At 35.2% G+C, this 72,089-nt stretch overlaps 3 protein-coding genes and 1 long non-coding RNA gene across 9 annotated transcripts; 2 read left to right on the top strand and 2 right to left on the bottom strand.

The window, feature by feature from the left end:
• Positions 1-25,098: 25,098 nt before the first annotated feature.
• Positions 25,099-27,248, bottom strand: LOC107858100 (putative receptor-like protein kinase At3g47110). Its single transcript, XM_047407798.1, has 3 exons — positions 26,859-27,248; positions 26,394-26,706; positions 25,099-25,337 (listed from the first exon to the last, which is right to left on the bottom strand). Exons 1-3 carry the CDS (start codon positions 27,246-27,248, stop codon positions 25,099-25,101), a joined length of 942 nt encoding a protein of 313 aa, XP_047263754.1.
• A 1,005-nt stretch (positions 27,249-28,253) lies between these two features.
• On the bottom strand, positions 28,254-33,348 carry LOC107858099 (receptor kinase-like protein Xa21). 2 transcript variants are annotated; one of them, XM_047406839.1, is made up of 6 exons: positions 32,569-33,348; positions 31,903-32,077; positions 31,441-31,656; positions 29,357-31,351; positions 28,880-29,253; positions 28,254-28,784 (listed from the first exon to the last, which is right to left on the bottom strand). In XM_047406839.1, the coding sequence occupies exons 2-5, from the start codon at positions 32,054-32,056 to the stop codon at positions 28,907-28,909; spliced, it is 2,712 nt and encodes a 903-aa protein (XP_047262795.1). In that variant the 5' UTR covers positions 32,057-32,077; positions 32,569-33,348; the 3' UTR covers positions 28,254-28,784; positions 28,880-28,906. The 2 variants fall into 2 exon arrangements, with proteins under 2 accessions (XP_047262795.1, XP_016558313.2); XM_016702827.2 differs by having other exon boundaries at positions 31,903-33,348.
• Positions 33,349-35,266: 1,918 nt separating this feature from the next.
• On the top strand, positions 35,267-36,116 carry LOC107859250. Its single transcript, XR_001671339.2, has 3 exons — positions 35,267-35,522; positions 35,617-35,701; positions 35,774-36,116. It is a non-coding gene; the product is annotated as an uncharacterized LOC107859250 (long non-coding RNA).
• Positions 36,117-60,588: 24,472 nt separating this feature from the next.
• LOC107859249 (receptor kinase-like protein Xa21) lies at positions 60,589-71,744 on the top strand. 5 transcript variants are annotated; one of them, XM_047406842.1, is made up of 7 exons: positions 60,589-63,867; positions 66,070-66,198; positions 66,593-66,739; positions 67,118-67,261; positions 67,376-69,277; positions 70,230-70,546; positions 70,600-71,411. In XM_047406842.1, exons 2-7 carry the CDS (start codon positions 66,153-66,155, stop codon positions 70,636-70,638), a joined length of 2,595 nt encoding a protein of 864 aa, XP_047262798.1. In that variant the 5' UTR covers positions 60,589-63,867; positions 66,070-66,152; the 3' UTR covers positions 70,639-71,411. The 5 variants fall into 5 exon arrangements, with proteins under 5 accessions (XP_047262798.1, XP_047262797.1, XP_016559669.2 ...); XM_047406841.1 differs by having other exon boundaries at positions 60,589-62,351; positions 63,632-66,198; XM_016704183.2 differs by lacking the exon at positions 70,600-71,411 and adding an exon at positions 71,523-71,744 and having other exon boundaries at positions 60,589-66,198; positions 70,230-70,594.
• Positions 71,745-72,089: the final 345 nt, after the last annotated feature.

Here is a 72,089-nt window from a genome sequence, read left to right on the forward strand (position 1 = left end):
TCTCTCCCTGGAGTGCTCCGATACTCTTCTTGTGCAAGAAAGATGGCTCTCTCCATATGTGTATAGATTACCTCCATCTGAATAAAGTCATAGTCAAGAATAAATACCCTTTTCCCAGAATTAACGATCTTTTTGACCAACTTCAGGGTGCTAAATATTTCTATAAGATAGACCTTCGTTTGGGGTATCATCAGTTGAAGGTTAGGGAGGCTGATATTCCTAAAACGGCTTTTCGAACTGATATGGTCGTTATGAATTCTTAGTTATGTCCTTCAGACTGATTAATGACCCCGTAACTTTTATAGACCTAATGAATAGGGTGTTTCATCAGTTTCTAGATTTGTTCGTTATAGTCTTTATTGACGACATATTGGTTTACTCTAAGAATGTGGAGGATCATGCAAATTACCTTCGAACTATCCTTTAGACCCTCAATTACCATGATTTGTATGCAAAGTTTTCCAAGTGTGAATTCTATCTTAGTGTTATTGCTTTCTTGTGGCATATTGTTTCTAGTGAAGGAATTAGAGTTGACCCCCAAAAGGTTGAGGCAGGTTAAAAATGGCACAAACCCATGACTCCAATCAATATTCGGAGCTTCATAGATTTGGTAGGGTATTATAGAGGATTTGTAGAGAGTTTCTCCTCCATAGCTACTCCACTTACTAGGTTGACTCAGAAAAAGGTAAAATTTTTATGGTCTGACTCTTGTGAGGATAGTTTTGATAAACTGAAAGAGAAGTTGACTACTACACCAGTTTTGACCCTTCTTAAGGGTACAGAGGGATTTGTTGTGTACTGTGATGAATCTCGAGTGGTACTTGGGTGTGTGATTATGCAGCATGGTAAGGTGGTGTCCTATGCATCTAGACAGTTGAAGGTGCATGAAAAGAACAATACCACCTACGACTTGGAATTAGCGGCAGTGGTATTCGCACTAAATATTTGGCATCATTATCTTTATGGGGTGCATATTGATATATTTACTGACCACAAAAATTTGTAGTATGTTTTCACATAGAAAGAACTAAATCTCAGGCAAAGGCAGTGGCTGGAATTGTTAAAGGATTATCAAATGAGTTTGCATTATCATTCAGCGAGGATAATGTAGCGACTGATACCCTTAGTAGGTTTTCCATGGGTGGCCTTTCTCATGTGGAGGAAGGAAAGAGGAATATGGTAAAAGATATTCATCAGCTTGCAACTTTGGGAGTTCTACTCTTAGATTCTGAAGATGGAGAGATATTCATTCACGAGGTAGTAAAATTCTCCCTTTATGCAGAATCTAAGGAGAAATAGGCTGAGGACCCCATCTTGATGCTGATTAAGAAAGATGTTGGTGGAAAAAAGGTAATGGCTTTTGAAATTGGCGGTGATGAGATTTTGAGGTATCAAGAAAGGCTATGTGTGCCAAATATAGATAGGTTATGAGAAAGAATTCTTGATGAAGCTCACATTTCTAGGTATGTGGTTCACCCCGATTCTACTAAAATGTATCATGACCTTAAGGCTATTTTCTGGTGGAATAATATGAAAAGAGATATTGCTAACTTTGTGGTTAAGTGTTTGAATTTTCAACAAGTTAAGATTAAACATTTGAAGCCAGGTGGCACTTTCTAAGAGATAACTCTGCCTATGTGAAAGTGGGAGATGATCAACATGGGCTTCATTGCAGGACTTCCGAAATCATGAAACCCATATGACTCCATTTGGGTGATTGTAGATAGGATGACCAAGTCCGCCCATTTTCTTCCAGTACGGACCAACTATTCGAGGGATGACTATGCTAAGTTGTACATTCGCGAGATAGTCCGTTTGCATGGGTCTCCAATGTCTATTATTTTCGATCAAGGAACACAGTTTTCTTCTCAGTTTTGGCAGTCTTTTTAGAGGGGTTTAGCTACCCAAGTAAACCTTAGTACTGCCATTCACCCTCAAATAGATGCGCAAGCAGAACGCACTATTCAGACCTTAGATGATATGCTGAGAGCTTGCGTAATTGACTTCAAGGGTAGTTAGGTGGATCACGTGTCATTGATAGAATTCTCCTATAATAATAGCTATCATTCCAGTATCCAGATGACTCCTTTTGAAGCTTTTTATGGGTGGAGATGTAGATCCCCAATTGGGTGGTATGCAATGGGTAAAACCAATTTGTTTGGGCCTGGCCTTGTTCATCAAGTGATAGAGAAAGTGAAGGTCATTAGAGAGCGACTTCAGATAGCTTAGAGTCTCCAAAAGTTCTACGCCAATGTTAGACAAAGGGAGTTGGAATTTAAGGTTGATGATTGGGTATTTCTAAACGTCTCCCCTATGTAGGGAGTCATGTGATTTGGAAATAAAGGGAAGCTTAGTCCTCATTATATAGGCCCATATCAAATTACAAGGAGGATTGGTGGAGTTACTTATAAATTAGATTTGCCTGCGAGTCTAGCTTCTGTACATTTTGTATTCCATCTATCTATGCTGAAGAAATATATTGGAGATCATTCTCTTATGTTGCATGTGGAAGAAATTAATGTAAAATACTCTTTGTCATACGAAGAAGAATCCATTGCCATTTTAGATCATCAAGTTCGAAAGTTGAGGAGTAAGGAGAAAATTTCGGTGAAGATGTTATGGAAGAATTAAAAAGCTGAAGAAGCTACTTGGGAGTCGGAGGATGACATGCATATGAGGTATCCGACTCTCTTTGAAACCGTGGATGATGTTATGGAAGGTACAAATCTTATAGTACTCTTTTCTTTCATTGTATTGCTTGAAATCGTTCTTGTTGTGTCCCGAGTCATCATTATTCAGGGATGAATGATCCCAAGGGGGCATAATGTAACACCCCGTACTATTCTTAACTAGTTTCAACTTTTAGTTGCATGCATGAAAAGTTAAGGACATGAAAAATTTTCTAAGTGTTGATATCTTAGGCATATTTTCAGCCTCCTAACTTCAAAGATTTTAAATTTGGTCTTCCCAACCCCGAGACATAGATTTTTGAGTCAATTCACGTTTAAGGGTGTAAATGGCATGTCTCGGAGAAGTTTTAGATTTTTCAAATGAGGATTGGGTCATGTTTGGATCACAAAAATAGTACTTCCTTGTGATTGTACTGCGTCACGGTGCCTATGGCGATAAGCCCCCTAGCGCATCGCGGTGGACCTCCAAACCGGGATTCAGTTACGAGTTTAAATGCCTGAGGGGTAATTATGTCCTTTTATATCAATTCTATTCATCTAATCCCGATTAATAACATAATTAAGACACAAAATTTCTTATTCTCTTCAATTCACTCTTAAAAAAAACCCTTCCCTCTTCTCCAAGATACAAGAATTCAAGCTTTTCAATTCAAGATTCTCAAGAAAAGTTTCAAGATTAGGGTTCTATTTTTCAAACAAAGGAACTTAAGGTATGTGGGGCTATCATAAACTTCATGGTCATAGTGCATATATTTTTAGTAAGTTTTAAAGTTATGAAATCATGCATTTATGAAGGGTTCTAAAAATACTTTAAAGATTATGCATTGTGAACCTTTTTGATGATATAGAGTTTTGGTCTTGAGGCCCTTTCATAGAATTAAATCATGTTTGTATACATAGAAGTATTTTTAATTTTGCAAAAGTGGAATTGAGAGCATATACAATAAATTTTCCCCCCTCTTGTTATGATACCATTTGATCTCACATATTGTGGGTTATTAAATTGCATGATTAGAAGCATGAGACGAATGTTTTAATATTGCTTACAAACTTGATATTGGTTATGAATTGAAGAGAGGGTGTTTTCTTGTTTGCAAATGTTCTATTGGATAATTAAAAGAGTTGCATGTATTGTTAGAAAGAAAATGACCACCATGTGTTAAAGTATTGAAAAGAGAGAGCATTTGCATAAGTTTCACATGTTTTGAATTAAGAACTCTCTTGCATTGTTTAAATATTTTTTTATGGTTGAATGAATGGGTTGATTGAAAACCAAAAGCAAAATATGATATGGCTTAGATATATGACTTGCAAGTCTTGGTATGATGATACCAAAATAGAAAATACCATGATACACACAGAACAAAACAAAATGCAAATTTTCATTCAGGTTTTGAGTTTAGAAAGATGCATGTTTAGAAAGGGTTAAAAATGGGATTAAAGAGAGTTAGGTGGTTACCTGAAGAAGGCATGAGTCTGAAAAACTCATTGCCTGAAATCATGTTTTGTCGATACGGGTTTTATTATATCCTAAATAGGAGATTATATGTTGGCCTTGTGCCCCTTTATAAGAATCAGAAACTCCACCCCTTGTGGAAAACTTGAGTTGGGGGCTTGAACATCAAGTCAAGGGCGGATTCCATATAGCCCATGGGATTGTAGAATTGTAAGGTGTACCTCACCTAGCTCAGAAGTAAGACAAAGAGTTGAGATTTACAGAAATGTTTTAAAGTCTATTGAAACTGCCCATGTACTTTAAAAAAAAATTATGCTGACATGATTTTATGAAATACTCTGACCTTTGTTGTATAAAAATATATTTTGTTTTTGGATTGTTCTACGTACCAATATATTTTGTATTGACACCCTATAGTTTAGGATCTGAGGCTCAGTCCCGGGTCCCGCTAAGCAGTAGATCGATTTCAGACGTTTGAAGTTGGTGAGCCTCCCTTGTTTTGGAAGGCTTGATTTCACTGAAATGTATTCATTTGGTTTTAGCACACGGTCCAATCGGGGGCCTTGTCCCAATTTCAGACAGATGTTCTTTTTAGTTTTGTAGAGATCTCACAGACTTGTGTTAGATGGTTTTGGGTCTTATTGAACTTATGTCCGTATTGTTTAAATGATAGATTAAGATGACCATGATTCCGTTTTGTTTTGTTTTCCGCATTTTTATAGTTTATGAATTATGCTTATGATTTTCGGTTAGAAAAGGGCTCTCGAGCCTTCATAGTTCGGGATGTTCGTCGCGGTCAGGGCCTCGATTCGGATCGTGACATTCAAGATAATGCCAAAGTCAGACAATCAAGTCACACTTCATAGAACATTCAATAAAGACGGAATCTAACGCCTTTTTTTTCGAAACAAACTTTAATTTCATAGGACTTTAAAAAACTCAAGTGGTCCTAATCTGGAAAATTTACAATCCCCTTACATACGGCGTTGCTTGGCCTTCTTTCCTTGATAATAAGGTAATCATTGCTTAGCAAACTTTTATCCCTATTTATATCTGCACATTTATTTTTCCTTATTTTATATACAGTAGCAATGATGGAGAAAGACTACTCTTTCATTCTTTAAGTAGTAGTCTTGCAGCTCTACTTCTTAGAGACTGCATACTCAAAATATCAATGCAGATCAATCAGCTCTACTTTCCATAAAAGCCAGCTTTAATCTAAATTCTTCTCATCCCTTAACCCAGAATTGGTCTTCTCAAGCTTCAGTTTGTGATTGGATTGGAGTCACTTGTGGCTCTTGCCACCATAGGGGGACTACACTAAATATATCCAACATGAATAGTCTTGGAACCATTTCACCACATTTGGAGAACCTCTCTTTTCTCGTACCTCTCAATCTAAGCAAAAACAGTTTCTAGATACCTCCCACAGGATTTGTCTCATTTAATTGATTGAAGGTGATCGATCTCAGGTACAATAATTTCACGGGTGAGATTCCCAAGGAGATTGGGAACCTTCAGAACCTACAGGAGTTGGTTTTAGTCAACAACCAACTTACTGGCTCTATTCCATTCTCCATTTTCAACATTTCCTCTTTGGAAATTTAGCTCTCACATATAATCATTTATCAGGAGTCTTCCTGTAGATATATGTCATCATCTTCACAGAATCAAGATCATTTCAATCATTTCCAACCACTTGTGTGGTCACATTCTAACAGGTTTGTCAAACTGCACAGAACTGTATGAATTTTCATTATCTTCAGCGGGAGTATTCCACCAGAATTGTAAACTTGGAGTTGCTTGAGTTCTTAAGCCTCGGGGGGAAACAACTTGCAAGGTACATTTTTGAGACTTTCTAAATGTGAATAAACATCCTACTTTGCATCTGTATGTAGAGAATAGCAAAAGAAAGGTGTCGTTGGAAAGAACTTCTGCTAGCCTAAGATCCTTAACTAAGATCGGAAGATTCAACTAAAGAAGAGGAAGCTATGAAAGAAGGCTTTGTTATGGAAAAAGAATTCTTGAATTGGATTGTTTTTTAGTTGATACAAACGTACAAAGGCTCTCCCAATTTATACTTATCCATGGATTGTTCTAGATACTATTCTAGATACTTCTACAAGAATAATCTAGGCAACTTTTATCTTCTAGCTATCTAAGAATAATCTAGATATTTTTCTAAGATAATTATCCTAAATACTATGGTAGAGTATTCTAGAGACTTTACTAGAAAACTATGATATTATTCACTAGGCTATTCTAGAAATTTAACTAGAAAACTATGATATTCATTCTTCCAAAAAATCCACTTGAGATATTTTTCACACTCCCCTTAAAGTGATTTTTTGGAAGCTATCCCAAAATTGTTGCAGACGAACTCAAACAAAGCTTTGAACCATGCCTTGAAACTCTTAGCAAGTTTTTTTTTCAACTCCCCATTCTTTTTTCAATGAAGAAGACTTCCATCATCAATTTGTCCTACAAAGAAGCATGAATATTTATGACAAAATTATCATCTCTGTAGCAAGATAGCTTGACAATAGTCCTCTTTGCCCTTTGAGAACCATATGAATCATCACCATGATGAGTTTTATGATGTTGAGTTCTCAAGGTCCCCCTTTCTCTGAACTCCTCCACAACTTTATTATCTGGAGACACTCATGTGATGAAAAAGTTTGAAACTCTAGGATTCAAACTTTTAGAACTTACTAACACAAGGAGAATTCATCTGTACCATCACCAATTTTCTGTGAAGTCTCAATACCATAATAGGATCCACCACTAGATTCCCTATCTAGTTCTTCAATCATACAACGTCTCTCTACATCTGAAATTAAGACTCTCTTTTAACTTCATCAGTCATTTGATCTTTAGCTTATTCATGAACTTTCAATATTTGCTCTGAGCCAATAATTAACCTTGATACAATAGATGATTGATCAGAGACTACAACTTCTACTACATCTTTCTTAGTGCTTTCTCCATTTAAGTCATCACTGGCATATAAACTTTTGGATACTGTTTGCTCAGAATTTACTTCAATATCCTCCATGTCCAAATTTTTATTGTCATTTTTAGGATTTTTTTTCTTTGATTTCCTTAAGAGCAGCTACCGTGTCGCCTGTCTAAACGTCTTCAAAATTTTCTTGCTTCTTGTCAGTACCTTTCTTCTCCACATGATGGATTGTATTATATTAGATCTAATCTCTTTTCAAATTTATAAAAGCCAAGGCATCTACCACTCGACTCTCAGCTTCTAAGCATCTTCCCCAGCCTTCTACTTCTTCAACAACTTTTTCAGTTAGAGTCATGTTGCTCTCTGTGGCTCAACAATATCTTCTTATGTGTACTACTTTTTCATATCAATAACATCTGAGAGGCTTCTTACTATAATCATGAAAAGACTTTTCATTCTTACTAGGAGTGCTTGAACCACTTGATAATCGAGAGTGAGGCATATCTCTTGTTGTTTCTTTAACATCCCTCTTGTCAGCTACAAGAGCATTTCCTTCAGTTTCTTTGACCAATTCACTAGCCAGTTGTTTGGCTAGTAACTCCTGTGATGACAACAAATTCTCAAATTCCTCCAAGGATGCTTGTTGATCCCATCATTGAATCAATGTCACAAAGGGAATATTTTCTAGGTTAAAACAACAAATGATAATTTCTCTCATTCATGCTTCAGAGATAGCCTCATCCAAATTTAATAAAGAGATCTCAGAACATAAATTCTTAATCGTTAAGAAATACTCGACAATAGAAATATTTCCTTGGGTGGTGTTAGCCAATTCATTCTCCAAGATCTGTAGTCGAGCTTTATTTTTCTTGTTGAATAACTAATCGAGGGTCCTCCATATTTCATGAGCTAATTTACACCTTATAATATGGTCAAAAAAATTTGAAGAGATGGTCCTCTTCAATATGAACTCTACCTTCACATTAATCTACTTCCACTTCTTATATTCATCACTATTTTCTGGTTTGTCAGCAGGAGGACTTGTGTTACTCCCATTAACAATAGCCCACAAATTCTCGCCCATAAGGTATGATTCCATACATGTCTTACATACCTTATAATTAGACTGATCTCCATTCCTAGTCCATTAACGTGTGATACATGTATGATCATGTAGATAGACTTATGAGGACGTATGTTGGACCTAATACTTGGTGTGTGTAAATGAAGTGCAAAGAAGAACCTAAATAGACACCAAAACCGCCCATACATAGCACTCCAAGGGCGCCTACTTGAAGTCATTCATTAAAGGACCTTTTTGGTCATTTCACCTTACTTTTGTAATATGCTATAAATAGAACCTTTTATGGTTTTTAGTAGTTAGTTTTTGATGAATATGAAAGTGTAAAACTTAGAGACATTTCTCTTGAGATAAAGGCCCTCCTTGGCCGAAATTGTAACTAGGTTTAATTTCAACTTGACTGTGGAATCACTCGTGTTAGATTCAAGCTTGGAAACGTTGGATGCTTGGGAGATAGAGGTCCGTCTTGTGCCAACGTAAGAGATAGGTAAATTGTTGTGTGTAGTGTTAAGGGTCCAAGAGTGGAATAAGCTCTTGATTTCTTAATATTATGCCTTCATGTAGTATATCTATCTATACTTTTGTTCATTGTAATCTTGTAACCATTGTGTGTCTTATTTGTGGAACCCGTGAGTTGTTGTTATAGTATTGTTATTGTTCTTCGTGCTCTTCATCTTGTGTTGATAATATTAGTTTGTGGTGGCTGTTTTGGGATTGAAACACACCCTTATATCTCGTTCTTATTGTCATTGTAGTGAATCTGAGAGTGGTCTCCAAAAGGTCCTCGGATCCTTAAGATCAGTGGACTGTTTTGGAGTGTGTTTCATTTTCTCCTTGTTTGTATCGTATCAACATGACCGCTTCAATCATTTGCACAAACTAGTTGAATTGACCACTAACCCGATCTCGAAATAAACACAAGTCAGTGACTTTAGTTCTGATACTATGTGGAGAATAGCAAAAGAGAGGTGTCGTCAGAGAGACCTTCTACTAGCCCAAGATTGTTAACTAAGATTGGAAGATTCAACTAAAGAAGAGTAAGCTATGAAAGAAGAGGTTTTGTTATGGAAGAAGACTTCTTGAATTGGATTATATTTTAGTTGGTTACTGTTCACAACAAATTGTTGTAAGTCCATCTCACCTTGAGGCCCAAACTTATGCCACATGTCAAGTGACGTGGCATCCCAGTCAAATTAAAGACCAATGAGGAAAGGCAACACACTTAAATAATGTGGCAATCCAAGTCAAGGGAATTTTGTAGTGTAATTCTCAAACTTTTGGATGATTTGAGCCTCCTAGAAATGCGTTTAGATCTCCAGAAATGTCAAATAGCACTTTGCCTTGTCGAATTGATATCCGGGAAAAACTCCGTAAGTTAATTCTTTGAAGAGCTGTGTAGTCAATGCAGAGCTTTCTCCAATGCTTGCAGAGTGACCAAAAAAATTATGTAATCCTCTTATTTATAGTTGTAAGGGGTAGGCATTCCAAGTGTAAATAACCTCTTCTGCCTCATTCTGATTGGTCCATTCAGTTTTCAAGCTTATCATGTGATAAGTTGCTTGTGATTGGCCAAAAAATATGTCATTTGGGACACTTGGCGATGTTTTATTGGCTCTTGAACTTGACTTGGACTGCATATCATTTGAGTGTATGGCCTTGCCTTATTGGTCTTTAATCTGACTGGGATGCCATATCACTTGGCACATGGCATAAGTTTGAGCCTCAAGGTGAGATGGACCTTGAAGTCCTTGATGAGGAATAAAATGGGTTTATTATTTTTGTTAGGATTTGGATAGAATAAGCAAACCACAAGTAAAAGAAAACAAGAACAACACTAAGATTTATGTGAAACCCCTTGCGGGAAAAAACCACAGGCAGAGGCAGAGAAGGTTTCACTATAATGGAAAGAGAGTACAATATGGAGAAGGCTGAATTTTAAGAATAATAAAATAACCCACTAAATCACACTTATATATTACGTGCATACAAATAGGTCCTAGGCACAAAATCATAAAGGTCCATCAACAAAAATTCGGGTCACAACTCTAACAATCTCCACCTTGACACGAATTCTAATTCAGAACTCAAATCCATTTCAAGACAAACTCTCCACCTCTTTCACAAAATCCCCTAAGGGCACATCTTAACAGCTAACACTAACCAAGTCCAATCAATGCTCAAACTTGGAACTTGGTAGTGTTCATCATATCATCGGGATTATCATAAGTACTAATCTTGTTCACCACAATATCACCACGAGCAATAATTTCACGTACAAAATGATACCGAACATCGATGTGCTTTGTACTCTCATGAAACATCTAATCATCTATATGGAAGATAGAACTCTAACTGCCACAAAAGACTGTAGTAATCTATAAGTATTTGATAAGTTTACTAAATAGACCCTTCAACCAAATAGCTTCCTTGAAAGCCTCTATAATAGCCATTTACTCTACCTCAGTAGTTGACAAAGAAACCGTAGTCTGTAAGGTAGCTTTCTAACTAATAGCACAACCACTAATGGTGAAAACATAGCCTGTAAGGGACCTCCTTTTATCACGATCTCCTACAAAATCAGAATTAACATACCCTATTACTCCATCTCTGTTTTGCCCAAACTGCAAACCAACATCAACAGATCTATGCAAGAATTTGAAAATCCACTAAACTGCTTTCCAATGTTCTTTGCCAGGATTTTCCATATATCTGCTAATTGCATAGAAGGAATAAGATAAATCTAGTCAGGAACACACCATCGCATACATTAGAGACCCAACGGCACTAGAGTATGGAAGTCGAGACATATAGTCACGCTCATCATCTATTTTTGGAGAAAAAGTGGCCGAGAATTTGAAGTGAGCTGCCAATGGAGTACTTACACGTTTGGCATTTTTCATATTGAACCAATGAAGAAATTTCTCAATATACCTTTTCGGACTCAAATATAACTTACACTTTTCTCCATCCTGCATAATTTCCATGCCAAGGATCTTCTTTGCTGCTCCTAGATCCTTTATGTCAAACTCCTTACTGAGATGGGCTTTGACTTTTATTATCTCTCACATATCCTTTGCTGCAATCAACATATCATCAACATACAAGAGAAGATACATGAATGAATCATCACTTACCTTCTTAAAGTAGACACAACTATCGTAGCTACTTCTCTGAAACATATGAGAGGTCATAAAAGAGTCAAACCTCTTATACCACTTCTTAGGAGACTACTTTAAGCCATAAAGAGACCTTTTCAACAAGCATACTGATACAAGACAAACAGGGAGAATACGAAACACACTCCAAATCAGTCCACTAATCTTAAGGATCCAAGGACCTTTTGGAGACCACTCTCGAATTTGCTACCAACAAGAAGAATACAAGATTTAATGATGTATATAACACCCAAAACAGCATCAACACGTGAAGAACAAGAGGATTACAATAATAATAACAACGGTTTTAACAACACAAGAAGCAACACCAAAAGATTACACTAAACAAAGGGATAAAAAGATAGACTACATGAAAGCATAATCTTAAGAATCCAAGAGCATATTCCACTCTTGGACCCTTAACACTACACACTACAATTCACCTATCTCTTCTGTGGCACAAGAGGGACCTCGATCTCCCAAGCATCTAACGTTTACAAGCTTGAATCTAACACGAGTGATTCCACACTCAAGTTGAAATCCCTAGTTACAATGTTTGGCCATAGGGGTCTTTCTCACAAGAGAGAAATGTCTAAGAGTCTACAACTTTTAATATTCATCAAAACTAAGACTAAAAACCCTATGAGGTTCTATATATAGTGTATTACAAAATAGAATACAAAATGACCACAATACCCCTCAAGGGTGAGATGCCCATCAAGTGTAACTTAGGGGCTGTTTTTAGTGCATTTAGGCCCTTTTTTACACTTCACTCGTGCACTTCCTTGGAGGGATTCAATATGCACTCGTTCTCGTCCATCCTCGTGGTCGTACTCATATCACATACATAGTCCTCATTTCCTAAGACTACAAAACCCTTTGGTTGCTGCATATAGATGTCCTCCTCAAGTTCTTCATGTAAGAATACAGTTTTGACATCCAACTGCTCAAGCTCAAGATTGTGTATGGCCATAATACCAACAAATGCTCGAATCAAACTATGCTTTACAACTGGAGAAAACACATCTATGAAGTCAATACCTGAAACCTGACTGTAACCTTTAGCAACTAGTCTTACTTTGTACCTAGCATCTTTAACTCCTAATGTTCCTTCTTTATTTTTGAATACCCACTTGCACGAACAACTTTCTTATCTTTAGGCAATCTCACCAAATCCTATGTTCCATTCTTATGAAGTGATTTCATCTCCTTCTGTATAGCAATCATCCATCGGCCAAAATTATCACAACTAACTGCCTCTGAGTAAGAAGAAAAATCTTCACCGAAATTAATACCTTCTACTACACTCAATGCATAAGCAACCAAATCAGCTTCAGCATACTTCTGAGGAGGTCTAATATCTCTTCTAGCCCTATCTTTAGCAATAGAATATTGTAGAGTCACTGGTGGTGAAGAAAAAATAGTATCACTCTGTATCTCTAGGCTAGACTGAGAGGTAGGCACTGGTGTAAACTCTGCTCCAATCTACAATTAAGCATGGGTGCTTGACTTTTGCTGATCCATGTCACTAAGCTTATCTGGGGGCGAAGCACTAGATTCGGAGGAAGCTTGAAGCATGGCAGTTTCATCAAACATAATATCCTTGCTAATTATAACCTTTCTACTTTCTAGACACCAAAGCTTATAACCTTTAACACCAGGCTTATAACCCATAAATAAATATTTGACAGATCTAGGTTCCAACTTTCCATTATCAATATGAGCATACATAGGATATCCAAATATCCTCAAATCAGAATAACTAGCTGGAGCACCATACCATACCTCTTGTGAAGTCTTTTTATCAATCGCAACTGAGGGAGAGCGGTTAAGTAGAAAACAAGATATGGAAGCAGCTTCGTCCCAAAAAGACTTGGGTAAACCAGCATTAGAGAGCATACAACGTACCTTCTCCATTATGGTCCTATTTATTTATTCAGCCACACCATTCTGCTGCAGAGTATGACAAACTGTCAAGTGCCACACAATTCCTTCTAACTTGCACAGAGCATTAAATTCATTAGAACAGAACTCTAAACCATTACCAGTCTGAAGGTGTTTTACCTGTTTCCCTATTTGATTTTCAATCATAGTCTTCCACTCCTAGAAAGTAGGCAACAAATCATTCTTTTGCTTCAGAAAGAACACCTAAACTTTTATAGAATAGTCATTAATAATATTCAATAAGTAATTAAAGCCTCCTCTAGAAGGTACTCTAGCAGGACTCACTAGATCAGAAAGAATGTAATCAAGTGTGCCCTTAGTTGAGTGGATGCCTTTAGTGAATCTAAATCTCTTCTGCTTCCTGAAAATGCAGTGCTCATAGAACTCCAATTTGGTAATACTCTTCCCATCAAAAAGTCCTCTCCTGCTTAGTCAGCTATCCCATTTTTACTCATATGCCCCTCGAGCATATGCCAAAGTTTAGAACATCACTTTCTGATAGAAAAGAGGTAGAAATAGCTGCATCACCTGTAACAGTAGAGCCTTGCAGGACATACAAATTTGCAGACTTTCTCTATCCCTTCATCACAACAAGAGCACCTTTAGTAACCTTTAGGACTCCACCTTCACCAGTGTACCTATAACTGTTCGAATCAAGGGTACTCAAGGAAATAAGATCTCTTCAGGTCTGGGACATACTGCACATCACCAAGTATCCTCACAACCCTATCAAACATCTTGATCCTGATTGTTCCAATACCAGTTATTTTACAAAGTGTGTTATTTCCCATCAATACAGCACCTTTAAAGACTGTTTTATATATTGTAAACCAATCCTGATTATGACACATATGAAACGTGCAAGCTGAATCAAGAATCCAATCCTCACATGGTTTGGAGTTACTATCAGAAACTACTAAGAGTTCTCCATCACTACCACCATCTTCCAAAACACTAGCTTCACCGAACTTCTCTGGATGGTTTTCCTTCGGTTTTGGAGCTTTTCTTTTCTCTCTATTCTATAGCTTCCAACACTCGGATTTGATATGGCCCTTCTTCTTGCAGTAATTACAGATTTTGTTTTTGTTTCTTGATCTCAACCTATTCCTGTCATCACCCCCATAATTCCTCTCACGAGTCCTTCCTCCTCGAACAATGAGATCATCTTTTTGAGTATCTGACCTATCCACAAGATGTTTTATCTTCTCCTTAGAGAACAACGCATCAAAGACTTCATCAATCGCCAGGGTATCACGACTATATAAAATTGTTTCCATAAATGTCATGTATGATACAGGCAACGAACATAATAGAATCAACCCTAAATCTTCCTCATCGTACTTAACCTCCAGAGTCTCTAAACCAGAGATGATTTATTTAAATATAGATAGGTGATCCTCCAAGGATGCACCCTCAGACATGCGATGGGAATAAAGTCATTGTTCGATATGTAACTTACTTGTTTGGCTCTTCGTCATACACAACGATTCCAATTTCAACCACAGCGCAGCGAAAGTGGTCTCCTTTAAAACATCCTGTAGAATCTGATTGGATAAATGAAGGTGGATCTGAGATAGAGCCTTTCGATCCTTATGCCATTTGTCCTCGTCCGTCCACGATGAGGGAATCTTATCAAACTCTAATAGAGCATCGTCTAAATCTATCTGCGTGAGAACAGCCCGCATCTTAACCTACCATAACGAAAATCTGGTGTTGCGATCTAACAACAGAATATCATACTTCATGGTTGCCATCCCTGAGAAAACAATCGAACAAGCTTTGCTACCAGTTTGTTAGGATTCGGATAGAATAAGCAAACCAAAAGTAAAAAAAATAAGAACAACACTCATATTTACGTGAAAACTCTTGCGGGAAAAAACCATAGGCAGAGGCAGAGAAGGTTTCACTATAATGGAAAGAGAGTACAATATGGAGAAGGCTAAATTATCTGATAATAAAATAACCCACTAAATCGCACTTATATATTACGTGTACAACTAGGTCCTAGGCCCAAAAACATAAAGGTCCATCAATCAAAATTCAGGTCATAACTCTAACAATTTTTATAGCCCAAAATGATTTTAGACCCAATAAAATATGGGTCAAATCCAAATTTTATATGAATGTGATCTAATAAATTTTAGGTGTCTACATTTACAAATGTACAAAGGCTATCTCTATTTATACTTATCCATGGATGGTTCTAGATACTATTTTAGATACTTCTACAAGAACAATTTAGACAACTTTTATCATCTAGCTATCTAAGAATAATCTAGATATTTTCTAAGATAATTATCCTAAATACTAAGGTAGAGTATTCTAGAGGCTTTACTAGAAAACTATGATATTATTCACTAGACTATTCTAGAAATTTAACTAAAAATTATGATATTCATTCTACCAAAAAAATTCACTTTAGATATTTTTCACACTGTAAGCCCGCAAGATTTAAATAGCACTTTGGTATAGCATAAAAGTTTTCAAGTTTGGTAGCTGTTTGTTAAAATAATTTGCAGGCACAATTCCAGCAAAGATTGGTAATTTACGAAAGTTGCAGCAACTACAACTGGAGAACAATCACATAGTAGGTTCAATAGCGCTCACCATATCCAACGTATCATCACTATGGTTGCTTAATTTGAACGCCATCAATTTATCAGGTAATTTTCAAGCAATGTGGTCTTGTTTGGTTATCTAGACTAGTACTATCCATGGAATTAATTGTTGATTTATGAACTCTATATATTGATGTAAACTGGAGCAATCAAATAAACTTAATTTAGATATACTCTTTCATGTGGCAGGTGTTATACCCCGAGAGATTGGGAATCTTCACAAATTGGAGAGATTTTATTTGCAATTTAATAAGTTAAGTGGTTCCATACCGGAAGGGCTCTTCAACAGCTCTACGCTAAGAGGGGTGTCAGTTCTCTTCAATAACCTTTCGGGTAGTCTTCCATCTGCCTCAAGCTACTGTCCTACAAAACTACAACTTCTGAATCTTGCTGCAAACAACATTGGTGGAGTTATACCAAGCTCAATCTCCAATTCTTCAAATCTAAAGGGATTATATCTTGGCAAAAATAGATTCACTGGCCAGATTCCTAACTCACTAGGGGATTCGAAACAGCTAGAATATCTGGATTTGTTCAATAATAACTTATCATCTCCGCATCTAAGTATCTTTTCTTCATTGGCGAAATGCAGATCTCTGATAGAATCCTACTGTTCACCTTCCTAATCATCTTACTGATAGAATTTTTACTTTTTTGCATCTTAAAGATGTTGTTTCTTCGTCTGTTGTGGCTAAACCTTTTTAAAATTCTTGGTTATATGCAAGAACACTGTTTTGATAGAATTTTTAAGATGAATTGTTCCTGGATAGGTAGAGCAGAGATCCCAATTATTGATCTTAAAAATTCTATCAAAACAAAGTGTTCTTGCATATAACCAAGAATTTTAAAAAGGTTTAGCTACAATAGAAGAAGAAACAACATCTTTAAGTGGCAAAAAAGTTAAAACTCTATCAGTAAGATGATTAGGAAGGTGAACTGTACGATTCTATCAGAGATCTGCAGCTCGCCAATGAAGTTAAAAGATAAAGCAACATCAGTTATCATTGAAAATGAGTTAAGGGTGAAAAACATATCTAAAGTATCCTCTTTTCCTTAGTTTCATACCTGAATTATCAAGTATTTAAGTTTTCTATCTGAAGTATCACAAAATATTTAGCGAAACACACCTGAACTATCAGTTATTTAAATTTAAAAAGGAGTTGGGTTTCAGGGTTTCTAGAGTTGGTTGGAAGTCAACTCACGGATCGTGGTACAAATTTGTGTCTCATGTCAATTTAGAATCAGGGTCTTGGATCAGGGATCAAGTTGGGTTGGATGAGGACCATGCACTTTATTATTTATTCTTTCATTAGTTCTGTTGTTTGAGTTCATCTGTGTACAGGTCCCTAAGTTAAAGAGCAACCCGCTGCAACTCTTCATTTGGTATCATAGCAGGTCTTCCATAAAAAGGCTAACACCTTGAAAGGATCTTGAAACATTGCTGATCCTCCAAACCTAGAAGAAAGCAAGTCAACCATCAGACCTCCAAGATTCAACGGTCAATATTATGGGTGGTGGAAAACAAGAATGGATGACTTCAGCATGGCTGTGGATTCAGAGCTATGGGATGTCACTGAGGATGGGCCCTTTTGTTCCTACCAAAAATTTTCACAAACAAAAGTAATAAAATTTGTTCTATGAAAAAATCATATCTTGAAACCTATGCTTTATGTGATGTTGTGATGATGAAAAATTTTACAATATTTTATGAAGCCTATGAAAGCTCTTTCAAACAAGACAAGATTTTTGATGTTGTTCTTTAAGCACAAAACCAAAAGAAGAAAAAAGAAATTCCAAATTCAAAAAAGAAAAAAGATCAAGAAAAATCCAGATCAATTCTAAGAGCACAAATTGAGGAGGAGAAAATTTTAAATTGCAGTAACTAAAGCAAAGGAGGAGTGTTAGTTTGTATTTAGTTACTGCAGTAATTTTAGTTTAACAAATTGTATAGTTACAATGAATTTAACTTTTAAATTTTAGATTAGGTTGATTTAGTTGTTAGAGAAATTTTAGATTATTTTGAAATTTAAATTATGCTAATTTTTTTGTTTTATGTTGGCTATTTAAAGCCCCTCAATGCTCAAAAAATTATTGGAAAGTCATTGAAAGCTTGAAAGTCATTTCAATTCAAAGAGAGTCATTTTAACCCCCTTTTTGCTGCCCCATATTTTTTAAAAAAAAACAACAAAATAATTACAAGGTCAAGAAGATCATTGTATGTGGCATTAGTCCTGATGAGTACAATAGGATCTCTGCCTGTCAAACTGCCAAAGAGATCTGGGATTGTCTCCAGAAATCCCATGAAGGAACTACTCAGGTTAAGTAGTCCAGGGTGGAAATGTTGACAAATCAATATAAGACTTCCACTATGCAGGAAGGAGATCCCATTCAAGAGATGCACACCAGGTTCACTGCTAGAACTGATGAGTTGTACTATCTTGGTGAAGTTATTCCTACTCACAAACAGGTTAGTAAATTATTGAAAATTGTATAAAAGAGGTGGGAAATCAAAGTTAATGCCATCATTGAAGTCAATGATCTGAATAAGATGCCTATGGATGAGCTCATAGGCAATCTCAAAACCTTTGAGACGTTGAAGAAACTTGGGAAGGTAAAGAATAAGCCAAGAAGGAAAAAAATTTAGCCCTGAAGGCCATAACGAATACTCATGAAATGGAACAAGATGAAATATCTTATATTGCTAAAAGGGTGCTCAAAGCCTTAAAAATTTCAGGGGACTTATCCAGAAGAGATGAATCTAGCAAGCATTTCAATGACAAAAATGGCAATGATACCTGTCACAAGTGTGGTAAGCTGGGTTATTACATCAAGAATTGACCAATGCATAAGGTTGAGTACAAGGATTATGTCAAACAAATTTTTTATAAGAACAGAGGCAAGAAGCATGTTCATATGAAGTATAACAGGAAAGCTGAAGCTGACAAGATTTCAAGTCAAGTGCTTGCAGCTTGCTGGGGTGATTCACCAAGTGACTCAGATGAATCTGAGCGAGGAGAAGACATCTCCATGTTGGTAATGGAAGAAGAAGTACAAATGTTTGACTCACTCTTTTCTTTGATGGAAGACACTGATGATAATAAAGATAAACCTGTGACTCTTCTAGATATCAAGGAGAATCTGAAGGATTACTCCTCCACAAGCTGAGATCTGTTGCCTCTATATTGATTGAATCCTTGAATGAGCTTGCTGAAGACAAAGAAAATCTAAAGAAATCCCTTGATAAATGTGAAGAATAAGTCATTAAGTTGTGCATTCAAATGACTGAACTCACTTGTGAAAGGAAAAGCTAAAGAATGATCTATGTAAGTGTAAAGAAGAATTGGTTGAACTAAGTGTGCAGGTGGAGGAGCATCAAGTAACTTGCAAGAATCTCTCATGTGAAAATGATCACCTGAGTAAATAATTAAGTGAAATTACCAAGACAGTTTTCAAAGGAAAAGCTGAGGGAAGTAGTATACAGTTTTAGTTGGAAGAAGAAGTAGCTGAAGTTAAAGTTAACATAGCTGCTTCTCGTGAAAGGAACTCTATTCTTGAAAAGGGACTATTTAGAGTAAGAAATGAGATTGAAAAGTATCTCAAGTGTACTACTTCATCACAAGCTCTCACTACTCTCACTTATCAAGAGACAAATAGCAAGAGAGGCCCAAGGTATTACTGTCAAGGTAAAGATTCTAACTATGTTGTCAGACATGCAAAAAATAAGAATGATCATCTATGCTCAGAGTGTGGCATGAAGGGTCACATAAGAGAAATGAATTCTTTCCATACAATAGATTAGAGAGACATGAGAAAACTTATCACTCCCTGGAGAAAGAAAAGAAGATTACCCAGCTGGACAAAGAAGAAGTTGATCGTCCCTTTATCTTTATTTTAGGAACTTAGATTAAAATGAGCTCCCAAGACTAACAATTGATTTGTGATGCAGGGCAAAGAAAGAGGTAGCAGCCAATGCAGGGGTGATTGAAGATGGTTGCTCAGAGCATATAACTAAAGATTTGAGAGAGTACCTCTTGTGTCAAGCCCTTGAAAGAGAAAAAGACTCCTTAGTATATACTTATGGTTCCTTGAAGAAAGATAATAGGGAATTGGTTGAGTGAAACATGAGGAGACACAGCCTGTGAGATCTAGATGAATGTTGGTTGCTTTCATAATTCTACTTTAATAGCTATAAAATGGCAAGAAGGTATCCTGGCTAGATAGTGATTTACATGTCTAATTCATCTTAATATCTTCTGTAGATATCCACCCTGGGCAAAAAGGAGAACATAAAAAAGGGAAATGAGATATCACAGAATGTTGACTATAAAATCACTTAGGGACCAGGTCCCAAATTAGGTCAGTATAATTTACTATATTATATAGTGACCATATAAACAACAGATATGTGCCACATCACTTTCCTGATCTTTCTAAAAAACTGTCAGTGTCCTTTAAATTCAAGACATGTGCCCATCCAACTAGACATGTCTCTTCAGACATATCTTTTCATAAAATTTGAACCATTCCCTCTTGTTTTATTTACAATCATAAGTCAAATTCTCTCTCTAATCTCCACAATGTTGAATCCCTCTCCATCCTCCCAAAAGAATGAACCCACTACCTTGAAAGTAATAAAAACTCCTTCCATTCCATCTTGGTCTAAAGAAATATTTGCTATCACTAAGTTCTCCCATTTGTTCTTGTGCAAAATTGCTAGGGAATTCAATTCTAAGAAGGTAGGAACTCCTGATGATTCTCTTAAAAGGGGGAAAATATTATTGATGCCAACTTTGAATCTAAAATCACTCTCTCCTTAAACAAAGAAGGAGATGATAAGGCTGATTCCTTTGAAAACCTTGTTCCTAGTGAGGAAGATTCCCAGATTGAATTCCTCAAAGGTATTTTCTTATCCTTATAGTTCAACAAATCTGAGGAACCAATCCCTAATCAACCAGTTCCTTCCAGTTGGGATTTGGACTCCTCCTCCAAAACCCAAACCCTCATCCTTGATAAATCTGAATCCTCTAGCAAGTCAGGAAGTGTCTCCTTGGATGAAATCTTATTTAAAGATTTACCCAGGAGAGCCTCCCTCCAACATTCAAGCTATAAGTGAGGAAATAGAGATGTAGGGTCTTACTGCTTTGAGTGTAAAACCCCCAAGATGGGAAACTCCTCTTGCAACTCTTTTTACAAGTAGGGAAAATGTTTCATCTTCAAGTGTTGATGAAGAGCATGTAGTACTCCCCCAGTGCGTGATATCTCGATGGGAATAAGGATGCACAGAGTGACTTGGATAGTGATGATAATCAGCCCTTATCTTGGAAATTATCCAGGAAAGGGTCATCTTTCTCAGGGTTAGGTAGGACACTAGGGACTAGGGTGAGTTCTAGAAATGCAATGAAGGAGGCTTTGGCTTAAAATAAGAATGATAGCAAGAAGTCTAGGATGGAGAAAAGAAAAGGAATTGATATTATTGAGCCAGTTGTTGCAGTTGAGTCTGATAAGAAACTGAGATTGACGACAACAAAGATAGTGACTATGATACTCTAGATGAAATGTTTAAAAATTTGTGTGATGATGATAATGATAGGGCCTTCAATAGTGATGTTGATTCTGACGTGGAAAGCAGTATGAGAACCACTAGGGCTATGGCAAAAGGAAAGAATACTATTTTCTCTAAGAAAATAAAAGGAAGTTCAACTAAAGTGTTCTAGGTCAAAAATGACTAGGAGGAGAAAGAGGGCAACCACAGTAGGGAACAAGGGACTAGGTCCCAGCCCTAAGAATGAAAAAATCTCAGGAGCTTCTGGGTTATTTGGCAAGGGTACTAGTGCCTCAGGAAAGGCCTCCTCCTCTACTGGGAAGGGAAAAGTATTGTCAAGAAAGGCAAGGAAAGAAATTTTGAGGACTCAGGAAGTTTTGAGAGGCAGGGTGTTTGACCCTAAATGGCTAAGTTACCTAAGGGATAAATTCTGTGAGACAGGAAGAAGGATTTGCTAAATTTTTTAAGGTTTGTAGTAATTTGGATGATATGAATGTGAAGAATGTAACCAAAAAGGCCTTGAGTGAGTACCAACTACTCTTTGAGTTGGTAAATAATTGTGTTTTACCTAGATCAAAAAAGAGAACCATTATCACAGGTCCTGATCTATATCTCAAGGAGGTTTTGGACAAATTCAGGAAAATCAGTCTTCTGCTATACACAGAGCCCATACTTGGGAGTTTCATCGATTAAGGGATGAAAGGGCTGGGAAGTCTGAGGCATAAGTTTTTTCACTACATACAAATTTACAAGATCATCAAAGGAAACAAAAAGAGTGAAATGCTATCTAGCCTAGGCTATTACAACCTTCAAAAAGGACTTGGCAAAATGGGAGGGGCTTGGGTAGAATCAGAAGTGGTTAACCTGAGTGACAATTCTAGTGCTATGAGCAGAAGTGTGATGTTTCTCATGCACTTCACCATGGATCTACCTATGAAATTAGATAAAATGGTCAGAACAAGGAGAAAATGAGAGGTATCAAGTATGTAAAAAGCTTTCCTAGTAATGGAATCCATCACTCTAAACAAGAACCCTCAGTTTAAAAAAACAACTATTACCACTACTATCTAATAGAGAGCACAACTGAGAAGAGCAAAAGTCAAAAATATAGGAAGATACTAAATCGAAGAAAAAAAGATGAGTCGTACTTACTCTTGAAAGCTTATATAGAAATTGAGGAATCACTGAAGGGAACACTGTTGATAATCCAAAGGATAAGAAGGAGCAAGGTGATGTTGAAGGCTGACGACAAAATTTTTCAGCTGGTGAAGGGATTAAGAAACTATGAGTTTAGGTTAGGAAATGGGATCCCTTATTTCTATTTATATATAATAAAAATTAATTGGGCTAGGTTTGGGCAGATTTGGGCTGCTGGGTAGTTTCATATTTGTTTTGTATTGTGATTTTTTTTTGGGACACTTATGTGTATTTTTTTTCTTAATCAATAAAACCCAAAAAAATTGTTTGAAAAAAGTAGTCTTCCTGCTATAGTCATTGAACACATGCATACAGTAACATGGGAAACATGACTTGGCATATGGATTCTGGATTAACATGATTTTTTATTACTTCAATATGGTGTGTGAAAAAGGGAAGGTTGGATCAGTTAAGCAAATATTTAACATGACCACTCTGGAGGACAATGAGTGTATTCCATGAGAGGTGATGCGAGGTCCAAGTCCCTTGTGTCTGAGTTGGTGGAAGCATAGAAGAGTGATACGAGTGCAATCATCTAGATGGACTCATGTGGGTGTGTATTGAAGTTGTCCAAGTGTGTGTGCAAGAGAAAAGTAATTAAGGGCCCAAATACACACCAAAACAGTCCGCTACATATACTAGAGAGGAGGCCCATTCTTGAAGGGCCCTTTTGGTCATTTTAACTTCTAATTCTATTGTAATATATAATAAACATTTCTAGGGTTTCATTGGCAGATTTTGTATGTTGTAAGTCTTGTAAGACACAAGGAACATCAAGTCCTCTCTCCTTTGAGGCACCTAAACCCAAAATTGTATCTAGGTACATCAAAAGGGTGAATTTTCTTTTGTTGTTTGCTTTGCTTGGAAACATTGATACTTGGAAGGTGGAATTCGAACTTGTATCATTGTAAGAGATTGGTTTATTGTTGTGTGTAGTGTTAAGGGTCCAAGATTGTCCATTCTTGGTTTCTTAAGATTATACCTTCTTGGGTTCCAATGCACTTTCAGCCCTGTTGTAAAGCCAGCCACTGTTCAAATAGTTTTTGTGATTGCAACACAACAAATATGGTCCATTCGTCAACTTGATATCAATAATGCCTTCCTGCAAGGTCGTCTTGATGAGGAAGACCACCTGGTTAAGAATCTTCTGCCCATCTGACGCATGTTTGCAAGTTGCAAAAAGCTATTTATGGACTCAAACAGGCCCCCAGGGCCTGGTGCACTGAACTAAAAAATTATTTGGTTACTTTGGGGTTTATTAAGTCCCAATCTGATTCTTCATTGTTCATCTTGTAGAATTTTGAGTTTATTATTTATGTCCTAGTATATGTTGATGACATAATTGTTACTGGTAATCAGATTCATGGTGTTCAAAGTATTATTGATAATCTTGCAACCCGATTCTCACTAAAGGATCTTGGTCCACTTCATTATTTCCTTGGTGTTGAAGTGTTGTCTTATCCTGGTGGTCTTTTGTTGTCTCAACAAAAGTACATTATAGACCTTTTACAGGAAGTTAATATGCAAAATTGAAAAGGTGTTCCAACACCAATGGCTTCAACTGTAACTTTCCCCGAGTCCATGGAAGATTCTCAAGTTGATGGCTCTCTTTATAGGCGGATCATCGGTAAACTTCATTACCTTTCTTTTACACGTTCGTACATAGCATTCATTGTCAGCAAACTCTCCCAGTCCATGCGCCAGCCCTTTGTATCTCATTGGACAGCCATGAAACGTCTCCTTCGGTATCTCCACCAAACATCCTCATTTGGTCTCCGGATTGCCAAAGAACATGATCACCGTCTTCTAGCTTACTCAGATCTGACTGGGCTGGAGATCCTCATGATCGAACCTCCACCACAGGTTATGTTGTTTACCTTGGCAGCTCTCCGATATCATGGTCCTCTAAAAAGCAAAGATCTGTCTCCCGTTCCTCCACAGAAGCAGAATATCGGGTTGTTGTTGCTACTGTTTCTGAGACCAATTGACTAACAAGTTTACTTCATGAGCTTCGGTTTCGTATCTCCGACATTCCTCGGATATTTTGTGACAATGCTAGCACCATCTACATTTGTGCCAACCCGGTGTTCCATAGTCAGATGAAGCATATTGTTATTGATTTTCATTTTGTTCGTGAACAAGTTCAAAACAAGGATATAGCAGTTCAACACCTTCACTCGGCTGATCAAGTGGCAGATATACTACCAAACCACTTCCAAGAGTCTCTTTTGTCAAGCATTTTTCCAAGTTGGGTGTAGTTGACACCACCAACTTGCAGGGCGTAATAACGGATAATTACTAGACTCCTATTTGTTGTAGAGTTCTTATAGTTGTTGTAACTTTAAGTTTATCCTTGTTGATATAGGTCTCATATATAGTCTTGTACAGATTCTGTAAATATAATTCATTCAATCAATAACATACGATTTTTTTCCCATCTTCTACTCTCTATCTCTTTAGAAGCTAGGTAATACACCAGTAATATTGTTTTCATCTAGAAATATTCCTTGAACATTAGGTAACCCGTGGCCTATAGTGGAAGGAATATTACCTGAAATATGGTTCTCTGTGAGAGAAATATATACAAGAGTTGAGATATTGAAGATACTAACAGGGATCGACCCATTGAAGTCATTGTGAGACAATGAGAGGCCCTCTAACTCTGAAAGGTTACTGACTTCGTATGGAATTACACCTGCAAGATTCAGTATGATTAAGATCAGTAGAAGTGTCCAAAAAATACAACTCTAAAATGACAGTGGATTATATAATTTTTGACTTTTCATTACCTGTTAAATTATTATTTTGAAGATCAAGTAACCTAAGCGTAGTTAAATTTCCAACCGGTCTTGGTAAAAGTCCTTCAAGCTTGTTGTCAATCATATCTAGAACTTCATGTGATGACATGTTGGATATAGTTGAAGGGATTGAGCCAGTTAATTTTGTTTACTCCCATGACTAAGTCCTTCAGGTTATGAAGTTGACCAATCTCAGCAGGAATTGTACCTGAAAATTGTAAAGCAGTGTAAGAGATGACTCTTGGGCTTAACTCACTCAAAAGGTTAACTCATGAGAAGTGGATTGTCTAAATCAGTATAAAGGAGACCATTAGCTCATTTTCCGACTAATATGAGACTCTAACCCATTCTAACACACATATCCCCACGCCCCCAGACCACCAACTAGAGAATGGGAACCTAAACAGGGACGACCTGGCTTTGATACCATGTCGAATCAGACAATGGAGGAATTATCCTTCTTTTTATCTTTATTCCAAGATTTAAAAGGTATATTAACATATTTTCTTGATATGTTCATAAAACTTAGATGTAGTCTCTGTTCATTCTACAACCAGCAAATATATCAAATAACCCGAAGGAACTGATTTGATGAGGCCATGAGCATAACCAAAGGTCTATTTATGAAGTAACATATTCTCATACCACATGAAAAGCACATATACAGTTGTTCAGATAAGGAAATAGTTGGCACTACGCGTACTAGTTGTCTTCAGAAGAATGTTTATAAGTGTTTTCCCTTTTCAATATTAGAGGCTTGAATTGGAAATAGCCCAAGAATTCCAAAATATAACAAATTAACTGGTATTTAAATGCATATGTTTTCCTGGAGCGCAGAGAAGGGCACATTCACCTTACAATCATATTAGATGTGTTTGAATTATGATCATCAGACATATCTAAAGAATTAATTGAATTCCTAAAATTCTCTGCAATAAAATATTTTTCTGTACCTTTCAGGTTATTATAACCGAGATAAAGCAGGTCAAGCATAGCCAATTTTCCAACCTCTCTTGGTAAAGGTCCTTCAAGCATGTTATTGCTCATATATAAAGTTTGAAGTGACGAAATGTTGAATATGGATAACGGAATTGAGCCTGTTAATTTATTTCGTTCCATGCGCAAATACTCCAAATTATAAAGATGACCGATCTCATCAGGAATTGCGCCTGTCAAATTCATAAACAGAAATAGCACATCAAAAGTTGGATGTTTTAAGTTATTATGTCTAGCACTTGTACTTCCAAGAAGCTTTGGTGAAACCGACTACAAATGTAGTTTTAGTGTCACTCATGTAAGTTAAATCTACACTAAAAGACTGCCGAGAAATGGTAAGCGCATACCTTCCAGATTGTTGAAACTCAGAGTCAAGAATTCAAGATTCGTCATGTTAGAAATAGAAGCAGGAATGAACCCACCGAAACTATTATTTTCAACGGAGAACATTTCAAGGTCCTTAAAACCACCGAATAACGGACTAATTTCTCCATTGAAGTTGTTGAAACGGCTCTCAACTTTCGCAAACGAGAGATCTCTGGTGGAGGTACACCATGGAAATTATTGTAGCTTAGATCAAGTGAAACAAGAAATGAGAGGTTGTCAAGTTGTGGTGGGATGGTACCAGTAAATCCCATACCTGATACATTCAGTACAGTAACTCTTTGATGACGAGAGCCACAAGTTATTCTAATCCAATTACAAACTGAGGTTGAAGATGAAGACCGGTTTGCTGGAAGAATGTGATTAGGATCTGAAGTGATGTGCGCTTTCAAGGCTAGAAGAGAAGATTGATCAGTTCTTATATTCATGGCTATGCATGTTGATATAACATGAAGAGATATTAATAAAAAGGTGAATAGAGAAAAGGAGGAGGAGGATGTTTTCTCCATTAATGATATCCTCGTGTTCCTTGAGTTACCTTAAAAAGAAATGTTTGGTTGATAATTAAGAAGATAATGCCAGCATGCAGAAAACAACTCTAGAAATTGTTGACTTCGTTAATTGTGCAAGTCCCTATGCTGGAATTTGAAAAGATAAAAAAAAGTACTCCCTCGTCCCATTTTACCCGTCCCAAATTGGGATGGCACAGCTACTAAGAAAACAATGATTGGTAATGTAACTTTACCATTTTGCCCCTCTTAATTGTGTTTTATTGTTAGTTTCAATATTGATGGACGGCTAATACCTAAGCACCATTTGTATTCTTAATGGTGTACTCTTAATGGTACTCCTAGACAATATTTTTCAAGAATGCTAATAATAAGGAGTAATCAATTATACTAGGGGTATAATGGGAAAAAAAATTGTCTTGTCTTGATAAGTAAAAAAGAACAAATAAAATGGGACGGAGGGAGTAGGTCAAGATCTAGTACTAAATGCTAACACATGAAAAAGTAACTTCAGTCTTCACTGCCTCCAGCAATCTTAAATCCAATAGATTCTTTGCCAATTGACATGTGCATGCACATGTTTTTATTTAGGAGCTTCATTTATAATTAAATCAGTTCCCATTTAGTATAAACATATATAGGCAAGTGCATTAAAACCTGCTGTTAATTAATCAATAGATCATTTGAAAAGTCTTTTTAACATTAATTTATTATAAATGATTTATACATTTCTTTTTAAGTGCTCTTGCCGGTACATTAGTAGAGCTAGGAAGTTAGTGGGTCATCAAAAAATTAGATCTTTCATTACGATTCGGTGAATTTAACGCACTAAAAGGTCCAATCATTTGGATAATGAAGGGATAAGAGAGGAAACAAGTCATTATAATTCATCCTAAAGTATCGTACAATAGTGAGGCAGAAAAACAATCTCTAAAACTTATAGCTTAATTCATTCTTTTGACTTGTTTTTTTTTAATTAAATTATAAGTTGAAGTGTTCATCTGACACAATGTAGACGAATTAAGGTGTCTAGATGTGCATACTCAAAATTAGAGTATCTTGCCAGCTGATGCCAAGTCTAAGCGCCTGTTTATATATAATGCCTTTTTTATTATGCACATCTGTTACTCAAAAAATGACATTGGGATAAATGCTTCAGGTAACAGCGATCTTAACATTTTTCCTAAATGCTCCTACAGCACCATTTTTATATCAAACTGTGCTTTTATTATATCCTGAACAGAGTGTAGTGCTGATATCTACTGCTATGATGTTGTGCTGATTGAAACACTTTTTCACAGGAGACAAGACTAAAGCAATGGGTAAATGACTCTTTTAGTTGACCATTCACGTAGGCCGGATGAGGAACACTGCATTTTGTTGATCCTTAATAAGCAATACACTGTACAAAAGACTCATCTCAACGCAGGACAATTACAATAGCCACACAATCTCCTGCAAAATAATTTGAAGAACAATTACAGATTGTTAAAATTCTAGTAAACTTTACAACTTGCATATTTACCTCCTGAAAGGGATATAGGAAGTACCCGATCTCATGTCATTAGGTCGTTCGATCAGTAAAGGGAAGAAAGATGCTGCTTGATCTTTTCCAATGCTGCAACAACATCAGTCATATTCATCCTTTCTACTGGAGATTTAGCCGTGCAATTCATGGCTAACTCCATGATTGACGACACATAATGTAACTTTTCATCTAACTTTTCTTCATCTACTGTTAGTAAGTCAGAATCTAGGATTTCATCCAGCTTATCAGGAAGTGAACTATGTACCCAGCTTTTCAAATCTAAATCGCCTGTGAACATTTCATCATTAGGTTTCTTCTTTGTATAAGTTTCCAGCAACATGATACCATAACTATACACATCAATACTCTTGGATATAAGGCCTTCCAATCCATATTCTAGAAAAGAAATATTAAAATACGTCAGCAACTGAACTTATGAGGTGCAACACTGAATAACTGTTAATCGAAAACTTTGTTACAAGTTAAATAAATATTTCACCTGGAGCAATGTAACCAATTGTGGCGAAGGTTGTAGTGTGAGCAACAGATTCCTGTTTTGTTAGAAGTTTTGCAATGCCAAAGTCAGTCAGGTGTCCCACCATGTCTTTGTCAAGTAAGACGTTGCTAGGCTTCAGATCACAATGAATAACAGGTACAGAGTAACCATGATGGAGATATTGCAGAGCAGATGCAACATCAACCATGATATTCAATCGTTGCATTATATTTAGAGAATAATCTCGAGAATATAGCAACTTGTCTAAGCTCCCGTTTGGCATGTACACAAGTATCAATGCTTTAAAATCCAAGTTACAACAGCTGCTAATGATCTTGGTAATATTTCTGTGACGAAGATTCCGCAAGATTTCACATTCTCTATCAAACGTTCGAAATGTACCCTCCATCTGCACATTGAAAACTTTAACAGCTACCATCATCCCATCTACCAATGTCCCTTTGTAAACAGAACCAAAACTTCCACTACCTAGCAAGTTATTTCCATCAAATCCTCGAGTTGCTCTTTGAAGTTCGTAGTAAGAAATTCTTTGTGGTGCTACCTCAGGCGACCCTTCTTCTTCTGCATTGACTGTTTTGCCACGACGTGTCATCAACACGGAAACTATTGCTAAAGCAAGCCCTATTGCAGAGATAATTGAAGAGGCAACTATAATCCATATCAGTCTTTTTTTCTTTGAATGTGAACGACTCTTTGAATTCGAAGGACAAGCTGGGACATGCTTTTGAGGTTTACCACACAATCCTTCATTCGACATAAAGGACTGGTAAGGGAAATTATGAAAAGGTCCTCCACTCGGAATTTCCCCATGTAACCTATTGAATGAAACATTAAAGGAGTTTAGCTGCTTTAGTGCCTCTAATGACGTAGGAATCACACCAGACATTTCGTTATATGAAAGATCCAATGCTTCCAAATTTATGAGTTCCCCAAATGTCTCAGGAATAGATCCGTCAATTCTATTATGAGCCAAAGATAGTTGAATCAATTTCTGCAAACCTCCTAATGTACTAGGAATGTTGCCGAAGATTTGGTTCCCAGAAAGATCCAGAAGTATTGCAGCTTTGAGGTTTCCAATTTCAAGTGGTAGAGAGCCATTGAAGAAATTTGAAGACAAGTTCAGCTTCAAGATGTCTTTGAGGTTCCATAGACTTGAAGGTATGGTGGCAGTGAAGTTATTGGAATCAAGATAAACCTCCCTTAGAGAAGTAACATCTCCCAAGCAACTAGGAATACTTCCCCGCAGTTGATTTTGTGAAAGGTTTAACAAACCCAGGTTGGGTAGGTCACATAAAACAATTGGGAAAGGACCACTTATTCTGTTTGCACCAAGTGAAAGCTGTTGTAGTTTTTTCAAAGAACTTCTAGTCGTTGGCACAACTCCAGTGAAGTCATTGTATTCCATCTTCAAATAAGATAAATTTCTCAAGTTTCCAATTTCATTTGGAACATGACCTTTGAGATTACAGCCTACTGCCTCAAACTTTTGAAGAGAAGAAAGATTGCCTACGGATTTTGGAAGTTTTGCATTTAGGGGATTAACAGACAATATCAGTTCTCTTAAGTTCTTACAATTGGCCAAAGGAGTAATAAAACTCAACATGGAACAGTCACTAGTGAAGGAATTACCTTGCAAGTTGAGAATTTCAATAAGCCTTAAGTCTCCTAGAGAGTCAGGAATTGAACCTGTGAGTTTATTCGCACTGAGTTCGAGAACAGTAAGCTTAGACACATTTGAGATGGAACTAGGTAAAACACCATCAATGGTATTTGCACCTAGAAAAATTCGTTCAAGATTGGGTGACCCGTTGCCTATGGTGGAAGGAAGATTGCCTGAAATGCGGTTTTGTGTGAGTGTAATAGATACAAGAGTTGAGATATTAAATATACCAATAGGGATCGACCCACTAAGGTTATTGAAATCCAACTTCAGCTCCGACAACTCTTGAAGGTTACCGATTTCATCTGGAAGTACACCTGCAGAATTAAGTAGAGTTAATTGCTATTAGTTTAAGTATTCGATCAACTCGCATTCTGAATATTGCGGACTAAATATTATTCCATACGCGTTAGGCTATTAATTCCAAGATCAAGTACGTTAAGCATAGTCAAATTTCCAACCTCCCTTGGTAGAGGTCCTTCAAGCTTGTTGTCCCAAATTGATAAAATTTGAAGGGATGAAATGTTGAATATGGTTAAAGGGATTGAGCCCGTTAATTCATTTCTCTCAATCCCTAATTGCTTCAAGTTATTAAGACGACCAATCTCATCAGGAATTGTGCCTGTCAAATTGTTATGCAGGAAAGATCAAACAAAAATCCCAAGGAATGGAAATGATTTATGAGGGTAACTCATGAACATGTACTGCGTGCATAAACTAACTATATTTGTATAACTTTTTAGCATTTGTTGCAAACTGAGGTAGTATAACAGTTATCAAGAACTTCATTTTGTAGAATTAAAATCTAGAAGTATTTAAACTTGAACTACCGCAAAATTCAATCCAGAGAAAATTGGTAAAAACATACCATGTAACTTGTTAGAACCGAGAGATAAGAATTGCAGCAGTTGTAATCTCCCCAGTTCTCTTGGAATAGTTCCAATCAAATCATTTTCCATCAACAATAGGACTTGAAGTTCCGAGCATTCTGACACACGTCTTGGTATCTCTCCACTTAACATGTTGAAATTAAGTCCAAACTTCTGCAATTTTGGAAGGCGACGACACAAATCAGATGGAAAACCACCAGTTAAACCAGAATTTCTGAGATCCAAATATTCAAGTATCGAGATGTTGAACATGGAGAGCACATTGGAGCCATTGAGTTTATTGAATCCAAAGCTCAACCATTTCAAACTCCGAAGGGTGGTTATTCCTGTTGGAATATTTCCTTCCAGATTGTTGTACCTCAGATTCAAATATCCAAGATTCTTCATGTTTGAGATAGAAGAAGGAATGAATCCACTGAAACTATTGTTTTCAAGAGACAACATTTGAAGGTCTTGAAAATCACCCAAAAATTTAGGAATTTCTCCAGTGATGTTATTGAAACTAAGATTAATAGCTCTCAATCTTCGCAAGCGAGAGAACTCTGGTGGAATTCCACCATGGAAATAGTTGTAGCTTAGATCAAGTGAAACGAGAAAAGAAAGGTTGCCAAGCTGTGGCGGGATAGTACCCGAAAAGCTCATACCTGAAATATTCAATACAGTTACTCGTTGATGACGAGAGCCACAAGTGATTCCAATCCAGTTACAAACAGCAGCAGAAGAAGACCAGTTTGTAGAAAGAATGTGATAAGGGTCTGAAGTGATTTGGTCTCTCAAGGCAAGAAGAGAAATTTGATAAGTGCTAATATTCATGGCCAAGCAAGTTGGTACAACATGAAGAAGAAATAACAAAACAGCTAGAAGCGGAAAAGAGGAATTTTTCTCCATTAATGATATCCTGATTTTCTTTGAGTGAATCACCATAACTGCATAGATTTCAAAAATGTGGCGGTACATTTAAATATTTAAAACAGGGATATAAAAGACATAGAGCCGGGGCGTATTGGAAACAAGACCTGCATCTACTTTGTGAGAATATACTAGGTAGGTATGTTGTTGTTGTTTGATATAAAAGACACAGAAAAGGAAAGAGACCAGCAAATTCCTCCATCACTTTTTTGGTATGGTCTCAGTTGTAAATGTGAAAAGGGTGATTGGACATTTAGACATTGATCGCTTATGAATCAAAACTCAACTCAAGTAGGGCCACGCACTAGGCAAGTGTGATAGCCCATAGTGGACTTTCCTTCTCCACCCTATGTGCTCTCATTCTTTGAACCTTTTATCCATTCAGATGGACTTCTTTATGGATATCAAGATCTACTACATTTTGTATAATTTCAGCCAACTTTTTCACTTGAGTTTTGAGATGATCGTTCTTCTCTCTATAGATATATATAAAAAATACATAGTTGCTTAAAGTGTTCCATTTGCCTTTGGTGGTGCATTCCAATTTTGAAATTTTACTCACCAAAAAGAAACCAACTTGCCAACCACGCTTAAATTCTTCCAGTTGCCTCTGCTTCTTCTTTTCCCCCTTTAATCATCCAATATCCAAAGTTTATTGACCTGATTAATTCATAATCATTGACTTGTTAGTGAGATAAAGGGCTACCTACTTGATCTAAGATCTGTTGGGTTCGAAATCGAGAGGGCGTTGTTTGCAAACCAATAGACGATAATTCAGATGACACAATATAAACTAAAAACATAATATTATTAATATAATTTGGTTAACTGAACTACACATGAAAATTAATATTAAGAAAAATATAAAACTATTGGAGAAAATCTGATTCTTTAACAACTACATTGTGGATGCTACTGTGTTAGTATGATATGAGAAGAATATTCTAGAGGTTCAAAAACTTTCTACTTCTCAGAAAGTGGTTAACCAGATATGGAAGGGTTTTATATTTTTTTTTGTAAAACTAAAAATAATTATGTTATTACTTTTATTTATTTTTAAAGAAAAAGTAAAACTTAATTTTGGTAAGAAAATGAGGAAAAAAATCTTAAGAAATCTCCCCCTTTGGCTTGATTTTCTGGCAAAATAATCTTGATCTTCCTTTTTCACACGATCTTCATATATCATTGTTGCTTATCATGATTAAAAATTGATATGGGTTAACAATTGAAGCCCGTTAAAATAAAAGCATGGGTTAACATTATTTTGAACCATATGTTATAAGTAAAGAGGGTTAAAAGTAGAACCTTGAGCTTTGAAAGTGCGCACAGGTTAAAAGTGAAGCGCATGCGTTAAAAGTATATACATGAGTTGAAAGGAACCCAAGTATTAAAAGTAAGCAGAAGTTGAAAGGTGGAGCCCATAAACATGGGTTGAAAATTGATTTTGATTTTAAAGATGGATTGTTGAAAATTTATTTGAAACTTTTCTCCACATGTAGCTAGACAAACATTTTCATTATCATCAAATTAATTGCAACTTTGATCTCAACATGTCCTCAATCTAAATCATCAGATTATTGAACCATAGGCTCTAATACCACTTGTTGATCTTCGAAATCGAAAGGGCATCAGTCGAAAGCTTAAAGTTTGCAAATCAAGACGATGATAATTTAGACGACACAATATAAAATAAAAAACATAATATTATTGATATAATTTGACCAATTGGTCTACACATGAAAACTAATATTAAAGAAAACATAAATTATTTGGATAAAATCTTCCTCTAAACAAGACTTTTAAGGACTACATTGTAGATGCTACTGTGTTATGGTATGAGAAAAGGTATTGTATTTCAAAACCTTTCCTCTTAGAAATAGGTAAGTCAAATGGAAGAATTTTATACTTTCGAAAAAGTATAAATAATTATGGTATTACTTTTATTTTCTTTTTAAGAAAAAGTAAAACTTAATTTTAGCAAGAAAATCCTAATAAGATCTTGGTTAAAAATGAAAATATCCTAACCATCCTAAAACATACTTTTGGTTGGCCCACTATTTTTTATATTCTAGCTATTCAATCATGATTTCTGTTGTTTCTAAGGACTGCATTTTAGTTTTTACCATTTTTAAATGGTTTTTTGCTTCTCTTATTAGGAAACAAAATCAAGGGGTTAATTGAAAATGACATTTAAAAATCATTCGACTTTACTTACACTATTGAGAAAATGACACAGGCGGGAGAATAATGACCCTTATATACCGGAAATCCTAATTGGCGTTCCACATCATTAAAGATGCTAAGTAGCTTTCCATGTCAGCCCCACGTCAAATATACCGTAAATGATGTTTTTTTTAATTTAATTTTTGAATTTTATTAATATCAAAACAAAACACAATAAATTGTTCCTACATTGATGGACCAACCCATCGTAAAATCTAAAAATGAAAATTGTGCTTCTACAATTTCTGAAAAAGGACCCGGCCCAAATCCTAATTGCTTAAGACATATATAATCTCCCCTAGGATTTCCTAATCCATTTTGTTGTCTTCTTCTCCGTCGTTTAGGCTCATTTCCAGGTGAAAATGGCGTGCCTTCCCCTGAATCCTCAATTCATTATGCTTGTGCTTTGGATCATCAACACTCCGCCTTGGATCCTCGAAGATTATACTGTCTTCAGCTCTCAAAAGTAAGTATTTGCCCCTTTATTGCCATTGAATCTTACTGTTCAGCTCAACTTCTCCGCCTTTAACTTCTTTTCTTTCATTTCTTCTTGTATGTAGTTGAGTTCTCTGATGGATGGGATGTTTCTTCTTTTTTGGTGTTGATTTGAGGGTCATAGGTCCTTGAGACTGATTGCATGTCCAAGTAAGCTTTAATTTCTTCTTCCTTTCCTTTTTCTTTAGCTGTAGCTTCTTATTTACTGTCATTTGATTCTAGATGTAGCCAGGAAGGAGATAATGGGATGCTCGGACCCACAAACTTTTGACCTGCCTTCTGCTTCTCAGGTGTATTAGTTGCCTAGATATCACTCGACCCTCCCTCTTTACCAAGAGTCCTTTTTGATGTCTGAATCTGTATGGGCTAGTCAGTTGTTGGGTGTTGTTGCTTCCCACTTGGATTGTAAATATTTGTTTGTGGCCTCTTATAGTACTTTTAGTTGTAGCCTTCAGCCTTATCATCTTTTGTTGATGATAATCTAATGTATGGACATTGTGACTTGTCACTGTTAGGGATCTTCATTCCTTGAATTTTCAATTGCTGAAATGTTGTTATGCCGAAATCCCCTTTGTCTATTGCTATATTTGTTAAATGATCTGCCAACTGATTCCCTTCCCTCAATATGTGTTGGTATTTTACTTGTTTGTCTCTTAGTGTTTCTCTAATATACTCTATACAATCCATCAAGTTCCATGGACATCTTGATACGATAGAAACTTGGAAGACACGAAATCACTCAAAAACAGTCCACAAACACACTCCAAAACAGTCCAAAAATCAAAAAGATCCTTGGACCGATTGAAGACCTCTCTCGGACTCACAAATACAACAAGAATACAAGGTGTATTTCACACCAAAACAGCAATAATACGTGAAGAAAAAGATGAACACAAAAGCACAAGATTCGGATTTAACAATAACAACAAGAACACAAGATTACAACACAAACACTAAACACAATTACAAGAAAGTAAAGGGATAGATAGATAGACCACATGAAGAATGGACACTCTTGGACCCTTAACACTACATACAACAATAAACCTATCTCTTACGTGACACAAGGTCGGATTGCACCTCTCTAGCATCAAGGTTTCCAGGCAAGCAACAACAAAAGATAATCCACCCTATTGTTGTATCCTAGTTTTAGTTGATGGCTTTTCCAAGCCCTAACTATGGTGTTTCAAGTCTTACAAGACTTACAATAATATCCAAAAACTAAGTGAATAATTCCTAACATGTTCCTTATATATTACAAAACAAATAGAAGTTAAAATGATCAAAAAGGCCCTTCAAGAATGGGAACCCATCTAGTGTAATTTATGGGCTGATTTGGGTGCATTTTGGGCCTCTTTTACATTTCAATTGCGCATGTCAAGGCTCGGGTCCAACATGCACTCTCCTAAGTCCATGACCGTGATTATTCCCATATCATCCTCTCCATCTTGAGAGGAATTTGTCCACAAATTCACGGTTTTACCTCATTCAATTGGTCACATCAAAGGAAACCTACTCAACACAATCCGCAAACAAGTCACAAAAACAAGTAAAAAATAATCCACAAAATCATGAAGAATCTGAGGGCTCAATAGCAACAAGTCTCAGCCAACATCTTCATTTTGAACCTCGTCTTCCTCTCCATCTTGAGCCTTGTCTTTAATCTCATCTGAAACAAGTCTCCTACCATCATACAATTATTGTAGTAGTCTCCATATCCTTCATGTTCCTTTCTACCATACTCCTCTACATGGATATATCAGTTTTGGTGAAGTGAAGTTTCGATTGAAAGGAATGATTTGGTAAGGGGGGTCTTCGGTTGTGGAGCTTGGATGGGAGAAAATTGGCTTCCAAGTCCCTCTTGTTGGACTTGATCGAATTGAGGGGGAAGCGACTCATTTAGGTCTCGGGCTTGAGGACATTTGTTGTCTTGGCTTATGTCTATGTCATTTAGTGGTGGTCTTGGAGGGTTGATCGTTTGAGGTAAAACTTCGGGGGTAGAAACATGAGAGTTTCTTCGACTCTTCATTCGATCCAACCTCTCAAGTATAGTAAACATATCCGAGCCCAATTTGTCAAGACTCGCATTCGCCTTAGCTATTTCTCGGGCAATAGCATCAAGGTGGACCAAATAGGTGTCCATTATGGCAAAGGAGTTACCTACAAAAATAGAAAATACATTAGTTGTACAAAAACATCCCCACTCTCTCTTTTTATTTCTTGAATCTCGGATCCCTCACACTCAATCTCACAAGTGTTGCAAGCTTGCTTGTACTCCGAGTGGTGTTGAGAGGTGAATCCAACATTGACAAGGGCTCCAAAGAGTAAGGAAAACACAAAGATGTATTACAATGACTCAAAATAATCAAGACTCACAAAGAACGGGTTCAAAACTAATTTACAATCTAATAAATGATCACTAGCTTGTAAATTAGTATTGGAATCAACAAACGAAACCAAGAAAATACAAATTGAAACTAGAAGATCAAAAATTTAGCTTAAAAATTATCGTGTGAATAGTAAAACATGACGTGGCATCCACGTATTGGTTCAATTTTATCAAGTTGTTAATTTCAAAAGTTCAAGTCTTGGTCAATTTTCAATTTGGACCTTTGGTGGAACTTGTTCAATGGAGGAAAATACAAACTAGTCTTTGGAGCTTCTTTTCAATTCAAAATTCAAGACTCAAAAATCTTTGACTAGACTTGTACAACCCTTAAAACATGGATCCTTGTTTTATGAAAAAGTGGTGGAGATGTGATGTAAAGTCTTTTGGTGGTTGGGGGTCTTTCAAGACTTAACAAAAGTTCTACACCTTGTACTTCACCTTTTGAAGATCTAGGTTAACTTTAACATTAACAAGGTGATGAATATGGTGAAGAACTTCAAAAATACAACAACCACAACAAGAACAACCAACAACAATCTCACAAGAACAACAACAATTCTAGAACAACAAGGTCAACTACAAACCTCCAACAATAATTCTATCGGCCAAGTCTTTAGTGTGGTATTTTTGGTTTTAACAAGAGACAAAGGTTGTGACGAGCTTCAAGAACAACAACAACATTAACCAGGAATTACAACAACATCCACACGACCAACTTAAAATCCATAACAACAAGAACAACAGCAATGGGTCAAGTTTATGTTCACAACAACAACTTTGAACAAGTTCAAGCTTAAGTTTAGATCTAGAATCAAAGTGTTAGTGGACAAGAAAACTAACACTAGAAACAACAAAACAAATAAGAAAACAACTAGATCTAGACACACAATGAACAAATCTCGGTCAAGACACAACAAGAACATAATTTTGGCCAAGAACACAAACACGGACAGATTGGTATATTTTTCTGGAACTTTCAGATTTCAATTTTCTTAAAGTGAGCTAACCCAAGATTTGATCTTGTAGGAACAAGATAAAGACATGATCTGATACCAAATGATATAATATAAACTTGGAAGACACGAAATCACTCAAAAACAGTCCACAAATCACTAAGATCCTTGGACCGATTGGAGACCTCTCTCGGATTCATAAATAAAACAAGAATACAAGGTGTATTTCACATCAAAACATAAAAAATACGTGAAGAACAAGATGAACATAAAAGCACAAGATTTGGATTTAACAACAACAACAAGAACACAAGATTACAACATAAACACTAAACACGATTACAAGAAAGTAAAGGGATAGATAGATAGACCACATGAAGGTATAATCTTAAGAACCCAAGAATGGACACTTTTGGACCCTTAACACTACACACAACAATAAACTTATCTATTACGTGACACAAGATCGGATTGCACCTCTCTAGCATCAACGTTTCCAAGCAAGCAACAACAAAAGAGAATCCACCCTATTATTGTATCCTAGTTTCAGTTGGTGGCTTTTCCAAGCCCTAACTATGGTATTTCAAGTCTTACAAGACTTACAATAATATCCAAAAACTAAGTGAATAATCCGTAACATGTTCCTTATATATTACAAAACAAATAGAAGTTAAAATGACCAAAAAGGCCCTTCAAGAATGGGCACCCATCTAGTGTAATTTATGGGCTGATTTGGGTGCATTTTGGGCCTCTTTTACACTTCAATTGCACATGCCAAGGCTCGGGTCCAACATGCACTCTCCTAAGTCCATAACCGTGATTATTCTTGTATCATATCTCCATTCATTAGTCAGTATCTTTTACATGATAAGAGAATCAGTTTGAAAATGACCTTATTGAATTCAAATTGTCCACAGTGTATTGCTGCTTTAAGAATAGCATATGCTTCTACTTCCATGTTTGTAGTATCAGCAATCTTAGCTCCCTGTTCATACATTAGATAACCCCTTTCATACCTTAGGCAAAAGGCATAAGAACTTACCCTAGGATTACCTCTAGAAGCCCCATCAGTGTTGTATTTCACTCATCCATCCTCTGGAACCTTCCATTCTACCTTTGTGATCTTTACCCTGGGTCACTATGTTCTAATTCATGTTGTATATATAGCCATATATCTGGAAAGTTTTGTCTTGGATTTCTAACTTTTAGTAATAGTCTAATATTTCTATTAATATTGAATATTACCCTGTGAGTTGACAAAGTTTTACCATCATGCTTAGAGTTATTCCTTCTCCTCCATAATTCCCACAATATCATGCTTGGAATAACTTGATAGTAGGCTCTAGTTGTTCCAAAAACTTCAGCATTCCACCAATTCTGATAAGTTCTCTGATGCTTGGTCCATCTATATTGATACCAACAAAAGAAGAGAAGTAGGACCATGGCCTGTTAGTTGTACTTGACTTCAGAAACATATGTGAAATGGTTTCTTGAGCTGGCATGGTGAAACACCAGCACCTAGTAGGTCCTTCAATCCCCCATCTTCTCAAATTATCATCTACTTCCACCTTTCCTTTCCACAATCTCCACATTAGGAAGGCCATTTTAAAAGGCACTCCATTAACCCAGATATTCTTGTATATCATATTCTTCTCTTCCCTTTTTCTAATGTAGTTCCAAGCTGATTTGATAGTGAACTTTCTAGTGGAATCAACTTTCCACACCGAAATGTCCTTCCCCTCACTCCTACCTAAAATTCTGAATATTTAAATGATATGGTCTGTAATATTTGCTAGAAATATTTGAGATAGCACCTGTGCATTCCACTCTTCATCCTTCGTTAAATCTTTCACCTGTTGATAATTGATGTCCCATTCCCTTGAATTCTATATCACAGTTACAAATCTCCTTTTCTGGTCCAATTATCAAACCACATATTTGTATTTCTACTTTTGATTTTCCAAATTATTTGATGCTCCACTAAATCCCTTGCCTGTAACATCTTTTTCCAAACTTGAGTTCCAGCTCCTGTTTTCAACATAATCTCATTTGGGTAGTAATTCCTACAATACTTATTATGCATATATCTACTCCATATGGAATCTTTTGTGCAAAAATTCAACCATAGCTTGTAGAATAAGGTCGTTGACATATCTTTGATATTTCTGAACCCCAATCCACCCTCTTCCTCAGGAACACACATCTTACTCCATTTAACCCAGTGTCTACTCTTTCCCCCTATATAAGTACTATAGAAAAATTGAGAAAACATTCTTTGGATAATATTCATAACATTGAGAGGAGGGTTCATGTAACGCCCTAAAAATCTGTCCTGAGACATCACACGGTGCTTCGGACCACAGTGATCCCAAGCTAACCCTTCTATTGGCATAACTCATAAACAACTGAATAATATGTATAAAATGACTGAGTTTACTGTATGGAAACATAAAATTATGGAATCTAGGAACATACAATATTAATACAACTTTTACATTCAGATAAAGTCTGAAAAGAGGGACTGAAATTACATAACTGACTCTAACTGACGTCTGTGAAGCCTCTACTATATTGACTATAGATAGCTGGGATGCAACTCCAACTATCACTAATCAATACAAATGAATAAGAAAATAAAGTACATCAATAACATCTAACTAAAGTCCCCGAAGAAGGAGAACTCATCATCTGCTAACTGAAATCTGCAAACTATCTGAATATAAGATGCGTACTACAACTCGTACCTACATTATGAGACAATGTAGCACATAGACATATATGTAGATCAGTACTTTGAGGATGTACTGAGTATAGGGGGTGAATGCATAAGTAAACAATATCATCATAATTTATTAAAAAAAAAAAATCATGCATGCTACATGTAAATGACTCACATAGGCTTGAGTAATCTGAAAACTGAAGATCAAAAATCATGAACAATAAAGTATATAATATGAATCTTGTGAGCCATTACATTCAGTTATAAAATTTTTTCTTTCTGAAAGCTACTACATCATCTTGTCAACTTGTAAGGGAAGTACTTCATCTCAAGACTTTATAAATCTTAAAACCGTAGCTTTCAAAACATATGCTTTTATCTTAAGTCTTTAAACCAATAGACTTTTTTAAGAGTAGGGGACATCTTTTTGGGAGGTTCTTCTAACCGACATACACCATGTGAGCATTCATAGAGTTCCACATCTTGCCCACGTTGGGCTAAGCTGTTCTACCCTTACCATTGGAATAGAACTTCTTATCTTAAGTGATAACAATCTTAGTCATCCACATAGAAGTGGAAAAAATCTTAATCCTACAGTGGCACGTAGTTCTGGGGCATGAAACCTTGGTAACATACCCATCTCGATGCTAAATACTACTCCCATTCTTATGCTCAGGATCTTAAGAAATCCACTTCAAAAATATAGCACAAAGGTTTACAAGAAAACCAATTATGCTCTTTCTTTATTTAAATCCCAAGTCATATAAGCAAAGTGGATTCTTTATCTTAGCTCAGGACCAAAAAGGTCAAATATTTATAGAAAATCTAAGAATAATCTCATCTTAGGGTTCTCATAGCACAAACAATCTTGAAATAGCAATCTTAATTAGGGATTAATGATCCATGCATCAAACTCATGTTGAAACATCATAATATTCATGCTTAGTGATATAAACATTTATAAATCAACTTAAAATCTAAAAATTTCTGCAATATACTTGAAAATATGAACATAAACATGTAATTCAATTTCTAAATCATTGGAAATCTCATAAACTCATAAATAGTAATATTGTGTATAAACCCTAACTTCAATTTCATGAGAAATCACATAAAATTTTAGTAAATTTGTAATTAAAATAAGTTATGGGAACAAGGATGAAAGGATTATCCTTGTTCATACCCCACATACCTCAATTGATGAACTAGACACTAAGGCTTAAATCTTGGATCCCTATTGATGCTTTTAAAGTTGAATTCTTGGAGTTCTTGAGTTGGAAATCCTTAATCTTGAATTACCTTGCAGAATCAATGGAGGAATTGGATTTCCTTGGGGAGAAAGCTTTGATGATCTAGGGTTTTATTTTCCTTAAGAGAGAATGCTTTGATTTGGGGAAAATTCAATAAAGAATGACTTGAGAATGATTTTAGGGATTAAATCCCATATCTGGACTAAATAAAATTATGGGGAAAGGCCAATTTAACCCTGAACGAAGCTTTTAAATTTTGTCAAAATTTTTTGAAACAGGCACCTGGTGCGACTTACCGTGATCGCGTCGGCTCATTGGAAATAGACAACTGGGAATTGAGGGTTTGGCGCAGTGTGGAGGAATTGCAGTGCCCTTTTTAAAAGTCATTTGGACCATCAACGCGACGCGGTAAAATCGCGTTGGGATACTGGATTTTGACAAATGGGAAAATGGACCATTCCGCGACGCGCCAATATCATGGAGGTCCACTGGAATTGACGATTGCCATTTTTGCCTTCTCCGCCACGTGCTGAGAGTACAGGTGGCATACTGTCAACTCAAAAATTCTCTAACTTCTCAACCAAGTGTTGGATTTAGGCGAATTTGGTATCAATGTAAAGCTTATTCAATTTCTCACACAATAAAAAGTCGAAATCTTGAAAATACCACATGAAATAAATGGTATTCATCTTTGAAGTAAATGATTTTAAGCTGGAAAAAGTGCGGGGTGTTACAATTCATCACAGACAAACAATAGATTGGGATGCTTTGTAACACATGTTTGATAAAGATTCTACCCCATAGGACAACATCTTCTCTTTTTATCCTTGTAGCTTCCCACTGATTCTGCTCATAATCGTCTAGTAGTAATCCTTATTCTTTCTCATGTGAAATATAGGGCACCCAAGGTAAGTGAAAGAAAAGTCTTTCCTTAAAATCCCCAGTAGCCGCTTCTACCTGAACAACAATAGCATGAGAAACTCCTTTATGTAAATAAATTGAACTTTTCTCCTTATTCATTTTTTGACCTGAAATTCTTTCATACTTCTCTAAAGTGTTAGTCATTTTCTGCATTATATTAAGCACGGCTTTGCATAAAATGATCATGTCATCTGCAAATGCAAAGTGATTCACCTTAGGACTTTTTCTTGGCGTTCCAAATAACTTGAAATCTTTTGTGAGTATCAAAGATTTTAATGCTCTAGACATTACCTCTACTGCTATGATAAAGATCGTGGGTGATAATGGATCCCCCTGCTTCAAACCTCTAGAGGATTTAAAAAAACCCATGTGGTTTCCTATTTATCAAAACAGAGTACCAATTGTTTCCCACTAACCTGTATACCATGTCAAACATAAACTCACTAAATCCCATTTTCCTTAATACCTTCGTGAGAAACAACCAATCTACTCTATCATAAGCTTTCATTATGTCAAGTTTGATGACCATATTGGGAATCTTTCCTCTCTTCCTTATGTCTGTAATTATTTCCTTCACCATCAAAATATTCTTTGCAATGCTTTTCCATGCAAAAAATCAGCCTATTTTTTTGATATAATCTGAGGTAGAATTCTTTTAATCTACTCATGAATAATTCTAGAGAATATATTATTCAAAAAATTACTCAATGAGATTGGTCTCATATCAGAAAAAATGTTTACAACTACCTTCTTGGGTAAAAGTACCAAATTTGTATGTGTAATAAATTTAGGTAATTCAAACCTACAAAAGAAAGTTATAACCATGTTGTGTATATACTTACCAATAATCTCCCAAGCATCCTGGAAAAATGCTTCTGTCATACTATCTGGACCTCCTGCACTATTTCTGTTCAGTCCCATTACAATATCCTTGACTTCTTGAATTTCAGGAATCTTGTTCATTTCTTTATTCTGTTCAGGGTTCACTACATTGGGAAGTTCATTTAGAATTTCAAAATCTTCATTATCTTCCCCTTTAGTGAACTGTTTCTAAAAGAAAGTCACAGTTACATGTGCAATTTCATTTTGATCTTCTAGTCATTCCCATTCATCAGTTTGTATTCTTGACACTTTAAGCCTGCTTCTTCCCCCCTTCACCACTGTGTGAAAGAACTTGGTATTTCTTTCCCCATCTTTAAACCATTCAAACCCATTCTTCTGCCTCCAAAAATCTTCTTCTCTCTTCAATTGCAAGTTCAAATCTGTTTGAGCTTTGAATAGAATATTTCTATTATGGACAGATGGATCTTCCTCAAATTGTTTCTTCCTTACTTTTATAACCTCTTCCAGTGTAACAATTTCCTGGAAAATGTTACCATAGTACTCTCTACTCTATTTTTCCAAAGTATTTTAACCCTTTTCAGCTTATGATAGAACATGATAAAGGATTTCCCATCACATCAGTAACCCAGTTATCCTTTATTACTTTTAAAAAACATCCTCTTTCAACCACATATTTAGAAACCTAAAAGTTTTATAAATATGTTCTTTAACAGTGATAAAATGAATCTTCAAAGGAGTATGATCTGATCCACTTCTAAATAAATATTCTACCTCCATTGTTGGAAAAAGTTCTTATAATTTGTCATTACAAAGCACCCTATCTAACCTCCTGAAATACACTCTTCATCAGTATTTCCAATCCACCAGGTATATTTACTTCACTTGAAACCTGGATCCTCCAAGCCACATAGATTAATGCAATGCTTAAAGTTCTCTGTTTCAACCACAGTAACTGGAAGACCTTCTAACTTTTCTTCCTCACTTACAATTAAATTGAAATCACCTGCTACCACCCAAGAATCTTGGGTAGTCTGAGCCATGTCTGCTAATGAATACCATAGCATTAATATCTCCACTTGAGAACATTTAATATAGGCCAATGTAACCACTACTGCAATGCTTGTTGCCAGATTAACCAAATTAATGGTCATTTGCTGATCCTATTTATTTTATCACAGTGCACACCACCAACTTATCAATGAAACCCATATTTTTCCTGAAGAATTTGCTATTGCATGATGCATACCCAATCTCCTCTTATACTCTTCAATAGTTTGGTTTTCCTGGAAATGTTCCATTAGATCAATGAATGAAAAGTGATATCTTTTCTGCAAAGTAATAAGCCTTGTGAATGACTTCTGAGTGTTTACTGATTTGATATTCCAGATTAATGCATTCATTTAGACTTATTTTTTTATAGACTTCCTTGTCTTCATTAAAAAAGTTTTACCCCTCTTATCTTTCTTTCTCTATATTCCTTGATTTATTTTCAACTTTTTTATCTGCCTCAGAGATAAATTCCCTTCAACTCCCATTTTGTCAATGTTTTTGCTCAAATATCCTTCATCTAAATTTAGCTTCTCTATATTGATGTATTCAATCTGATTTTCAACTTGGATTGCTAGAGCTAATATATTTTTTATCACATTTTCTGCTTCCTCTCCTTCTTTAAACTGCACTAGCTACAATTGTTTTGTCTGCTCTGCTTCATTTGTTGCTTCCTGCTCTACTATGTCCTTGTTTCTATCAGTGTTATCTTTGCACTCATAATGCTGACACTTTTATGTCTAACTTTTATCAGTTTTTCCCTCTTCTATCTTTTCTCTGTCTTTTGCTTCTTCTTCTTTAGTTGGTGAGCTTTTGGTAAAGCTATTCAGCACCCACTCTTTTGTACTTTGATTACCATGCTTCTCTTCTTTCTCCAACATATTATTATTGCTTGTTTCTTCCTATTCCTCCTATGGAAGCACATCAAAACTATTAGCTACTGTAGTATCCTGTTGTTTGTCTTCTTCCACTTTTCCAACAATATGGCCAAATTTGTCTTGTTTGTACTTATTCCTCCTTGTTAACCATTGCTTCTTGAAATGTCTTCTGCTTCCTTGATTGTTACTCACTGCTTCTGAATTATTATCTTTCTTCCCCTCAACTTATGTAGTTTCAACTTCATTCTTTTCTTCCTTTTGCTTTTCAAGTAACTCAGGATGAATATTCCAACATGTATTTTCATCATGACCTTGCAAGCAACATTCTTTGAAATACTTTGGCTTGTAATCATAATGAATATTAATCCACTTGGATTTAACCTGTCTCGTCTCATAATCATCCTCATTTATCTTCACTTTGTGTGGTAATTTAGCAATAAGATCAACCTCTACCTTAACTCTGGCGCAGCTAGGTCTAGTTTGATTCTTGGTTGCCATATCTACTGTTAATGGTTTCTCTATTGCTGAAGCAATTGAAAAAAGTGCTTTCTTTGCAAAAAAATTAGTAGTAAGATCCGACATTGATATCAATGCAATTCCCCCAGTAGTTTCAACATCTGGCTCAAACCATGAATCCCACTTAAGGGTTCACATCTGTCAATTCGCATCTGTCAATACAACTCTTTCGCTTTTATATAATATATAGTTGTTGATATTATATTAACATAATCTTCCAATATGCTCAGCCAAATGAGAATGTGTCTTGAGTCTAACATGCTAATATTATAATCTCCCTTAATGCCACATTGAACAGGTATACACTTTCCCAACTTCATTATATCAGGTTTTCCATACGAAAATTTACCAATTATTGCATATTGTAAATTTTCTTGCATAATTAGGCTTTTTACTTCATATGCTTTCCATGTGATACTCGGTTCCCCTTCAAGAATTACCACTGATTTAGGTGGGATTCTTTCTTTCGTACTTTCACCTCCTTTTGGTTTCAGAAGATTAGCACACGTAACCTTGTTGTTTAATACTCCTCTATTCCCCTCACTTCTACTACCATCTGTAGCATTCTGATTGCTTTTCAGTGGGTCAACCCCACCGGAGGTAGTGGTCATGTCGGCCGAGATCTTATCAAAGGTTTTGAATTAGGTTTAGGATTTCGGTAGTTCAAGTACTAGATATGTTGAATAAGTGATTCTGAGATTAATGATGTTATTAAGAGTAGAAGTTTAATAGGTATGAGTTATGGAGGTGAAAAATAAAAGGAGAAAAAAATAAAATAAAGCTAACATATTTTTTAATTAAGGATCAACCTGATATAATATTATTCTTGATCGTAGAATTATCAATTTGTATTTATTTTATAAAAATTACAATTAAACATAAATAATCAATTGCACTGAAATATGACTTTCTATGGATTTGAACCAATACGTAATTAAATTTGAAATAATATTTGGCAAGAAAAATGATAATAAATTGTGTTTAAAGAATTTTGAAAAGGAAGCTAATATTATTATATATAGATTACATGTCTTTTAAAACTAGAAAAAGGGTCAAAAAATCACAAAAAAATAAATTAAAATTCCGGCTTAGGTAGTTCAAGTACTAGATATGTTGAATAAGTGATTCCGAGATTAATGATGTTATTAAGAGTAGAAGTTTAATAGTATGAGTTATGGAGATGAAAAGTAAAAACAAATAAAGGAGAAAAAAAATAAAGCTAACATATTTTTTAGATAAATTACACAAAACCACATACCTAAAAGATATTATTACCCAAAATCCCTTACCTTTTAAACAATTACTTAAAATTTTGGATTTTATATTTTACTCTTGTTACATATGAATAAAATCCTGATACGGGATGGCCATGAAGATCGATGTGTGTACAAGTGTGACACGAGACCATTCAAGAAAGTGTATGTATTTAAGTGTGAAGACATGCCTTGAGTGTCTTAAAAATACTACAAGGTAGCCCATTTATACACTCCAAACCCACCCCCTTCATTAAGGGTAAAGGGGTCCTTTTGCCTTTTTTTTTTGTAAAGACTATTTAAGGTGTTTCTTTAGATTTGTTCCTTAGCTAGCTTATTCTTGAAATCACTTGTAATATTGAACATCACTTTCCTCTCAACAAGAGAGTAGACTACCACTTTGACATCACAAGAAATGATTTCTTCTTGTGTTGTGTGTATCGGCTAGAAACGAGAGTGCTTGAGTAAACCGAGTTCCTCTTGTGTTCCGTAAGAACGTGGTTCTTGTTAACTTGTTTTGTGGAGGTTTTAGAGTATTAATACACTCTTTAGTTGCTGCATTATGAGTTCTCATTGTGTCAAGTTACATATCTTCTTTATCGTTTAAGTTTAAGTTTGTTGTTTCCGTTTAGTGTCTTGTTCGTATGGACTGTTTGTGTGTTTGCGGACTATTTTTGTGCTCTTTTAGATACCGTTTGGTATCATTTGATATCAGAGAGAAGGTTGGTCGTGTTCTTACACCACCAATCTTGGACACTTCTAGTTGAAAAATAAAAAAAAATGTTATCTGGTAACTTGAGTTTGGCTGAGAAGTGTCTAGATTTGGGTGTTATTTTGCTTGTCTTCGTAGTTTCGTATGTTAGCTTGTTGTTTCCCTAGCACCCTTGCGTGTAAGGTCCAAGATTTGAGCTTTTTTTTAGTGTTGTTGAATGGTTGGACAGCTTAAATATAGTTGTTGTTCATAAGTATTCTTATTGTTGTTCATAATGTTCTTGAGGTGAATGTTCAATAAAAGGTGTGTTTGATTTGAAAAAGGAATAGAGAGGTGAAAGTCTTGTGTTTGTCTTGGGATTAGTTTCAAGACAACACCAAAGAGGCAAATAGACAAAGGATCTCCCAAAAAGCTTACTTACCAAAAGGGTGTCAAACCTTTTTAAAAAAGAACCAAAACGGGAAAGGAACAAACCAAAGCCAAAAAGGTGTTTTGCCATTTTGGTGTAAGTTGGTGAAAATTTTACTGACACCTTTTGGCCTTTGGAAAAAGGGTCCAAGGCTTGTCTTTTCACTCCAAAAACCGAACAAGGCCTCACCAAACCAACAATATTGAATCATTCAAGTTGGACTACAACAACTTCAACAAAACAACACCCTAAACGGCCAAAATTAAAAAAAAATTATGGGCCACATCAACAACAAAAACTCAAGTCATAAGACCAAGTTTCTTTCCTTGTCTCTAATAGTTTCCTTTATATTTACTACTACACTAGTTGGCAACTAAGTAACAACCTACTAAGTTGTAAACTAGTTTTCGAGTACGTTTTCATGTCAACGTTCTTTGTGTTGCTTTGCTCGTTTATAATTCGTAGTTATTCTTGGTTCAAGTGCGTACAAAACTTTCTTGAGTCTTCCAAACTGAAATCCTTTCTAACTCAAGAGTAGACTCATTCCTAAGCACTCAAAGATTGATATCCGGCTTACAACACTTGAAGGGCCAAGTGAGGAAGCCGAGTGTGAAGAGTGTGTGAGGATATTTTAAACGAATGTTTGTGAGTTTTGTAGGTACATTGGCAAATGGAACAACTACACATGGAACCCGAAAATTCCAGTGCACAAACCGTGGACCAAAATGGTTTGAATTCTCTTGTGGCTAATCTTGAATCCTTGTCTTGGGACGTGGCTAGAGTGAATGCGGGTCTTGATAAGTTGGGAGTGGAAGTGGCCTCTATTAGTTGCCGAATGGAAAGGGTAGAAAGCCAACGGATTTCAAGACCCTCAACTCCTCAAAACACATCCCCAACCATTACCCCCAAAGCCACGCACCAAAGAATGTACCCACGGAATGCCATACCTCAAGCCAACTATTACTCACAAGGCCGAGGCCTCGATAAACCTAACCATTCTCCATATCACCAAGTCCCACATGACGGAATTGGAACCCAAATGCCACCCTTAAATATAACTCCTCCAAAACAAAATCATCCAATCCAAAGACCTCCACCACTAAATGCCAATCCGCCATACCAAATTCCAAATGTCCAAAATTCGTCAATGCAAGAAGAGGGATTTGTGAGAGAGAACCGAAGGGGAAGGTATGGAATGTATAATAATTCTTATTTGATGGAATATAGGATGAGAGATAGAAGGGTAGAACCGAGGGAAAACCAGGGGCTTGAAGGTAGGGGCGGCCAAGGTGTTCGGGAAAGGGATGTTGGCCTCAATACCATAAAAATGAGGCTTCCAATCTTTAGGAGATAAAGTGATCCCGAAGAGTTTCTCGTATGGGAATCCGCATACGAGAGAGTCTTTTAAGTGAATGATCTCACAGAGGAGAAGAAGAGTTGCTACGCCATTGCTCATTTTGAGGGATATGCTACCACATAGTGGGAGTATGTCAAACGTTTTGGCAACATATTGATTGAGGGGAAACCCCCTCCTTGGTTTCGGTTAAGGTATCTTATGAGGAAAAGGTACCTTCCTGAAATCTATCAATATGAACTCCTTGCAAAATTGTACAACTCGAAGCAAGGAAACAAAAGTGTGGCAGCCTACTATGATGAGTTTCAACAACTCATCTTCAAACTTGATCATAGAGGAGAGCAAGTAAGCCATGACATCATCCGGTTTAAGGTTGGCTTATAAAAAGAAATCTCAATGCACATGACTCTTCATAAGTTTGAAACTATTGAAGGGATCTTCCAAGAGGCTTTAGAGATGGAAAGGGATTTACAGGAGAAACTGGGGTACAAGCTCAAGGAACAATCTCCCTCGGGATGGAACAAGGACAAGGATCACTCATTGAAGGTGGATAAACCCGAGAGAAAAGTTTTCCAAGCCAATAACAAGCCTCACCAATGGTACCCTCCGAGAAATGAAGGTAAACCACATTTTTTTTCTAATTCTAAGGGTTTTCAATACTTTAAATGCCACGGTTAGGGACACAAGGCTAGTAAGTGTCCAAATAGGATAAATGTGATACTAAAAGAGGGGAAATATGTACTTTATTGGAGAGGAGGTGGGACTTGAACCAAATGAGATGGATGAACAATCTGAAGATGGAGAGAAGGGAGAAGCCGAAGAGTCCAAAGAAGGAGGTGTGGAAGATATTTGGTCGTGTGAAGGTGAGCTTGAAGTGCCATTTTTATGGTGAGAAGGTCCTTGATTAGTAAGGTTTTGGTCTATCCTAGTCAAAGGGAGAACCTTTTTAACACCAAATGCCTTATTAAGGAAGTTGTGTACTTTTTGATTATTGATGGAGGTAGTTGTGCCAATATTTCTAGTAGTACTTTGGTTGAAGTCTTGAAGCTGTCCACAATCCCTCATACTAACCCATACAAGCTTCAATGGTTGAATAAATGTGGGGAGTTAAAGGTAACCCGGCAAGTGATGATACGGTTCAAAGTAAGCAACTACTTTGACGAGGTGTTTTGTGATGTTATTCATATGCAAGAATGTCAAATTTTGTTAGGGAGGCCATGGAAATATGATCGAGCTACCATGCATGATGAAAGAACCAATACATATACTTTTGACTTCCAAGGCCGTAGGCTTACACTCCACCCCTTCTCACCATTACAAGTGGACAAAGTTCATCAACAAGTGAGGGAGTTGGAGGAGAAGTGGAAGAAGGAGAATAGAGGGGAAGCCAAAAGTGGTGGTGGTGAAGGAAGGAAGGCAGCAATGGTACAAAAAGAAAGGAAGTCCTCACTTGTGGGACTTGCCCGCAAAGATCCCTTATTTCTCACTAACGTAGGTACTAGCACTTTTCCTAGTATCTGTTTTTCTTGTGTGTAGGTTCAAAGTCGTGAGCTTTCAAAGAAAAACACAAAGAAAGTTCCTTGCCAACACATGTTTAATGATCCCATGGAACCCTTAGCTAAGAATCCACACTTCGTAAAGGGACATGAACAGATGATTCAAAGAAGAAGTCTTGAAGATGACGGAGCCGTGAATTTGAGGTTAAATTCCTTTCAAGATGGAGAGAATGATACGGGATGACCATGAAGATCGATGTATGTGCAAGTGTGACACGAGACAATCCAAGGAAGTGTATGTATTTAAGTGTGAAGACATGCCTTGAGTGTCTTAAAAACACTACAAGGCAGCCCATTTATACACTCTAAACCCACCCCCTTTATTAAGGGTAAAGGGGTCCTTTTGCCATCCTTTTTGTAAAGACTATTTAAGGTGTTTATTTAGATTTGTTCCTTAGCTAGATTATTCTTGAAATCACTTATAATATTGAACATCACTTCCCTCTTAAGAAGAGAGTAGACCACCACTTTGACATCACAAGAAATGGTTTCTTCTTGTGTTGTGTGTATGGCTAGAAACGAGAGTGCTTGAGTGAACCGAGTTCCTCTTGTGTTCCGTAAGAACGTGGTGCTTGTTAAACTGTTTTGTGGAGATTTTAGAGTGTTAATATACTCTTTAGTTGCTGCATTATGAGTTCTCATTGAGTCAAGTTACATATCTTATTTATCATTTAAGTTTAAGTTTGTTGTTTCCGTTTAGTGTCTTGTGCGTGTGGACTATTTGTGTGTTTGTGGACTATTTTCGTGCTCTTTTAGATACCGTTTGGTATCAAACCCTCACCCTACTTTTACTCCACAATTAATGCATGTAATATATTTTTCTTTGAAGATTTTTTTTTCAAATATTTCAATCCCTAAAATCTCTCCCAAGTTATCACCAATTGATACAACTTTCATCTCCTTTACTGCAACTTCTTCACCAATTTCATTGTCTTTTTATCAACTTTTTTTTTTTATCAATTTTGAATTCTTTTTCAACTTTTAATTCAGTACCCATTAAGGAAAAGAGGAGAAATTAAACAATGTGATAGTGACATATACTTTGTGATAATGATTCATATTTTTAATTTATGTATAAATGTTTGATACATTTAACATATGTTTGACAAATGTAAATTATTTATTTTGGTGTGAGATTGAATTTTAAATGGTTAGTGAGTAATTTTACGAAATGTATCATTGTGATCACTGGAACCAGATGTATCGTTTCCACGTTTTGTGCCTAATTTTACTCCCCGTAATAATTAAAAATTAGTTACTTCCTTATTTAACTAACCACTAAATTTCAAATGTATCACAATGCATATGACCTATACTGGTGATACATATGACACAATGCATATGACATATTAAGTCAATATTGGTGATACATATGACATATACTTTGTGATAGTGATTCAGACTTTTAATTTATTTATAAATGTTTGATATATTTAACATATGTTTGACAAATGTAAATTATTTATTTTGGTGTAAGATTAAATTTTTAATGGTTAGTAAGTAATTTTACGAAATGTATCATTGTGATACATTTGAAATCAGATGTATCATTTTCACGATTTGTGCATAATTTTACTCCCCGTAATAATTAAAAATTTGTTACTTCCTTATTTAACTAACCACTAAATTACAAATGTATCACAATGTATATGTATCAAGGGTAAAAATATGTATCATAAATTTAAAAATCTGGATATGATGTAATTTAACAAATTATTAAGATAAAGTGCTATAACCCTTAAACATTTTGGAATTTATGTAAGTTACCCTATTTTTTAACTAAGGATCAACCTGATATAATATTATTCTTGATCGTGGAATTATCAATTTGTATTTATTTTATAAAATTTACAATTAAACATAAATAATCAATTGCACTGAAATATGCCTTTCTAAGGATTTGAACCAATACGTAATTAAATTTGAAATGTTATTTGGCCAGAAAAATGATAATAAAGTGAGTTTAAAGACTTTTGAAAAGGAAGCTAATATTATTATATATAGATTACATGTCTTTTAAAATTAGAAAAAAATTCAAACAAATTACAAAAAAGATCAATTAAAATTCTGGCATATTATATATATAGAGAGAGAGGGAGATAGAGAGAGAGGAGAGAGAGAGAAGAGAGAGAGATTTGAGTTTTCACAAATAATTTTTTAATTTTTTCTTGCATATTTAAAATGATTAAGAGAGTTGAAAGAGTGATTTTAAATTTTCTTTTTTTACATAGCTCATAAATAAGAAAATTTTAATAGCAACAACAACAACAAATTCAGTGTTTTCCCACACAGTGGGGTCTGGAGAGGGTAAAATGTATGCAATCCATATTAAAAGGAATTTAATATGACTATCTTTAATGTTGTGTATAATGTTAAGGTGAATTTTTAATCTTTTAAAATTAAAAAATAGCCCAAAAATCACAAAAAAGATAAATAACAATGGAGACGATAAAGAGGTGTTACATCATCTCCTCTACGTTTTTACTTTATATATACTTGTTTAGTATATGTTCTTTGCACGTATTTCAGATCAATTAAAAATTCATATATATTACATCGATATCTATAATATATTAAAAGTGTGAAGATCCTTAGAAAAGTGATTTGAACTTTTTGTCCTTTATGAAAATATCCTACAATAGACAAAATCGTCATTTTACTATTTTTTGTGAATTATTATTTAATTATTTTTATATTATTGACTCCGATAATATATGGGATCAGTCTTTCAAAATATATGGTAACACTTCTTTTTAAATTAGGAGTCTTAAAATATATGGTAAAAGGTAACTTTTATTTTGTAATTTGTAAGTTTAGTTGTTCAATTTCACCTATGTATTTATATTAATCGGTACAAAAATTCAATTACATAACATTGTAATAAATCTAAACATACAACATAGGTTTTTTTTAATCTATGTCACTACTACTAATTATGTTATTTGTTTTGATTTGTGTGCATAAATTCAAGTATATGTTGATTATATGTTGTCAATCTCTCATTCTTTTTTTCTAAAAAAAAAATTACTATTTAATTATTTTTATATTATTGACTCTTATAATATATGGAATCATCAGTCTTTTAAAATATATGATAACAATTCTTTTTAAGTTAGAAATCCTAAAATATATGGTAAGAAGTAACTTTTATTTTGTAATTTGAAGGTTTAGTTGTCCAATTTCACCTATATATTTATATTAATTCGTACAAAAATTCAATTGCATAACATGGTAATAAATCTAAATGAAAAGAATATACTTCCCGTGCAAAACAACATAGTTTTTTTTAATCTATGTCACTACTACTAATTATTTTATTTATTTTGATTTGTGTGCATAAATTCAAATTTATGTTGATTATGTGTTGTCAATCTCCCATTATTTTTTTCTAAAAACAAATGTTTGATCTGGTTGGTTTGTTTTAAATTTATGTGAGAATATATATATATATATATATATATTCACTAAGAGCTTTCTCTTTGTTATAGCCGAACTCGATGGTATGATCAGTTTTAGCTTTCTTCACGTTAAGCCTGAAATACTTGTCATAGTTCTTGTTATTGCACAACCTATCAATGCAAACGTATGAACTAAGAAACCTGGAGTAGGGAAGGTTAGTTTAAATTGCTTAATATTAGATTTGTATATCAGAATCTTATATTGATACGTAGAATTAAATTTACCTTTAACTAGCTTTATAATGTTTGGTCATGTTCCAAGTTAAGGTCAAATTCGTATAATCTGGTGTCACAATTTTCTGAACAATGAAATCCAATATATTTTAGCAATGAACTCCTATTTTGTTACTATTTGTTGTGTTTGTTGCTATTATTTGTTGTTTCTTGTACATTCTGTTTCTTACTATTTGGGACTGCTTTGAATTATTTTTCTTTGAGATGAGGGTCTATCAGAAATAACCAAAATATGTTGTTGTTGGCAGTTTTTTTTCTAAATTATTTTATTTTGTGTTTGTGAATTTTGTGGGATATTGACCAGATGTACAAAAAGAGGAGAAGAATGACCATAAAGCAACTAAAGAAGTAGCAAAGAGAAATCATATAGGTTCTATGAAGGTGATTGACTGTTCAGTTGAACTTTTAGTTTGAAAAACCTATCACATAATCCTTTTTGTTGGTGATGGCTGCTTTTTGTTTTCTACATATGTTTATAATCTTAGTCTACGAGGAGTATAGTGAGAAATAGTTTAAAGAAGAGAAATTGTGTGGGTTCTATGAAGGTGATTGACTGCGTAGTTGAACTTTTAGTTTAAAAAATCTCACACAATTCTTTTTATTGGTGATGACTACTTTTTGTTTTCTATTTATGTTTATAATCTTGGTCTACGAGGAGTATACTAAGAAATAGTTAAAGAAGAGAAATCGTATGGGTTCTATGAAGGTGATTGATTGCTCAGTTGAATTTTTAGTTTGAAAAATCTCATATAATCCTTTTTGTTGGTGATGACTGCTTTTTGTTTTCTATATATGTTTATAATCTTAATCTACGAGGATTATATTGAGAAATAGTTTAAAGTAAGCTCTTATAGAAATTTTGTCACCTTGAAGCTAGAAAAAAAAAAATTATTGATATTTTTGTATAGTTAGATGTGATCAATTACCTAAAGCATGAATCTTTAAGAGAAGAAGAAGGCAAAGAAGAGTGTCCAAACCTACAAATCTACACCTCGAAGGTGCTAAAGTGGGTTCATCCAAATATCGATATTTTCAACAAGTCAATGGATATAATAAATAGTTTCATTAATGATATTTTGAGAAGCTTACTCAGAAATCTTCTAGATTGACTAGGATCAACAAGAAATCAACTATTACATTTACATCTACAAAAATTCACACTATAGTGAGACTTGTTTTTCATGGTAAACTGGCTAAGCATGCTGTTTTGTTACTAAGTTCACTAGCTATTAGTAGTTTGAATTTGACAGGTTTTTGGATTTGGGCAATGTAAAGCTTGGTGTTTTTTCACGTTTGTTTGTGAATTGGTCTTGGTAAAATTACTACAAAATGAATGAAAGTTTTTTAGATATTGAAAAAAAATATGGCAAATTTATTAATTAACCAAATATTAATTACCTTATTGTTTTCAACTTGGGTTAATGTGTCTAAATTTCAATAGTAATATATTGAAGAGTTATATCAAGTGAAGCGTAATCATTTTGCTATTCTGAAATACGAGCTTAAATATTTTACAATAGAAGATCGGTGCACTAAAGTTTCCACAATGTACGGAGGTTCGAGGATGGCCAAACCATAAAGATCTAGGGTAAAGTTGCATACAATAAAACGTTCTCTTATATATTTTTAACTTTTTATTATTTTTTAAGATGATGACACATTCAATAAATAAAATTCTACTTGAAATAATATTTGTATTAAAAAATGAAAAGGATGGAATGGGTACATTACAAAGTTTAGATAAGAGTCCTTTTTCCTCTTGCGGCTGAAATTTTGATACCGAAAGACTGAGGATCAGCTAAAATATTTGAAGATGTCAATTATTTAATGATCGAGCTGATGATAAAATTTTTAAAAAAAATCTAAAATGTAGGGGTGACTCGATGAAAATGACACTTGAATGAGCTAACAAAAATCGTGGATGCACATCTGATTCAATGGATCTACAAATTAAATCTTACATAGTAACAAGGAATTACTTAATATACATGTAATTTTCTCTTTGAACATTAAACACCACGTGTAACGCACGTACACTAAACTAGTATTATAAATATTACGAAGAGGAAAGCGACCAAAGTAATTAGAAAAACCTATTGAAGAAAAAAATCAATTTTAAGTCAAAAACACTCTATGTAAGGTGAGAAATTAATTTTTTTCTCAATTATAAGGAACCGACTTAGATTATGACCATCTTTATATTAATGCATAATTAGAAAATATAGTATTATTATTATTATTACTATTACTATTATTATCATCATCATTATTATTTACACGACTATAACATATCTCCTTTGTCGAAGATTTTGTTGTAAAATTTATCGTTGATTCAACTTAATAAAAATTATTTAATAATTCAAAACAATTGTTCACTTAAAATAATAAATCCATCAAAGTTAATCTAACGTACCAATTCAAAACTTTAAAGCAAAGGAACACAAACTTGTAACTCTTAAAATTCAAAAATATCCATGCCTAATCCATCTTCCATAGAAAAACAACACAAAAAAATTCACGGTAATGATAAATTTTTTAAAAAAGATCCAAGATGATTCACCAACTGTTTTCATCGCCTCAATGCACTAACAATTTCATACATTCATTGAAAATCACATTCCATGGACCATTAATATACATTAAAAAAATTAAGAATTTGTTAGATTTTTTTTTTTCTCTCGAGAAACTTTCGACCCAAAGCTGCAACACCTTATTCAGATGCAACAACTATTGAATTAGGAACTCCTCTTATCTATAATAGATATCTATAATTTACATCTATATTCAGTGGCGGATCTACATAGGATCTGTATATATACTACTGAACCCCTCACTGAAAATTCTAGATCCGCCCCTATCTATATCTATAATCTATAATCTATATCTATATATCTACAATCTATAATCTATATCTATAGTGCAAAGACTCTTAAAAAAGTGATTTGAACTTTTTATCCTTCGTTAAAATACTTCTGCAATATATAAAATTATCTTTTTGTCCCTTTTTAATTATTAATTAATTATTTTCATAACATGTAGAATTAAAGAGTCCTAAAATATATAACAAGTGAAGCTATATGGCAAGAGTTATTAGGAGAATTAATAATTAAAGAGTCCTGACTTATATGGTAATTTAAAATTAATTAAAACTTTATTTAGTCCTTTGATTTTGGATATTTCACGATTCAATTTCTTTTAGACGTAATTTTTCTTTTATTATTGGAATATTAACGAATTTTTTTGCCCCATATTAAAAGTGACTTTTTAAGTCATTAGATTATTATTGAAAATAAATCAATATGAAGAAAGAATAAAACAAAAGGAGTAATTAAGTACAAAGAGACAAGAAGAATTTTTTCTTTTCATTATGACATAAATTGCAAAAAACTTACCTTATATTTAATGACAATTTTACCTTATATTTAATGAAAATTTGTCAGAAATCAAATCTCTTAAATTTGAATACATAAGAGGAACTAAAATAAAAAGACCAACACAACATCAAAAGTACTTTTATAAAAGCACTTCTAAAATAAAACTTTTCAAAATAAGCTAATTTTAGAAGATTAACCACAGACTAAAAAGGCAGGGTACTTACTTCTATTTTTTCCTCTCCTTTTTAGTTCGATATAAGTAATAATTGATATTGTAGTATTAATACACAATGGACTTGGAGAATAGCTTCATTCGCTTAATGATGGAACAAATTAGCTCGATGCATTTAGTCGACAAGGAAGGAACTTGTGCGATACACAAGATTATATGGTACCTCATAAAATAAAATGAATTTTATTATAAATTATGTATCTCTCATTCCTTTTTAATACACCTTTAATCCTAAATTTATCACCTACTTTTAAAAACTAATTTGTACTTCTTAATTTAACATACCCATAACAATTATTCACTTTATAGACAATATTCATGATTAAAGTTATAAACATGTGCAAAACACGTACACTTGACTAGTTATATTAAAAGTGTGAAGATAATTCTTCGAATTCAATGCAACAAAAGAGTTTCTTATACACAACATTGATTGAACAAAAGAAGACATCTAAAATCAATTTATCTTTAAAATTTTGTTCATCAGTCATATTGATATTCTCATCATCATTCGTCTACAAGATACTTACAACTCGATGTAAAACAAGTCAAATATTATATTATAATTTTCGAAAGAAAAAAAAATCTAAATCAACAACCAAAAACAATCTAAAACCAAAAGGAAAGTATGTTCACCAAAAGTACGTAGTAAATATATATGGATAAAAAATTCTAGATGAAATAAAATTGAACATATTACACATATGAATTTTTTTAATCAACTTTTTCTCTTTTTCAAGTTTAGATAATATCTTTTATGATAATCCTTATTTAATTTTTTCTATCATATATATATTAGGACTCTTTAATTATTATCTCCTAACTATATTTTTATTGCTTATCATATATTTTAAGAGCCCTTATTTTTAAAATATGATTTTATGGTTTAAATAAGGAAATTTGTGCAAATTTTTTTTTTTTTTTTTGACCTTTCATGTTTTCTTTTTATTTCTTTTGAGCACATTTTAACATTCCCTTGTTTATTCGGGGGGGTTCAACGCGTAGGCGTAGGAAAGTAAAGGAATCGAAGAAGAGAGCCCTAATAAATAGGGATCGAATTTTGTTATGTGTGTTTTATTCGGGGTTTAACGCGTAAGCTTCCTTTGTTGTTTGTTCTTGGTTCTCGATTTATTCGAATTTTGTTTGTGTGTTTTATTCGGAATGTCGAAAAGTAATTGTAGATTCCCAATAGAAGATGATGAACAATTTGGTGAAGTACGTAATGGGTAAACCTTTTCCTGATAGGCACACTGTTATGGATGACGTGGATCAACGTTATGGAATGAGAGGGTTCACTCCATCGGAAATTTTTGAATGTACCAAGTGGATCTAACCACTTTTACTTTCCATAGATCGATTTCTTATGAAACCCTTCGATAAATCAATTCAAGATTCTCCCTATGCACATTGTTAACCTTCCGAAGAGAAGCATTTGTTATGTGAGTGTGGGTTTTGGTTATGAAAAGAATGCTGATGATTACAAGGTCGTGAGGGTTCTAAGCTATTATGCTGGTAGGCCAGCGACTATAGTTGAGGTTTATGCAACCAAATTGAGTTCTTGGAGAGATGTGAAGACTGATCTTAGATTAAACATGACTACCTGCAACTGTGATGCATTTGTTGAAGGGTTTGCTTACTGGGTTATCAGAAACGAGAATAAACCTTGTAAAACTGTTCTTGCCGCGTTTGATTTGAGGAGCGAGATGTTCAGATAATTCCAATTCCGGAAGTGTTAGTAAAGGATCTCACAGCTTTAGTGCCATGAACTATCATGGGTCACTTGCATTGCTTGCATACTGTTAACACGATGAATTCAAGAAGTGTCTTGAGGATTGGATGATTGAAAATGGTAGCTGTGGAGAGGGTGTATGGCAATAGAAATTCACCTTTGGCATGGGTTTTGATTTTTCTACGCATTGGGGTCTTACTAGTGGAGATATAGCAGATGAAAATGCTCCAAACATGCCATTCTTGTTCTACCTGAGAACAAAACAATTGAGGATAGTATGAACACATCTTCTTCATCCAATTTTCTACTATACTGAGAGCCTTGTATCGATTAAGGACTTCAAGCCTGTCCCCGGTCGATACAAGAAGAAAAGGAAGGCTTCAATTCCATAGAAGAAAAGCAAGATAAAGCTAACAAGACATAGCTGATCTGAAGTAAATGTAGCAATTCCAACATGTTATATTGTACTTTTTCTTGTTTGTGTGTCATACGCATTCCTATGATAGTTTTATGTCTGATCTATTGTAGTCATAGGGATTTAAATGTTCAATGACTGGCCTCATTATGGTCTTAGATATGTACTTTGAGTTGTTATCTGTAGTAAGAAAATTAATCAGTGTAATGTGCATTTGTGACAATTCTTGATATACAGCATGGTGGAATCCCCAAAGAATACAGATACCTTTAATGCAAATTTTTCTTCAGTATGGTTTGCCCGACGGATTGTGTTAGTGGGTGTCTGTCGCGGTTAGGGGGTATTTTGGGATGTCAAAATTACACTAGGTATATTGTTGATGCTGCTGCTGCTGGGATGAGAATAAATTGTATAGCCTTTTGATGCTAGAGAATATTGCAAGTGGCATCTTGAATGAGCTGCCTATTTTTGCAATCCCTTAGAGAATGACAGAGTCTTTTGAGGCTGAAAAAATCTTGTAATTTCTCAGTTAGTTTGGCGACGTGGTTCAAACGCAAGGTACGTAGCTCTGAACCTACTTAAGATTTATTTGGATGAAAATAGAAAATCTTACTAATACGTGAATAATTAAATCTTGTATAACTAATCCCTGCATAACATAGTATATAGATTCTCTTATAACTGATCCTTATATTACTAATGATTGTGGTGAATCATTATTTCTTGAAGTAGATGTTCCAAGCATTTTCGTCCATTATTTCTTGGAAGATTTGGAAAAAAATAAACAAGATGACAAATGATAGAACGCAGCTCATCATGGAATATGTCTTCTTTAAATAACATTGAGAAGACTTGTAAAGTCAAGTCCCCTGCCTCTGGAAAACATACAACCGCTTATGCATGCACTGGTTTGGCCCCAGTAGCCTTCTTGCTTTAATATGACACCTACCTCTCACTTCCGTAATAATTTTTTATCCTTGTATGTAGCTGAAAATTTTATTCCTTATCTCATCTGCAGTTCCGGTTAGTTCTATCAATCACTTGCACACATGGAGAGAGCATATTCTTTCTTTCTTTCACTACTAGTCTTGAAACTCCACTTCGTAGAGGTCACAAACATAAACACAGATCAATCAGCTCTTCTTGCCTTAAAAGCCAGTATTATTCTAAACTCTTCTCATCCCTTAACCCAAAATTGGTCAGGAATTCTTAATAAAAGTAAAAGGAGAAAGAAGAAAAGCACTGGAGTGTGGAACTTACTATTGAGTTCACTATTCTCATTTTTACTTTATGAGTTTGAGGAAAAATTCATTAGGAGAAGAACCAACATTTTTGCCTGTGAATATGTAATTGTGATGAATTTGAAATATATACTTTATGTTGAGAAGTGAAGTAAGCAACTCAAGTCTCCATTACTATTAGTTTATTTTCGCGTGTGCTATGAGTCTGTATCCATAATGACTGTGCAAACTCAAATTTGATCCCAGTTGAGCATATGTGCAGGTCGTGCTGCCTTTAGCAAATTTGGTGACACCAATTGAGATGAAAACCAACATTTGTTCCTGAGGATTGAACTTTTTTTGTTTCTTGTTCTTTCCTCTTGTGTATGTTTCAAGTTTGAGTGTGCGTGTGTGTGTGTCATATAACTTTCATATATAAGACGTGTACTACAATTGAAATGGAAGAATGCCCTGTATATTATATTGGTGATAGTTATTGTGCTGATATTAACTACAAGAGTGCACGAAGAGCAGTTGTGTAATGCTGAGCTAAAGTTTAGTGTGTGTTATATTTTTTATTTCCTTAATCATTTTTTCTTAAGTATGACGATGCAACAGTTGTTTTGTCCCAAGAGGAATTGTAAAGTCTTGCACAGGAGGATATTCTTGATGTCAACTTAATGGAACCAGACTTTATGAAAAAGTTGCATTGTGTGTCCTATGTTTCGGAGTTGGCATTGAATTGCGAAGCTGAATCTCCTAGTGAGAAGTTGAACATGAAAGCTGTCCTGACAAATATCAAGAAGATGAAACATGAATTTCTTCGCTAATGATGTAGCAAGGTTTATGTGATGGTAAGTATCCAACTTTCGAAACGATTTTATGTAGTCTTGAGAAATTTTTTCATGGCTTAATGATTTTGCTCATGCTGGTGAGTATAGTGTTTGACTTTTTGTGATAAGATTGGCTTGTCAATTGTGTCGAGTAAAGCTTTCAGCTTTGAAAGTTGGTTGTATTAGGGGTGGCAAACGGCGGGTCGAGTCGGATATGAGCGGGTCATAAATGGGTCAGGGGTAAACGGATAAAATATCCGTCCAGACCCATATTTGATATGGATAAAAATGAGTAAACCCAATAATATGGATATCCATATTATCCATTGTTTCTTATTATGTAAAGAAAAAAGTACTTTGAGATTACAAGCATTTTTTTTCCTTCTTTTTCTTCTTTAAGATGTGTATCGTATGAAAGAAAATATTTTCATGTTTCTCAAGAAACTATTTTTCTGGAAAATAAGTGGTTCTGAGTTGGCGTCAGAAGTCGAATCCCAGGCCGAGGTGAAAATTCGAATCATGGGTCGAGTCGGAAGTCTGTTTCAATCATGGGTTGGGTCTTGGGTTGGGGTCGGGATTTGGATCTCAGTTCTTGGGTTAGGGTTGGCATTTGGATCTCCGGTCTCGGATCAGTTTCAAAATTTGTATGTGCTATCTGTCTCCTGCTTTGAAATTCAAGACTATACCCTAAACTTATGATTAGGAAAAAGAAGAAAAATTGAATGACATAATTCAAGACGTTTTTGGTTGAAATATAGGCCATCTGCTATTATTGCATTTTTTCTTCCCTCTTTTAGTCAACTTTTGGCTTCAGACGTGAATGGTGTGTAAAGTAACATAAAATTTGCATGCTACATTAATATTCAAACCAACAGTGAAGGTATGTGCCCCGCAACAATGAATAAAATATTTTGATCCACAAGAAATTTGAAGCCAAACTTATTATTAACTTGAATTTACAAACTTGCAATCCTTAGGCTCTTTATGTTTCTAATAAGATAAAAGATATTTTTTGTTTATATAAATACAAATATATCAGCTTCTATTATGGTGGAAAATGTAGTTCAATATTTCCTTTGAGTGATAGGTTCAGTTTCCAGTTGCATCTTGAATTTTAGTATGGCTGTCTGTTCACTCTTTAATAGTCTGTAGACCAGCATGGGCATCCTTTAATGCTCAGATATATAATGGGGCTCCTCAAATTTGGCTATAGAGCTGCCCGAGTCAAGTCACACATTATACAAACAGAAATTTAATTAATAATTAGTAAAGTCAAACCGCCAGAACATATCTAGAAACCTTGCAACCACTTATCTACACATTGATTACTCCCAATAGCCCTCTTGCTTTGATAAGGCATTAGGCTCTGACTTTCTTAGAACCTTTCTACCTCTATTTATAGCTCACCACTATTTTACTTATTTTATCTGCACTTCTAATACTACTAGCAATCACATGGAGAAAGCCTACTCTTTCTTTCTTTCACTACTACTAGTCTTGCAACTCCACTTCTTAGAGGCCACAAACATAAACACAGATCAATCAGCTCTACTTACCTTGAAAGCCAGCTTTACTCTAAACTCTTCTCATCCCTTAGCTCAAAATTGGTCTTCTCAAGCTTCCGTATGTGATTGGATTGAGTCACTTGCGACTCTCGTCACCACAGGGTGACTGCACTAAATATATCCAACATGGATATTCTTGGAACCATTCCACCACAGCTGGGAAACCTCTCTTTTCTCATTTCTCTAGATGTAGTAAGAAATAATAGATTACATGGAGATCTCCCTCAAGAATTATCTCATTTACATAGATTGAAGGTGATGGATGTTGGATATAATAATTTCAGAACTGGAGAGATTCCAATGTGTCTTGGCGTTTTTTCTGAGCTTCAGATGTTGATTCTTGATAACAACAGTTTCACTATTATACCTCCTGCCTCTATTTCTAACCTATCCAAGTTAGAAATTCTCAGTGTTAGCTTCAAGGCAGCATCCCTGAGGAGATTGGCAACCTTCGGAGTCTAAAGGAGTTGAATTTAGTCAAAAACCAACTTACTGGCTCCATTCCATTCTCCATTTTCAATATCTCCACATTAGAGACCTTACTATTAACAGACAATAAAATTATCAGGGAGTCTTCCTGTAGATATGTGCCACAGTCTTCGAAAATTTAAAAAGATAGTCGTAATTTCAAACAAGTTAAGTGGTCCCATTCCAGCAGGTTTGTCTAACTGCACGGAATTGTATGAATTGTCGTTGTCATACAATAGCTTCAGTGGGAGCATTCCACCAGAAATTGCAAACATGGAGAGGCTTGAGTTCTTAAACCTCGGGGGAAACAACTTGCGAGGTACCTACTTTTCTCGATTTGTCTTTAGCAAGCTTTGTTAGAATTCATAAACCTGTGATCCATAGAAAATTATTGATGTATTCTTATGTATTTGGATCCTCTTCAGTTCCTCTCATGTTTTCTCTGCTTTTGATACGGATCACCTTTTTCAATAAGAATTTACGCATCAATCACAAACTAGTTTGGATCGGCTATACGTATCCTGATTGACCATGTTAATTCACCAAAACTCATCTCACTTGGGCCAACTTTTTCAGTTATTTCATTTCTTTTTACATTTTATGGACTTGAACCAAGTCTATCCTTGATTATCTGCTCTATTTTACTTTGATTCCAAAGTTAAACCTCGATTTCCAAGTTGGTCGCATGGTGTGAAAATAAAATTAATTTGCAGGCACAATTCCTGTCAAGATTGGTAATTTGCGGAACTTGCAGCAATTACAACTGGAGGACAACCAAATCGTGGGTTCAATGCCGCACACCATATTCGTGAACATGTCATTACTACGGTTACTTAATTTCAACACCAATAATCTAACTGGTGGGTTTTCAAGCAACATGCTCTTTTCTTTTTCCTTAATCTGGGCTACTACTCTTGCATCGTGCATGCAAGTTGATACATTGATGGAGCAATATTTTAAAAAAAATTGGTCAAACATAATATATTTTTCAAATATTAAAAAAAGCAATATCTCAAATGAATTGGTCAAACAAAAACTACTTTTCTCTGAAAGTACTTCGCCAAAAAGCTAGAGAAATAAGAAGTATTCTCTCTTCTCTTTCTTTTTTCACCAAAAAGTTATTTTGAAAAAAATACTTCACCAAATAAGCAGTTTTCAGAAGCTTTGCTAAATATGTTCTTGCTAGAGGAAGTACTGTGGTAGCAGCAGCAATAAACCGTGTATATATAATGTGACAGGTGTTATACCCAGAGAGATTGGGAACCTTCAGAAATTGGAGATACTTTATTTGCAATATAACAAATTAAGTGGCTCCATTCCCAGCTCATTGGGGGATTGGAGACATCTCGAAGAGTTAACTTTCTCCTACAATAATTTAACAGGTAATTTATTCTCAAGCAAGATGTTCTTGCTTGATTATTGATTGCATCATTATCTAATAATTGATGCAACGATGGTAAAATAACATTAATGTGGGGATATCTATATTATGGCAGGTGCTATACCCAGAGAGCTCTTCAATATCTCTACTCTAGTAACCATGTTACTTGACAACAATAACCTTTCGGGTAGTCTTCCATCTGCTCCAGGCTACTGGAAAACAAATCTAGAGCATTTGGATCTTCCTCAAAACAACATAGGTGGAGTCATACCCATCTCAATTTCCAATTCCTCAAATCTAAAGGAATTATATCTTAGTGAAAACAAATTCAGTGGCCAAATTCCTAACTCGTTGGGGGATTTGAGACAGCTTGAGCGCTTGTATTTGTACACCAACAACTTATCGTCTCCCCAACTAAGTATCTTAACTTCATTGGCGAACTGCAGATGTATAGATATAGAATTCACGGATAATCCTCTGAATGGTGTTCTTCCAGGATCCATAGGCAATCTCTCCAGCACCATTGAAATATTTTATTTAGCTCTTTCACAAATTACGGGTCACATACCATTAGGAATAGGGAATTTAAGTAACTTAAACACTTTGTCCCTATTCGGGAATGACTTAACTGGATCAGTGCCAAGAACATTATGTGATTTACAAAAACTTCAAGGGTTAAGTCTTGACCAAAATAGGTTAAGTGGACCCTTGCCAGAGTGCCTTTGCAAATTGCCGGAGTTGGGTGTGGTTTCTTTGACGTATAATCAATTTTCAGGTCCAATACCATCTTGCATTGGCGACGTTACCTCTTTGAGAAATCTTTATCTAAAGTCAAATAGGTTCGCCAACGTACCCTTGAGTCTATGGAGCCTCAAAGATCTTTTGGAGCTTGACTTGTCAAATAACACTTTGGTTGGTTCTTTACCTCCAGATTTTGGAAATTTGAATGCAATAACTTCCATAGATCTTTCGAGGAATCATCTTTCAGGAAGTATTCCCTCCACAGTTGGAGACTTGCAGCAACTACTTTATCTTTCTTTGGCATATAACGAGTTACAAGGATCTATTCCGGAGTCACTCGGGAACATGGTAAGTTTGGAATCGGCGAATCTATCCAGTAACATTCTATCAGGCGTGATTCCAAAATCATTAGAGAAACTTAAGTATCTGAAGAATTTCAATGTATCATTCAATAGATTAGAAGGTGAAATTCCATTTAAAGGACCTTTTCTTAATTTCACCTCTCAATCTTTTATGGGAAATGAAGAGTTATGCAGCGATTTGCTTCTCCATCCTTGTATGACTATGTCTTCTCATCATTCAAGGAGAAGCAAATTGCTTCTGATTATACTCGTCCCATTTGGAGCTTCAGTAATGGTACTTGGCACAATCATTGTGTTTATGTTTAGGAGACGCGGGAATAAAAATGTTCCAACTCAAGCCGAATCCTTTCCTGCAATAACACTAGCCAGGATTTCATACATTGAAATTGAAAGGGCAACTCAAGGGTTTGACCAATGCAAGTTAACAGGCTCTGGAGGTTTTGGTTCTGTTTACAAGGGCGTGTTTGCAAGTGGGATGACTTTGGCAATCAAGGTGTTCAATATACAGGTAGAAGGTGCGTTAAAGAGTTTTGATGCTGAATGTGAAGCTTTACGCAACCTTCGCCACAGAAATCTTACCAAAGTTATCAGCAGTTGTTCTAACTTGGATTTTAAAGCATTACTTCGAGAGTACATGCCCAATGGAAGCCTGGAGAAATGGTTACATTCTGATGAGTACTTCTTGAATATGATACAAAGATTAGACATAATGATCGATGTTGCATTAGCTTTGGAATATCTCCATCATGGTTATGCCACAATTGTTGTACATAGTGACTTGAAGCCTAGTAATGTCCTGCTAGACGAGAAGTTGGTTGGCCATGTGAGTGACTTTGGCCTGACCAAGTTAATAGGAGAAGGGGAATCAATTGCTCATACAATAACTCGTGCTACGATGGGCTACATTGCACCAGGTTACTTTCTTTTAGTCCTTTTATAATCGCATATGGTGCATCAAATAATACATAATAATTAACTTACTGTTATATCACATTAGAACTGTGTGAAAGCTTGAGTAGATATCTTAATCTAGGTTGCACAGACTCTTCACTTTGTATGCCGCACTCGTATTGGATTCTCCAAAAATACACTATTTTTGGAGAATCTTTTGGAGAATCCGACACGTACCCGTTGATAATTTTTGAACAGTCCGAGCAACATAGATCTTAATTGAAGAAAATGTATATATCATAGATTAATCAGGAAAAAAAATGGTACCAAAAAAATCAAAGTATGATTATGCAAACACTATATTCATGCAACTACGATGATAAAGAAAAAGAAAAATTATGAATGAGGAATTCATCTGTACACTCTAGCTTACCAGATAATAGAATAAAGCAAAAGAAAAAAGGGTTGCTCCACATCAATTAAGCATGCAAAAGACATCTAAATTCTAGGATTTTAGAGCAAGAAGAGAAGACTCAGCTAGGATCAAAAAGAAAGTAGCCTCTTGTCACTCGGATTCTAATGTTAGTCTTGCCAACTACATCATTCTTTTATGTGGATATAATCTTAAACGAAAGATTTATAACCTCTGTGAAGAAGGTAGTTATTTTGCATTGTTCAGACAAGTTAGCATGCATGTCAGCAGGAGTGTTACATTCTCTTAGGTAGAAAATGAAATGGCTAAGTGAGCTCATGGACTGAATCTGTCTGTATATCATTTTTTCATCAGCCAGAAGTCATATCGTTTCAATTGCCTTAGTCTTGTTTAATTCCCACTATACCTTTCAGTTCTTAAAATTTTTATATACTCAAGGTAGGTTCAACTATTTTTAATAGCTAGCAAATATATATGTATATTATTTTCATTTCTTTATTTGGCTCGTCAAGAAACTAATTATTCTGGTTACATTGGATCAGAGTATGGATCAGTAGGATTAGTTTCTCGAAGATGTGACGTGTACAGCTATGGAATTATGCTCATGGAAACTTTCACAAGGAAAAAGCCATATGATGAAATGTTTCAAGAAAATTTGAACATGAGGATTTGGGTCTCTAATTCACTACCCGTCGCACCAGATGATATTATTGATGACACCTTATTGGAACCTGAAGATATTGATTTTGAGAAAAAGTTGCATTGTGTGTCCTCTATTTTGGAGTTGGCATTGAATTGCACAGCTGAATCTCCTAATGAGAGGCCGAACATGAAAGATGTTTTGGCAAATATCAAGAAGATCAAGCGGGAATTTCTTCGCAGATGACGTAGCAAGGTTCATGCGACTGTAAGTATCCAATCTTTTTAAACATTCTAATGTCACAAATGTAGAAATGGGTTTTATCATACAAACTATATAAAGAGCAGGGACAAGGGGCAGATATACCACTATCAGTGTATTTTGCGTGTGTTATTATTTCTGGTCAGTTATTCCATAAATGTAGAAATGGGTTTTATCATACAAATAAAGATAATGCATGAATTAAATGATTGAACTGACCACCTCATGTTTTAGTTTGCATAAGTTTCCATGTGCTCTCGAAATAAGAACTCTCTTGTGATGTTTAAATCTTTTGGGTGGTCATTTATATGCTTTTCAATGAAAAGGGCTATGGATATGATATGACTTGCAAGTCTAAGTATGACGATACCTATTACGAATTGCCCTTAGTATGAAAGTAAATGTTATAAGCATGAAGCATGGTTTTGAAAGGTTAAAATTGGCTTGAAGAGAGTTAGATGGTTACCCGAAAAAGTCACGAGTTCAGATAAATCATTGTCCGAAACCGTGTTTTGCTGATACAGGATTGATTGTGCCCTGAAAGAGAGGATGTGTCCTGAAAGAAGGGATGTGCCCTGAAAGAGGGGATTATACGTTGTCTTTGCGCCCTTTTGCATATCAGAATCAGAAACTCCAGCCCTTGTGGCAAACTTGGGTTGAGGGTTTGGCCACCGAGTTAAGGACGGATTCTATATAGCCCGTGGAATTATAGAATTGTAGGGTGTACCATCTAGTTTAGAAGTAATCTGAAGAGTTGAATTAGTATTTTACAAGAATGGTTGAAGCTCATCAAAATTATGCCCATGTGTTTTCATTTACCGTATGTTAAATTGCTTTATGAAATGCTCTCACTTATGTTGTATAAAAATGTATGTTATATTTTTGGATTGTTCTACATACCAGTACTTTCGAGTATTGACCCATTATATTTCAGGTTCTGAGGCACAGTCCCGTGATCCCGCAAACCAGTAGATTTTCTTCAGACGTTCAGAGTTGGTGAGCCTCCCTTTCTGCGGAAGGCATTCTATCCAGTTGTTAGTTTCAATTGTTTTATGGTCTGGCCGGGTGCCTTGTCCCGGCTTAGTCAAACTTGTGTTTCCAGTTCAGTAGAGGCTTCGCAGATTGATTTAGATTGGATTTGGGTTTCTTATGGATTTCTATCGTAAAGTATTAAGTTTGAATATGAGATTATCACGTTTTCAATTTATCATTCGCACTTTTATTTCAAATGAGTTATGCTTATGATTACATGCTAAGGGGACCTTCGTGGCTCGGGATGTCTGTCGCCGCTAGGGCCTCTACTCGAGTCGTGACAGATTACTTCTTGAATATGATCCAAAGACTAGACATAATGATAGATGTTGCATCCGCTTTGGAGTATCTTCATCATGGTTATGCAACGGTTGTTGTACATAGTGATTTGAAGCCTAGCAATGTCTTGCTAGACGAAAGGTTGGTTGGACATGTGAGTGACTTTGGCCTGACCAAGTAATTAGGAGAA

Source organism: Capsicum annuum, chromosome 2 (assembly GCF_002878395.1).
Source record: "Capsicum annuum cultivar UCD-10X-F1 chromosome 2, UCD10Xv1.1, whole genome shotgun sequence".
In the NCBI taxonomy this organism is placed as follows: domain Eukaryota; kingdom Viridiplantae; phylum Streptophyta; class Magnoliopsida; order Solanales; family Solanaceae; genus Capsicum; species Capsicum annuum.

Coding starts and splice junctions, on each gene's coding strand:
- LOC107858100 (XM_047407798.1), bottom strand. CDS start 27,248: ATGAATATAAGAACTGATCAATCTTCTCTTCTAGCCTTGAAAGCGCAC. Junction 26,707..26,858: donor CGTTGAAAATAATAGTTTCG/GTGGGTTCATTC, acceptor CTACATTTGTAG/TCGGTTTCACCAAAGCTTCT. Junction 25,338..26,393: donor CGGTTATAATAACCTGAAAG/GTACAGAAAAAT, acceptor TGAATCTTGCAG/GTGTAATTCCATACGAAGTC.
- LOC107858099 (XM_016702827.2), bottom strand. CDS start 32,881: ATGTACCGCCACATTTTTGAAATCTATGCAGTTATGGTGATTCACTCA. Junction 31,657..31,902: donor CGGTTCTAACAAGTTACATG/GTATGTTTTTAC, acceptor ACAATTTGACAG/GCACAATTCCTGATGAGATT. Junction 31,352..31,440: donor TGGAATTAATAGCCTAACGC/GTATGGAATAAT, acceptor TTAATTCTGCAG/GTGTACTTCCAGATGAAATC.
- LOC107859249 (XM_047406840.1), top strand. CDS start 65,997: ATGTGCCACAGTCTTCGAAAATTTAAAAAGATAGTCGTAATTTCAAAC. Junction 66,199..66,592: donor CGGGGGAAACAACTTGCGAG/GTACCTACTTTT, acceptor ATTAATTTGCAG/GCACAATTCCTGTCAAGATT. Junction 70,547..70,599: donor TTTTGGCAAATATCAAGAAG/ATCAAGCGGGAA, acceptor TGCGACTGTAAG/TATCCAATCTTTTTAAACAT.